Source organism: Pan paniscus, chromosome 1 (genome assembly GCF_029289425.2).
Source record: "Pan paniscus chromosome 1, NHGRI_mPanPan1-v2.0_pri, whole genome shotgun sequence".
In the NCBI taxonomy this organism is placed as follows: Eukaryota; Metazoa; Chordata; class Mammalia; order Primates; family Hominidae; genus Pan; species Pan paniscus.
In genome coordinates, this window is record NC_073249.2 from 207,089,492 (window position 1) to 207,150,439 (window position 60,948).

At 42.1% G+C, this 60,948-nt stretch overlaps 1 protein-coding gene across 3 annotated transcripts; it reads left to right on the forward strand.

Annotated features, from left to right (window-relative positions):
- The first annotated feature begins 19,838 nt into the window (after window positions 1-19,838).
- Window positions 19,839-54,246, forward strand: PLA2G2A (phospholipase A2 group IIA). Of its 3 annotated transcripts, none has more exons than XM_008967079.4 (8): window positions 19,839-20,581; window positions 27,398-27,440; window positions 49,220-49,300; window positions 49,739-50,082; window positions 50,789-50,934; window positions 51,144-51,288; window positions 51,547-51,653; window positions 53,834-54,246. In XM_008967079.4, exons 5-8 carry the CDS (start codon window positions 50,895-50,897, stop codon window positions 53,974-53,976), a joined length of 435 nt encoding a protein of 144 aa, XP_008965327.1. In that variant the 5' UTR covers window positions 19,839-20,581; window positions 27,398-27,440; window positions 49,220-49,300; window positions 49,739-50,082; window positions 50,789-50,894; the 3' UTR covers window positions 53,977-54,246. The 3 variants fall into 3 exon arrangements, with proteins under 3 accessions (XP_008965327.1, XP_063452194.1, XP_024781899.1); XM_063596124.1 differs by having other exon boundaries at window positions 49,739-49,855; XM_024926131.5 differs by lacking the exon at window positions 49,739-50,082.
- The last annotated feature ends 6,702 nt before the right edge of the window (window positions 54,247-60,948 follow it).

The window sequence follows — 60,948 nt, forward strand, 5'->3', positions numbered from 1 at the left end:
CTGCCCAAATGTTGCATTTCCCAAGACCACCCTCGCTTGCCATGCCCCCATCTTGTGCCTATAAAAACCCGGGACGCTAGCAGGCAGACACACAGCGGCTGCACGTCAAGAGGAGCAGATCAGCGGAAGAACACACAGGCAGCTGGACCTTGAGAGGAGCATATCAGCGGAGGAACATATCCACGGAGGAACACGTCAGCGGAGGAACATGTCGGGGAGGAACGTATCAGCGGAGGAACGTATCAGCGGAGGAACGTATCAGCGGAGGAATGTATCAGCGGAGGAACACACGGGTGGCTGGACGTTGAGAGGAATGCACCAACAGGCAATAGCATGCTGGCAGGCCACCGAAACAGCAGAACTACATGGAGTTTGGTGGGGGCAGTCAGAGGAGAGCCCGGGGTGCCAAGCGGCCTGAACCAGGGGAAAACCATCTCCCTTCTGGTTTCCACATCTGCTGAGAGCTACTTCCACTCAGTAAAACCTTGCATTCATTTTCCAAGCCCATGTGTGATCCAAGGATCACAGGATACAGAAAGCCCTCTGTCCTTGCAACAAGGTAAAGAGTCTAATTGAGCTGGTTAACACAAGTCGCCTATAAATGGCTAAACTAAAAGAGCACACTAACACACGCCCACTGGGGCCTCAGCTGTAAACACTCATCCCTAGACACTGTCGTGGGGTCAGAGCCCCACAGCCTGCCCATCTGTATGCTCCCCTAGAGGTTTGAGCAGCAGGGCACTGAAGAAGCAGCCGCAACCCCATGGCACACCCTGCAAGGGGTATGAGGGAACCTTTCTTGTTTCAGACTAAACATCCCTGCTGCACTCAGAACCGTGATAGCAGGTTACCCCTTTCTCAGGGCCCTTAATCTTCCTCCTCTTAGCTAACAATTGGCCCATATATACTCACCTTCATAGCCCAGTCAATCTCCCAAAAGCTGAACTCCCTTGTCCAGGCAGTCATCCAGAAACACATTGATACCATCGTTCTCCTCCACTAAGTCCAGTATCAGCGCTTCCAGGAAAACAACTCTAAAGTCGAACACCCACTACTTCAAAATCCAAACCCTGGTTACAGTCCCCTAATTCGACAGGAAACAGCCAGATAATCAACAACGCCCCTCTTTCTTTTATATTAAAGTAGAAGGCAAGAAAGTCCAATCTGCACCATTTTGTAAGTCCCCCGCCATTTCACAGACCTTGCTTAAAGTGAAATATTCCACAGGGATTCAGGCCATGAGAAATAGCCTGCCTCTTATCATATTCTGCTGGGAGAAAGTACAAGGAACACCACGTTCCACCACAACAAGGGTCAGAAATGCCTCATCCTGCGAACATGTTATCAATATTTTCCCAGACAGCAGGCCATGTCTCCCCAAACCCCTCCTGCCCAGGCCTACAGATGGCCCCAGCCTGTAAGCAGGGGCGGGCACTGACATTAAGCTGGTCTCCTGCCTCTATAGGTCTTATGCTGGACATAAAGCCTGCACTTAAAACCTAACACAGACAAAACAGGCTTTAAAGCAACAATAGTTTAAAGGAAAAAGAGGGACATTATATAATGATAAAAGGACTAATCCAACAGGAAAATATCACAGTCCTAAATATATATCCATCTGACACTGGAGCTCACAAATTTATGAAACAATTACTACTAGACCTAAGAAATGAGATAGACAGCAACACAATAATAGTGGGGGACTTCAGTATTCCATTGAAAGCACTAGACAGGTCATCAAGACAGAAAGTCAACAAAGTAACAATGGACTTAAACTATACCCTAGAACAAATGGACCAACAGATATTTACAGAACATTCTACCCAACAGCTGAGGAATATACATTATATTCATCAGCATATGGAACATTCTTCAAGATAGACCATATGATAGGCCACAAAACAAGTCTCAACAAATTTAAGAAAATCAAAATTATATCAAGTACTCTCAGACCACAGTGGAATAAAATTGGAAATCAATTCCAAAAGAAACCCTCAAAACCATGCAAATATATGAAAATTAAATAATCTGCTCGTGAATGATCAGTGGGTCAACAATGAAATCAAGATGAAAATTTAAAAATTCCTTGAACTGAATGATAGTAACACAATCTATCAAAAACTCTGGGATACAGCAAAAGCAGTGTTAAGAGGAAAGTTCATAGCATTATATGCCTACATCAAAAAGTCTAAAGGGGCACAAATAGACCTAAGGTCACATCTCAAGGAAATAGAGAAACAAGAACAAACCAACCCAAACCCAGTGGAAGAAAAGAAATAACAAAGAACAGAGCAGAATTAAATAAAATTGAAACAAAAAATACAAAAGATAAATAAAACAAAAGCTTGTTCTTTGAAAAGATGAACAATATTGATAGACCATTAGCAAGATTCACCAAGAAGAGAGAAGATCCAAGTAAGCTCGATTAGAAACAAAATGGGAGATATTATAACCAATACCACAGACATACAAAAGATCATTCAAGGCTACTATGAATGCCTTTATGTGCACGAACTAGAAAACTGAGAGGAGACTGAAAAATTTCTGGACATATACAACCTCCTAGATTAAACCAGGAAGAAATAGAAACTCTGAACAAACCAATAACAAGCAGCGAGATAAAAATTGGTAATTTTTTCAAAACACAGAAATAAACCCAAATACCTACAGTCAACTGATCTTTGATAAAGCAAACAAAAACATAAAATGGGGAAAGGACACCCTATTCAACAAATGGTGCTGGGATAATTGGCAGGCCACATGTAGGAGAATAAATCTGGATCTTCATCAGTCACCTTATACAAAAATCAACTCAAGATGGATCAAGGACTTACATCTAAGACCTGAAACTATAAAAATTCTAGAAGATAACATTGGAAGAACTCTTCTAGACATTAGCTTAAGCAAGGATTTCATGACCAAGTACCCAAAAGCAAATTCAATAAAAACAAAGATAAATAGATGGGACTTCATTAAACTAAAGAGCTTTTGCACAGCAAAAGGAGCAGTCAGCAGAGTAAACAGGTAACCCACCAAGTGGGAGAAAATCTTCACAATCTATACATCTGACAAAGGACTAATATCCAGAATCTACAATGAACTCAAACAAATTAGCAAGAAAAAAACAACCCCATCAAAAAGTGGGCTAAGGACATGAATAGACAATTCTCAAAAGAAGATATACAAATGGTCAACAAACATATGAAAAAATGCTCAGCATCACCAATGATCAGAGAAATGCCAATCAAAACCAGAGTGTGATACCACCTTACTCCTGAAAGAATGGCCATAATCCAAAAATCAAAAAATAATAGATGGTGGCATGCATATGGTGAACAGGGAACACTTCTACACTGCTGGTGGGAATGTAAACTAGTACAACCACTATGGAAAACAATGTAAAGATTCTTTAAAGAACTAAAAGTAGAACTACCATTTGATCCAGCAATCCCACTACTGGATATCTACCCAGAGGAAAAGAAGTCATTATACAAAAAACATACTTGCACACTCATGTTTATAACAGCACAATTCCCAGTTGCAAAAATGTGGAACCAACCCAAATGCCCATCAAACAATGAGTGTATAAAAAAAACTGGTATGTATATATATGATGGAATACTACTCAACTATAAAAAGGAATGAGTTATTAGCATTCACAGCAACCTGGATGAGATTGGAGACTATTATTCTAAGTGAAGTAACTCAGGAATGGAAAACCAAATATTTTATGTCCTTACTCATAAGTGGGAGCTAAGCTATAAGGATGCAAAGGCGTAAGAATGACACAGTGGACTTTGGGGACTCAGGGCAAAGGAGTGAGAAGGGGTGGGGAATAAAAGACTACAAACTGGGTATAGTATATACTACTCAGGTGATGGATGCACCAAAATCTCACAAATCACCACTAAAGAACTTACTCATGGCCGGGTGTGATGACTCACGCCTGTAATCCCAGCACTTTGAGAGGCTGAGGTGGGCAGATCACAAGGTCAGGGAATCAAGACCATCCTGGCTAACACGGTGAAACCCTGTCTGTACTAAAAATACAAAAAATTAGCTGGGCATGGTGGTGGGCGCCTGTAGTCCCAGCTAATCAGGAGGCTGAGGCAGGAGAATGGCATGAACACAGGAGGTGGAGCTTGCAGTGAGCCGAGATCAAGCCACTGCACTCCAGCCTGGGCGACAGAGTGAGGCTCTGTCTCAAAAAAAAAAAAAAAAAAAGGGAACTTACTCATGTAACCAAACACTACCTGTTACCCAATAACCTGTGGAAATAAAAAATTTTTTAAATAAAATAAAATGCCAACAAAAAAAGGTCCAGGACCAGATAGAGTCACAGCTGAATTCTATCAGACATTGAAATAAGAATTGGTATTTCTCTATCTTTTGGAATTGAAACTATTCCAAATAATGGAGAAAGAGGGAATCCTCCATAAATCATTCTATGCAGCCAGTATCACCCTAATAACAAAACCAGGAGAGGACATAAAAACAACAATAATAAAAACTACAACCAATATCCCTGATGAACATATTTGCAAAAATCCTCAACAAAATACTAGCTAACTGAATCCAACAGCACATCAAAAAGATAATCCACCATGACCAAGTGGATTTCATACCAGTGATGCAGGGATGGTTTAATACACACAAGTCAATAGATGTGACACACCACATAAACAGAATCAAAACCAAAAATCACATGATCATCTCAACATATGCAGAAAACTCGTTTGACAAAATCAAGAATCATAAAGATTAAAACCTTCAGAAAAATCAGCATAGAAGGGACATACCTCAAGATAATAAAAGCCATCTATGACAAGCCCACAGTCAACATTATACTGAACAAGGAAAAGTTGAAAGCATTTCCCCTGAGAACTGGAACAAGATAAGGATGCCCACTTTCACCACTTCTAGTCAACATAGTTCTGGAAGTACTAGCCAGAGCAATCAGACAAAAGAAAAAATAAAGGGCATCCAAATTGGTAAAAAGGAAGTCAAACTGTCACTGTTCACTGATGATATGATTGAACATCTAGAAAATCCTAAAGATCCATCCAAAAAGCTCCTAGATTTGATAAATGAATTCAGTAAAGTTTCAGGATACAAAATCAATGTACACATATCAGAAGCACTGTTAGACACCAATAGTGACTAAGCTGAGAATCAAGTCAAGAACTCAATCCCTTTTACAATAGCTGTGCACACACACACACACACACACACACACACACACAAAATACTTAAGAATATATCTAACCAAGGAGGTGAAAGACTTCTACAAGCAAAACTACAAAACACTGCTGAAAGTATCATAGATGACACAAACAAATGGAAACACATCCCATGCTCATGGATGGGTAGAATCAATATTGTGAAAAGGACCACACAGCCAAAAGCAATCTACAAATTCAATGCAATTCCCTTCAAAATACCATCATCATTTTTCACAGAACTAGAAAAAACAATCCTCAAATTCATATGGAACCAAAAAAAAAAAAAAAAAAGCCCACACAGCCAAAGTAAGACTAAGCAAAAAGAACAAATCTGGAGGCATCACATTACCCAGCTTCAAACTATACTATAAGACTATACTCACCAAAACAGCATGGTACTGGTATAGAAATAAGTACACAGACCGATGGAACAGAATAGACAACACAGAAATAAAGCCAACTTACAGCCAACTGATCCTAGATAAAGCAAACAAAAACGTAAAGTAAGGAAGGGACACCCTGTCCAACAAATTGTTCTGGGATTACTGGCAAGCCACAAGTAGAAGAATGAAACTGGATCTTCATTTCTCACTTTATACAAAAGTGAACTCAAGGTGGATCAAAAGGCCAGGCATGGTCACTCATGCCTGTAATCCCAGCACTTTGGAAGACCAAGGTGGGCAGATCACTTGAGGTCAAGAGTTCAAGACCAACCAACATGGCAAAACCCCATCTGTACCAAAAAATACAAAAATTACCCAGGCATGGTGGTGCACTCCTGTGGTCCCAGCTACTCAGGAGACTGAGGTGGGAGAATTGCTTGAACGCAGAGGCAGAGGTTGCAGTGAGCCAAGATCACGCCACTTCACACCAGTCTGGGTGACAGAGACCCTGTCTCAAAAAAAAAAAAAAAAAAAAAAAGGATCAAAGACTTAAATCTAAGACATGAAACCATTAAAATTCTAGAAGATAACATCAGAAATCCCCTTCTAGACATTGGCTTAGGCAAATAATTCATGACCAAGAACCCAAAAGATAATACAACAAAAACAAATATAAATAGATGGGATTTCATTAAACTAAGAAGCTTCTGCACAGCAAAAGAAATAATCAACAGAGTAAACAGACAAGCTACAAAGTGGGAGAAAATCTTCACAAGCTATGCATCTGACAAAGGACTAATATCCAGAATCTACAAGGAACTCAAACAAATCAGCAAGAAAAAAAAATAATCCCATCAAAAAATGAGTTAAGGACATGAATATACAATTCTCAAAAAAGATATGCAAATGGTCAACAAACATATGAAAAAATGCTCAACATCACTATTATCAGGGAAATGCAAATCAAAACCACAGTGCAATACCACCTTACTCCTACAAGAATGGCTGTAATTTAAAATATATATATATATGTTGACATAGATGTCATGAAAAGGGAACAATTTTACACTGCTGGTGGGAATGTAAACTAGTCCAACCATTATGAAAAACAGTATGAATATTCCTTAAAGAACTAAAAGTAGGTCTATTATTTGATCCAGCAATGCCATTACTGGGTATCCACCCAGAGGAAAAGAAGTCTTAATATGAAAAAGACACTTGCACATGTATGTATATAACAGCACAATTCACAATTGTAAAAGTATGGGACCAACCCAAATGCCAATCAATGAGTAGATAAAGAAAATGTGGTAAATATACATATGTAATATAAAAATATTAAATATAAATATATTATATTTTAATATTATAAATATAAATATATATAAATAAATATATATATACACACACACCATGGAACACTACTCATCTGTAAAAAAGAATGAAATAATGGCATTTGCACAACCTAGATGGTGTTGGAGATCATTATTCTAAGTGAAGTAACTCAGGAATGGAAAACCAAACATCATATGTTCTCATTTATAAGTGAGAGCTAAGCTGTGAGGACACAAAGGCATAAGAATGATATAATGGACTTTGAGGACTCGGGGTGAAGAGTAGCAGGGGGCTTAGGAATAAAAGACTGCTTATTGAGTATAGTGCACACTGCTCGGGTGATGGATACACCAAAATCTCAGAATTCACCACTGAAGAATTTGTCCATGTAACCAAACACCACCTGTTCCCCAAAAACCTATTGAAATAAAACAATAAATAAAATAAAATGCTATATGCAATGTAGGTGGCAACTTTTTTTTTTTTTTTTTTTTTTTTTTTTGAGATGGAGTCTCGCTCTTTCGCCCAGGCTGGAGTGCAGTGGCACTATCTCGGCTCACTGCAAGCTCCACCTCCCGGGTTCACGCCATTCTCCTGCCTCAGCCTCCCGAGTAGCTGGGACTACAGACGCCCGCCACTGCACCCGGCTAATTTTTTGTATTTTTAGTAGAGACGGGGTTTCACTGTGTTAGCCAGGATGGTCTCGATCTCCTGACCTCGTGATCCGCCCGCCTTGGCCTCCCAAAGTGCTGGGATTAAAGGCATGAGCCACCGTGCCCGGCAGGTGACAACATTTTTGATACACCATCACTAGCAAATAAATTACCATTCAACTTTTATTTTATTAATACGTACGATATGTACCCTAGTGTTTGTTTAATTTGCATTATTTTTATAATTGACAAAGTGTTATTTTATGTTGGTAAATTTTATTTTCTTATTATCTTCTGGTTTATTTACTCAGGTCTTAGCATTTATTGCAAATTGCATTAACCTTCTTCCCCTCCCCCCAAGAATTCTGAAGACATTCAAAGCAATAACTTTTATGTGCCAAAAATATCAATCTCTTCTCTATCATATTTGCTTTATTTTTTTCTTTTGTTGATAACGTTTCTTGTGGTGTAGGTATTTAAAATTTTTTCTATCACATCTGTTTATTGTTCTAATTGTTAAAAATCACATATATACTACTTAGGAAGTCTTTCTCCTTCAAACTTTCCAGATGTACTAAACTATCAATTACTTGAGTGTCTATAATTATATTTTCATGGTTGGAGCTTTACATTTAGCTTCTTTATTCTTGTAAAGGTATTTTACACGAATAAAGAAAGTTATTCTTTCCCTAATGTTGATAGCAAAACCAACATTATTAAATATTTCTTCTACCTTCAAAAAAATACTAGCAAACTTAATTCAGCAGCACATTACAAAGATCTTTCACTGTTGTCAAGTGACATTTATTCCAGGAATGCAATAATGGTTCAACATATACAAATCAATAAATGTACAACATATCAACAGAACAAAGGACAAAAACCATATGACCATTTCAATAGAAGCAGAAAAACCATTTGATAAAATTCAACATCTCTTCATGATTAAAAAAAAAAAACTCCCAACTAGTTAGGTATATAAAAGGAATGTATATCAGCACAATAAAATACATATATTGCAAACCCACAGCATACTGAACAGTGAAAAGTTGCCACTTATTGCATTAAGGTGTGGAAGAAGACAAGAATGCCCATTTTTACCACTTTTATTCAACATAGTACTGGAAGTCCTAGCCAGAGAAACTATGTAAAAAATGAAATAAAAGAATTGGAAAGGAGGAAGTCAAATTTTCCCTGTTTGCAAATGACATAATCTTTTTTTTTTTTTTTTTTTTTTTTTGAGATGGAGTCTTGCTGTGTCACCCAGGCTGGAGTGCATTGGTGCTATCTAGGCTCACTGCAACCTCTGCTGCCCAGGTTCAAGCGATTCTCCTGCCTCAGCCTCCTGAGTAGATGGGACTACAGGCACATGCCACCACGCCTGGCTAATTTTTTTTTTATTTTTAGTAGAGATGGGGTTTCACCACGTTAGCCAGAATGGTCTCAATCTCCTGACCTCGTGATCCACCTGCCTTGGCCTCCAACAGTGCTGGGATTACAGGGACATAATCTTATATATAGAAAAACCTAAAAGCCTCACAGAAAAGAGCCTTAGACCTGACAAACAAGTCAGTAAAGTCACAGGTTACAAAATCATATGCAAAAATTAGTATTTTTTTCTATATACTAACAACTAACTAGTGGGAAAACATCAAGAAAGCAATTCCATTTATAATGGTTTTAAAAAAAAAAACCAGGAGTAAATTTAAACAAGGGGTGAAAGATGTCTCCAAGGAAAACTGTAAGACATTGATTAAATAAATTGAAGAGGACACACAAACACACAAAAAAAGACATCCCATGTTCATGGATTGGAAGAATTGATACTGTGAAAATGACCACACTACCAAAAATTATCTACAGATTCAATAAAATGCCTATCAAAATACCAACTGCATTCTTCACAGAAATAGAAAAAAAATACTAAAGATTTTATGGAACCACAAATGACCCTGAATAGTCAAATCAATCCTCAGCTAAAAGAACAAGGCTAGAGGCATCACACCACCAAATGTCAAAATATACTACAAACCTATATTAACCAAAGCAGTGTGGTGGCTAGGTACAGTAGTTCATGCCTGTAATTTCAGCACTTTGAAAGGCTGAGATAGGAGGATTTCTTATGGCCAGGAGTTCAAGATCAGCCTGGGCAACAAAGAGAGATGCCATCTCTGCCAAAAATAAAAATAAATTTAAAAATAAAACAGGACAGTACTGGCATGAAATCAGACATATAAAGCATTGAAACAGAATAGATAACACAGAAATAAATCCATGTATTTACAGCCTATTCATTTTCAACATAGCCACGAAGACCATTCATGGAGGAAGTGACAGTCTCTCCAATAAAGGGTGCTGGGAAAACTGAATATCCATATGCAGGCAAAAAAAAAAAAAAAAAAAAAAAAAAAAACTAGACCACTATCTCTCACTGTATAAAAAAATCAACTCTAGACTGAGCGTGGTGGCTCACACCTATAATCCTAGCACTTTGGGAGGCCGAGACAGAAATATCTCTTGAGTCCAGGAGCTTGAGACAAGCCATGGACAACATGGCAAAACTCCACCTTTACAAAAAATACAAAAATTAGCTGGGCATGGTGGTGCATGTCTGTAGTCCCAGCTACTTGGGGGGCTGAGGTGGGAGGATCACTTGAGTCTGGGAGGTCAAGGCTGCAGTGAGCTGAGCTCATGCCACTGTACTACAGCCTGGGCAACAGAGTGAGACTTAGCCAAATAAATAAATAAAGGAATAAATAAACAAACTCTAAATGGATTAAAGAGTTAAACATAAGACTCCAAACTATGGAAGTACAAGAAAAAAAACATAATAGGAGGAACAGTTTAGGACACTGATCTGGACAAAGGTATTATGGAGAACACTTCAAAGCACAAGCACAAAAACAAAAATAGACAAATGGTATTACATTAAACTAAAAGCCTTCTGTATAGCAAAGGAAACAAACAGAATGAAGAGACAACCTGAAGAATGGGAGAAAATATTTGCAAACTATTCATCTGACAAGGGATTAATACTAGAATATACAAGGAACTAAAACAACTCAAATAATCCAATTTTAAAATGGGCAAATGACTGAATAGACATCTCTCAAAAGAAGACATGCAGATGCCCAAGTCTGTGAAAAAATGCTCAATATCACTAATCATCAGGGAAATGCAAATCAAAACCACAATGAGATATTATCTCACCCCAGTTAAGTGACTATTACCAAAAAGACAATAATATAACAAATGCTGGTAAGGAAGTAGAGAAAGGGAAACTTATACATTGTTGGTAGGAATGTAAATTAGTACAGCCATTGTGGAAAATAATATGGAAGTTTTTCAAAACACTAAAACTACCAATGGTCTAGCAATCCCACTACTGAGTATACACATCCAAAGGAAAGGAAATCAGTGTAACAAAGAGCTATCTGTGCTCCCATGTTTATTGCAGTACTATTCACAATAGCTAAGATATGAAATCAACCTAAGTGTCTATAAACACATGAATGAAGAAAATGTGGTACATATACATAATGGAATGCTGTTTATCCATTAAAAGAATGAAATTCTATAATTCACAACAATATGGATGAGCTTGGAGGACATTATGTTAAATGAAAAATTCAGGCACAGAAAGGGAAATACTCTATGTTTTCACTAACATATGGAAACTTAAAAAGTTGATCTCACCGACATGGAGAGTAGAATGGTGGTACTAGAGGCAGAGAAGGGAAGGGAAGAGAGGACACTCTCAAGGGTTGGCTAATGGATACAAAAGTACAGCCATGTAGGAAGAATAGGTCCCAGTGTTCTATAGCACTATATTGTGACTATAAATAACAATAAATTATTGTATATTTTCAAATAGCTAGAAGAATGGATTTTAAATGTTCTCAATACAAATAAATGATAAATGTTTGAGGTGATGGATATGCTCATTACCCTGGTTTGATCATTACACATATTATATACCTATATCAAAATATCACACTGAGCCCCACAAATAAATACAATTATTATATGTCAATTTAAAAAGTCATAATGAAAGCAAAAAAGCAAACAGAAATTCTGGAACTAAAAAACACAATGAATGAAATGGAAAATGTAATACACAGTATCAACAGTAGACACAAGCAGAAAAAAAATCTGTAAACTTGAAGTCAGATTATTTGGAAATGCACCGTTAGAAGAGAAAAAGGAATAAAAAGAAATGAATAAAGTTTATAGGACTTATGGGCAGTATCAAAAAAGCAAATGTTTCAGTTAGAGAAGAGAAACACAAAGAGATACAATGTGTATATCAACAAATAATAGCAGAAAACTTTCCAAATTTTTAAAAAGATATAAATATCCAGGTATAGAAAGGTCAAAAGTCTCCAATCAGATTCAATCCAAACATAACTACATCAAGACATAAATCAAACTGTCAAAAATCAAGGACAAAGAAAAGATCCTGAAAACAGCAAGAGGAAAGAAGCAAATAATATATAACAGAGTTCTAATAAGGCTAGCAGCAAACTTCTCAGCAGAAACCTTACAGGCCAAAAGAGAGTGGGATGATATATTCAAAGTTGCTAAAGGAAAAAAAAATCTGTCAATCAAAAATATAATATCCAGGCTGGGCGTGGTGGTTTACGCCAGTAATTCCAGCACTTTGGGAGACCAAGGCGAGTGGATCACTTGAAGTCAGGAGTTCAAGACCAGCCTGGCAAACATGATGAAACCCCATCTCTACTAAAAATACAAAATTTAGCTGTGTGTGGTGGCTCACGCCTGTAATCCCAGCTACTCAGGAGGCTGAGGTGCGAGAATCACTTGAACCCAGGAGGCAGAGGTTGCAGTGAGCCGAGTTCACACCACTGCACTCCATCCTTGGTGAGAATGAGACTCCATTAAAAAAATCATACCTGGCAAAGCTATTCTTCATAAATGAAAAACAGAAAGGCTTTCCAGATAAATGAAAGCTGAGGGAGTTCATCACCACCTGATTTGTTTTACAGGAAATGCTAAAAGAAGCTCTTTAAGCTGAAAGAAAAGGATGCTAATCAATAACAAGAAAACACATAAGACTCACTGGTAAAGTAAGTACACAGTAAAATTCAAAATACTCTAATACTATACTGGTGGTGTATAAATCATTTATGTCTTTAGTATAAAGGTTAAAAGATAAAACTATTAAAAATAATAATGGCTACAATAATTTCTAAGGGACACACAATATAAAAATTTTTTTAAATTTGTGACACCAAAAATTTTAAATGGTAGAAAGGGCGAATAAAAGTGCAGACCTTATTTTAATGTAGTCAAAGTTAAGTTATCAACTTAAAACGTGTTATAACCATAAAATGTTTTTTGTAAACCTCATGGTAACTACAAAGCAAAAACCTATATGTTTGACTCATGAACTACACAGGGGTTAGGGGGACAAACACTCCCACCTCCCCTTGCAGTTGAAAATCCACATATAATTTTGACTCCCCCAAAACTTAACTACTAATAGCCTATTATTGACTGGAAGCCTTACTGATAACATAAACAGTTGATTCACACATATTTTGCATGTTATAAGTATTATGTACCTTATTCTTACAATGAAGGAGTAAGACTTCCAGTCAATAATAGGCTATTAGTAGTTAAGTTTAGGGGGAGTCAAATAATCAAGAGGATATGATTATAAGTATATATGCACTTAACATCAGAACACTGGAATACATAAAGAAAATATTAATAGATCTGAAGGGAGAAATTTAAAAAGATTTAAATCATATCTGGTATCTTCCAACCACAATGGTATGAAAGGAAATCAATAACAATAAATTTTGGAAAATTCACAAATACATGGAAATTAAACAATATTCTCCTGAACAATCAGTGGGTCAATAAATTAAAAGCGAAACATAAAAATAACTTCAGGCAAACAACAATGGAAACACAACACACCAAAACTTACAATATACAGCAAACGCAGTTCTAAGAAGGAAGTTTATAACAATAAATACCTACATAGAAAAATGAAGATCTTAACCTAATATTATAATTCAAGGAACTAGAAAACAAAACAAACTAATCTCAAAGTTAAGAAGAGAAAGAAAATAATAAAGACCAGAGCAGAAATAAGTAAAATAGAAACCAGAAAAACAATAGAAAAGATCAACAAAACTAAGTTGGTGTTTTGAAGAGATACATAAAATAAACAAACCTTTATCTAGACTAAGAAAAAGAGAAAACTCAAATAAATAAAATCAAATATGAAAAAGGAGACATTACAATTGATAACACAGAAATACAAAAGATCATAAGATACTACTATGAATAATTAGATGTCCACAAATTGGATCATCTAGAAGTGGATAAGTCCTAGACACATACAAACTACCAAGACTGAATCACAAATAAATAGAAAATCTGTACAGACCAATAATGAATAAGGAGATTGAATCAGTAATGAAAAAACATCCAAACAAAGAAAAGTCCTGGACATGATGGCTTTACTGTTGAATTTCATCAAACACTTAAAAACCTGAAGAAGGGGAAACACTTCCAAATTCATTTTATGAGGCCGTCATTACCATAGTAGCAAAGCCAGACAAAGACACTAAAAGCAAAGGAAATTATATACCAGTACCCCTGATGAGCATAGAAGAAAAATCCTCGAAAAATACTACTAAACCAAATTCAGTAGCACATTAAAGAGATTGTTTACCATGATCAAGTGGGATTTACACCAGGGATACAATGATACTTTAACATACACAAATCTATAAATTTGATACACCACATAAACAAAATGAAGGAGAAACCCAATATGATCATCACAGGAAATACAGAAAGAGCATTTGACAAAATTTAACACCCTTTCATGAAAATACTCTCCACAAATTCGCTATACAGGGAATGTACTTCAGCACAATAAAGGTCATATATCACAAACCCACAGCTAGCATCATACTCAACAGTGAAAAGTTGCAAACTTTCCCCCTAAGATCAGGAACAAGACAAGGTGCTCACTCTTGCCACTGGAAGTTCTAGCCAGAACAATTAGGCAAGAGAAGAAAATAAAAGGTGACCAAATTGGAAAAGAAGTTAAATTGTCTCTGTTTGTAGATAACATAATCTTATATATATAAAACACTCTAAAGACTCCACTAAAAAACCTGTTATAACTAATAAAGGAATTCAGTAAAATTGCAGGATGTAAAATCAACATAAATGTTCTGTGCTTCCAGAGGTTGAAGAATAAATAAATAAATTCAACATACAAAAAGTACCATTTCCATACATTAATAATAAACTACCCTAAATATGAAAATCCAGAAACTAATCCCCTTTTCAAATAGCTATTGCAAAATAAAATACTTGGGAATACATTTAATGAAAGAAGTGAAAGTCCAGTGCACTAAAAACTATAAAACATTGATGAAAGAAATTGGAGAAGACACAAGTAAATGAAAAAATATCCTATGTTCAAGGACTGAAAGAATTAATATTGTTAAAATGTTCATACTATCCTAAGTGATCTACAGATTCAATGCAATCCCTATGAAAACTCCAGTGGCATTTTTCACAGAAATAAAACAAAAGAGACCCTTGGAATCACAAGAGACCCCAAATACCCAAGTACTCTTGAGCAAAAAGAACAAAACTGGAGTCATCATACCACCAGACTTTAAAATATACTACAAACAGCATGGCATTGGCATAAAAACAGACACATACATCAACGGAACAGAATGGAGAGCCCAGAAATAAGTCCATGCATTTATGATCAATTGATTTGTGACAAAAGTGCCAAGAACACTGCTGTGGTTTAAATATTTGTGTCCTCTTCAACATTCATGTTGCAACTTAATCCCCAATGCCATAGTATTAAGAGGTGGGACCTTTAGGGGTTGATTAGGTCATGAGTGTTTCTCCCTCATGAATGGGATTAAGATCCTTATATAAGAGGTTTCAGCATTTAGCCCTTTTTGCCTTTCTGTCCCTTCTGCCATGTGAGGACACAGCATCTGTCCCTTCGAGGACACATCAAAAAGGTGCCATCTTAGAAGCAAAGACCAGGCTTTCACCAAACACTGAACCTGCCAGAGCCTTAATCTTGAACTTCTCAGCCTCTGGAACTCTGCGAAATAAGTTTTTGTTGTTTATAAGTTACCCAGTTTGTGGCATTTTTTTTATAGCAACACAAATGGACTAAGACAGAAATTAGAACTGAGAAGTGACATGTTGCTCTAACAAATACCTGAAAATGTAGAGGTGGCTTTGAAATGGGGTACTGGGTAGAGGCTGGGATAGTTTTTAAGTGTATGCTACAAAAAGCCTGGATTGCTTTAAAGAGAACATTAATAACAATTCTGCTGAAGGCTCCAAAGAAGAGAGCTGTAGAGACAGCCTCAGTCTTCTTAGAGATTAGATGGTCATAATCAAAATGCTGGTAGAAATATGAATAGTAAAGAACATTCTGATAAAGTCTTAGATGAAAATCAGGAATGTCTTATTGGAAACTGGAAGAAAAACCATCCTTGTAAGGTGGCAAGGAACTTGGTGGCCTTGTGTCAATGTCTTCATGTTTTGTGGAGGGCAGAATTTGCAAGCAATGAAGGAGGATTTTGGTGGAAGAAATATCTACATGAAGTATTGAAGGAGCAGCATGACTTCTTTTGATTGTTTATAGCAAAATGTGAGAAGAGAGAAACAAATTAAAGACAGAATTTATAATCAAAGGGGAAGCATAACTTAAAGATGTGGAAAATTCTCAGCCTTCCTGTAAAAAATAAAAAGTCGTGTTTGGGAGAAAATATCGAAAGTGTGGCCAAGTGAACATTTGAAAGAGATTAGTATGGATAGAAGAAAGTTAGATGCTACTTATCAAGACAATGAAAAAATGACCCTGAAGACATTTTGCCGATCTTCAGGGCTGCCACTCAAGGCCTGAGTGTCAGGGCTTTGGAGGCAGAATGGTTTCAAGGGATGGGCCCAGGGTGCCCATAGGACCGTGGAGCTCACTTCCCTGTGGCATCTCATGTCTCCGCTCCCTGCAGATTGGCTTAGATTTCTCAGCCACCCCACCTTTGGCTCAAATGGGCCAAACTGTGGCTCAGGCCACCCCTCTGGATGCCATGAGGGTAACCCTTGGCAGCCTGCACATGGTGATAATTCTGACAGTGTGCACAGTGCAAGAGGTGTAGAAGCATGGAAGGATACCTCTATCTAGAATTCAAAGTATGTCCCAGAGAGCCTTAGGGCCCAGGAAGAGAACTGCCACAGGGGTGGGGCCGCTGCAGACAGCCTCCACTAAGGCAATGCCCAGTGGGGCCATGGCATCAAGACTGCCACAGAGAGACTCCATAAGGATGTCTGGTGGAACCATGACAGTGGGGTCACCCCAAAGACCACAAAACTATAGAGCCACCAACGTGCAACTGCAGTCAAGGAGAGTCTCAGGCACTAGACTCCAACCCACGAAAGCTGTAATGTAGGCTGCACTGGGCAAAGTCATGGGGCTCAGTCCCCCAGAGCCTTGGGGACACAACCCCTGCCCCAGTGTGTCTTGGAGGCAGGACATGGTGTCAAAGATTATTCTCAAGCCTCAAGCTTTAATTTTTTTTATCTTGTTGGGGTTGGGACTTACCTGGGATCAGTTACCTTTTTCATCTTTCCTATTTCTTCTTTTCAAAATGAGAATTCCTGTGCCACCACTGTATTTTGGAAGCACATAACTTGTTAGATTTCACATCTAAAGAGGTTCACATCTAGATATTATCTAAATCAAGGAGGAGAATTTGCAATTATCCTCCTTGGTTTAGATGATATTTAGATGAGATTTCTGACTAGTCTCTAAAGTTGATGCCAGAATGAGTTAGGATTTTTTGGTTTACTAGGGTGGAATAAATGTATTTTGTATTTAAGAAAGCTATGAACTGTTGGCAGGCAGAGGCAGAGCGATATAGTTTGAGTGTTTGTGTCCCCTTGAAAATTCATGTTGAAATGTAATCCCCAATGCAAAAGTATTAAGAGGTGGGGACTTTAGGCAGTGATTAGGTCATGATGGCTCCTCCTTCATGAATGGGATTAAAGCCCTTATAAAAGAGACTTCACATAGCATTTAGCTCTTTTTGCCCTTCTGACCCTCACCATGTGAAGACACAGCACCCATTCCCCACCACCCCCTAGAGGACAGAGCAATGAGGCACCATCTTGGTAGCAGAGACCAGGCTCTCAGCAGACACTGAACCTGTAGGCACCTTGATCTTGAACTTGGCATTCGTAAGTGAGAAATAAATTTCTGTTGTTTATAAATTACCTGGTTGCTGGTATTTTATTGTAGCAGCACAAATGGACTAAGACAAATGCACAATGGGGAAAAAACAATGTCTTCATAAATGATGTTGGGACTAGATATCCACATGCAGAAGAATCAAATTAGACCCTTATCTCACACCACATATGAAAATCAACTCAAAATGGATTGAAGTCTTAAATGTAAGACCTGAAAAATTTAAAACTACTAGAAGAAAACATAGTGGGAAAGCTCCATGACATAGGTGGCCAACTGCAACTTTTGGGGAACTCCCAATCCAATGGGAGGCATCTGCTGCTCAGAAGGAGCTCTTGATCTGATAGAGGACACGCTCCACACCCTAAGGGAACACAGCCGCTGAACTAGCAGCTGGGACTGCAGGCGTGCACCACCACGCCCAGCTAATTTTTGTGTTTTTAGTAGAGACAGGGTTTCACTATGTTGGCCCGGATGGTCTCAATCTCTTCACCTCGTGGTCCCCCCACGTCGGCCTCCCAAAGTCCTAGTATTACAGACATGAGCCATCGTGCCTGGCCCACAGTGAAAAAACTTCTGTTAAGACCCCCAGTCTGTGGTACTTTTTTGTTTTGTTTCTTTTGTTGTTGTTTTTGTTTTTGTTTTGTTTTGTTTTGTTTTGTTTTTGAGATGGAGTCTCACTCTGTCACCCAGGCTGGAGTACAGTGGCTCGGTCTCGGCTCACTGCAACCTGTGCCTCCTGGGTTCAAGCGATTCTCCTGCCTTAGCCTCCTGAGTAGCTGAGATTACCGGCATGTGCCACCATGCCTGTCTAATTTTTGTATTTTTAGTAGAGACCACGTTGGTCAGGCTGGTCTTGAACTCCTGACCTCGTGATCCACCTGCCTTGGCCTCCCAAAGTTCTGGGATTACATGCATGAGCCACCACACCCGGCTTTTGTGGTACTTGTCTATGGCAGCCTGTAGTAAATTCTCATAATTTTATATTTCCTTGGCATCCATTTTAATATAAGCTGAACTTTCTCATACCAGAAGCAGGATGCAGTCACTGTTGACAGTTTCTGGTTCTATATTTCATCCCAGTTCCTCAATGGTCAGTCCAGACATCTGCCTTAAACCTCTGCCTCTGGTGACCACCTCTCCAACCTCCTTATGGGACAGCTAGGTACAACATACTTGGCTCACTCCTCTTGTTCCCTACACCCTTCGAGCACTGCTCAGATATGCCACAAGGACCACCTCTCAGCCACAGCATGACCCCATGGAACTTGGCCTACTTGCTCTAAACCCACCAGAGAGAACTCCCCACAGGAACGTGCTTGGGTAATGCGTTGGACCCCAGTAAAGGCTTTGACCTACAGGTCCCTCTCTCTCTCTCTCTCTCTCTCTCTCTTGCTTTCTACACACTGGCTGAGAAAAGCATGCATGTTCTGCATCCCCCTTCCTGTTGGCCCTATGAGGCATGCTGTCCTCTTCTCTCTGGGACATGTAAGTAATAAAACTGCTTCTGTTATTCCATGTGCTTTGTTGTGCTGCCTCCTTTGTGTCTCACCTGACCGACACACCTGAACCTAACTGCTTTCCTGGTCAGGCTATATTTATAGCCACCGTAAAGAGAGGTGGCTCAACAGGCTCACATCTGAATATCATCATCTAAATGTCATCAAAATCAAGGAGGAGAATTTGCAATTATCATCCTTGGTTTAGATGATAGTTAGATGAGATTTCAACTTAGACTCTAAAGTTGATGCTGGAATGACTTAAGACTTTTGGGGTTACTAGGGTGGAATAAATGTATTTTGTATGTGAGAAAGATATAAACTGTTGGCAAGCAGAGGCAGAGTGCTATAGTTTGAATATTTGTGTCTCCTTGAAAATTCATGTTGAAACTTAATCCCCAATGCAAAGGTATTAAGAGGTGGGGCTCTCAAGACCAAATTATGAAGAATTGGTATTTACAAAACACAGCCCAAGCAAGCTAATATATCCAGAGAAAGGAATTGACTGGGAAGGGACACAAAGAAACTTTGTCTAATGTTCTACATTGTGATCAGATGAGGATTACCTGGGTGTATCCCTTTGGCAAACTTGCTATATATCAGTAATTTGTTCTTCTTTATTGCTGAGTAGGTTTCTATAGCATGCACATGCTACAATTTGTTTATGCATTCTCCTGATATGGACATTTTTGCCATTTCCAGTACTGGGGTACTTTGAATAAAATTGTGATGAGTATTCTTTTATAAGTATCCGTGTGAAAATTAAGTTTTTATTTCTCTTAAATAAATACCTAGGACTGGAAATGTTTGCTCAACAGATAAGCTTATGTTTAATGTTACAAAGCAGGTCAAATTTCTTTCCAAAGTGCTTGTCCCATTTTACATTCCCACCAGCAAGGTGTGAGAGTTCTGGTTGCTCTACCTTCTATCCTTAAGCTTTTAATGCTCAACGACCCATCCAACAGAAAAAAAAAAAAAAAAAAAAAAAAAGGCTCAGTGTCCTTAAGTCCAACCAATCCAGAGTAACCCTTCCTGTGACAACCTTGGACAGCACCAATCAGCTCTCCCCTCAAATTAGAACCTGTTCAAGGAGTGTGCTTAGTGGACAGCCCCAAGCCCATGTTCCTTTGGGATCTGCCGCAGTATTCATGAAAAAGCCATGTTCTCCAGTGCTCTTCCCATGATGGTGATGACAGGGGACTAGAGCCAGGTAATTGTTTCCCAGTGCAGGACTCCTCTAATGGGCATAGTTCACCTGAGAACTCCTCATCAGATTGCTGAGACATTCTCAGAGCTGTGCCACAGTTTGAGCTTCTTCCTACCCAATGTTCCTTCCTTTTCTCTCTTCTTTTGAGGTAGGAGGTGGGACTTGACTCCAGAGATGGGGCTTGGACATCAGACCAAACTGAGAACTAAAACAGTATCAGGGTAGAAGTGATACAGAACTGCTGAGCTCCCAGCTAAACCCCACCCTCAAGCTTGGAACCTTGGCCCTAAGTGAAAACAGCTGACCCTTCAGGCTGGGCTGTGTCCACTATTTTCACTTAGGGCCAAGGTTCCAAGCTTGAGGGTGGGGTTTAGCTGGGAACCCAGCCATTCTTTATCAGAAACAGCTTCCCATAAGACACATCCACCAGTGTGCTGTGTCAGTTTACCATTGCCATGGCAACACCTGGAAGTTACCGCTCCTTTCCATGGCAACCTGATGACCCAGAAGTTATCAACATTTTCCCAGAAATTGCTGCATAATCCATCCCTTAATTTACATGTGGTTAAAAGTGGGTGTAACTATGACTACAGAACTGCCTCTGAGCTGCTACTCTGGGCACACTGCCTATGGAGTAGCCCTGATCCTCAAGAAGCAGTACCTCTGCTGCTGCTGCATACTGTTGTTTGAATAAAAGTTGCTAACACCACCACCTCAGCCTTGAATTCCTTCCTGGGTGAAGCCAAGAACCTTCCCAGGCTAAGCCCCAATTTTGGGGTTCACCTGCCCTGCTTCAACGTACTCTCTTTCCCTACTCCTTTCTCAATTGCCCCCATTAGCTTTCATGGCTATTTTGCCCCATATATGTCTCACATTTCCAACTACATCTTGGCATCTGCTTCCAGAGGATCAGAACTCACACATCATCTCTCAGGGGGAAAACAAGTAGAGGAGTGGAGAAAACAAGGAAAGTCTTAAGTCTCCCCTACCTAAGAAGCCTACAGATCTCCACTTCTCATCCTTCTTTTAGTTAACCCAAAAAATAAAACACCTAAATAAATAGGTACTCAAGATTGAGATAACTGCCAAGAAGGAAATAAATAGGATTATGTGGAAAAGAGTAAAGAGATGAGGGAGGAAGCTACTTGTTGTAAAAGACATATATGATAAAGAACTATTCTCCAAAATACACAAAGAATTCTTAAAACTCAATAATGAAAAAAAGAACAGGAGATCTGGCAAGATGGCCAAATAGGAATAGCTCTGGTCTGCAGCTCCCAGTGAGACCAACACAGAAGATGGGTGATTTCTGCTTTTCGTTTTTTTTTTTTTTTTTAGTTATATTTTAAGTTCTAGGGTACATGTGCCCATCCCGCAGGTTTGTTACATAGGTATACATGTGCCATGTTGGTTTGCTGCACCCATTAACTCATCATTTACATTAGGTATTTCTCCAATGCTATCCCTCCCCCTGCCCCCCAACCCATGACAGGCCCCCATGTGTGATGTTCCCCACCCTGTGTCCAAGTGTTCTCATTGTTCAATTCCCACCTATGAGTGAGAACATGCGGTGTTTGTTTTTCTGTCCTTGTGATAGTTTGCTCAGAATGATGGTTTCCAGCTTCATCCATGTCCCCGCAAAGGACATGAATTCATCCTTTTTTATGGCTTCATAGTATTCCATGGTGTATATGTGCCACATTTTCTTAATCCAGTCTATCATTGATGGATATTTGGGTTGGTTCCAAGTTTTTGCTATTGTGAATAGTGCTGCAATAAACATACATGTGCATGTGTCTTTATAATAGCATGATTTATAATCCTTTGGGTATATACCCAGTAATAGGATCACTGGGTCAAATGGTATTTCTAGTTCTAAATCCTTGAGGAATCACCATACTGTCTTCCATAATGGTTGAACTAGTTTACACTGCCACCAACAGTGTAAAATATTCCTATTTCTCCACATCCTCTCCAGCACCTGTTGTTTCCTGACTTTTTTTTTTTTTTTTTTTTAGATGTGTGGTGTTATTTCTGAGGCCTCTGTTCTGTTCCATTGGTCTATCTCTCAGTTTTGGTACCAGTACCATGCTGTTTTTGTTACTGTAGCCTGTAGTATAGTTTGAAGTCAGGTAGCCTGATGCCTCCAGCTTTGTTCTTTTTGCTTAGGATTGTCTTGGCAATGCAGGCTCTTTTTTGATTCCATATAAACTTTAAAGTATTTTTTTCCAGTTCTGTGAAGAAAGTCATTGATAGCTTGATGGGGATGGCATTGAATCTATAAATTACCTTGGGCATTATGGCCATTTTCATGATATTCATTATTCCTATCCATGAGCATGGAATGTTCTTCCATTTATTTGTGTCCTCTTTTATTTCATTGAGCAGTGGTTTGTAGTTCTCCTTGAAGAGGTCCTTCACATCCCTTGTAAGTTGGATTCCTGGGTATTTTATTCTCTTTGTAGCAATTGTGAATAGGAGTTCACTCATGATTTGGCTCTCTATTTGTCTATTATTTGTATATAGGAATGCTTGTGATTTTTGCACATTGATTTTGTATCCTGAGACTTTGCTGAAGTTGTTTATCAGCTTAAGGAGATTTGGGGCTGAGACGATGTGGTTTTCCAAATATACAATCATGTCATCTGCAAACAGGGACAATTTGACTTCCTATTTTCCTAACTGAATACCCTTTATTTCTTTCTCTTGCCTGATTGCCCTGGCCAGAACATCCAACACTATGTTGAATAGGAGTGGTGAGAGAGGGCATCCCTATCTCATGCCAGTTTTCAAAGTGAATGCTTCCAGTTTTTGCCCATTCAGTATGATATTGAGTGTGAGTTTGTCATAAATAGCTCTTATTATTTTGAGATACACCACATCAATACCTAGTTTATTGAGAGCTTTTAGCATGAAGCGCTGTTGAATTTTGTCAAAGGCCTTTTCTGCATCTATTGATATAATCATGTGGTTTCTGTCATTGGTTCTGTTTATGTGATGGATTATGTTTATTGATTTGTGTATGTTGAACCAGCCTTGTATCCCAGGCATGAAGCCAACTTGATCATGGTGGATAAGCTTTTAGATGTGCTGCTGGATTTGTTTGCCAGTATTTTATTAAGGATTTTTGCATCAATGTTCATCAGGGACATTGGTCTAAAATTCTCTTTTTTTGTTGTGTCTCTGCCAGGCTTTGGTATCAGGATGACGCTGGCCTCATAAAATGCATTAGGGAGGATTGCCTCTTTTTCTATTGACTGGAATTGCTTCAGAAGGAATGGTACCAGCTCCTCTTCATACCTCTGGTAGAATTTGGCTGTGAATCCGTCTGGTCCTGGACTTTTTTTGGTTGGTAGGCTATTAATTATTGCCTCAATTTCAGAGCCTGTTATTGGTCTATTCAGAGATTCAACTTCCTCCTGGATTAGTCTTCGGAGTGTGTATGTGTCCAGGAATTTATTCATTTCTTCTAGATTTTCTAGTTTATTTGCATAGAGGTGCTTATAGTATTTTCTGGTGGTAGTTTGTATTTCTGTGGGATCAGTGGTGATATCCCTTTATCATTTCTTATTGCGTCGATTTGATTCTTCTCTCTTTTCTTCTTTTTTATTCTTGCTAGGGGGCTATCAATTTTGTTGATCTTTTCAAAAAACCAGTTCCTGGATTCATTGGTTTTTTAAAGGGATTTTGTATCTCTATCTCTTTCAGTTCTGCTCTGATCTTAGTTATTTCTTGCCTTCTGCTAGCTTTTGAATTTGCTTGCTATTTCTTCTGTAGTTCTTTTAATTGTGATGTTAGGGTGTCAATTTTAGATCTTTACTGCTTTCTCTCGTGGGCATTTAGTGCTTAAATTTCCCTCTATACACTGCTTTAAATGTGTCGCAGAGATTCTGGTAAGTTGTGTCTTTGTTCTCATTGGTTTCAAAGAACATCTTTATTTCTGCGTTCATTTCGTTATTTATCCAGTAGTCATTAGGAGCAGGTTGTTCAGTTTCCATGTAGTTGTGCAGTTTTTAGTGAATTTCTTAATCCTGAGTTCTAATTTGATTGCACTGTGGTCTGAGAGACAGTTGGTTGTGACTTCTGTTCTTTTACATTTGCTAAGGAGTGCTTTACTTCCAACTATGTGGTCAATTTTGGGATAAGTGCAATGTGATGCTGAGAAGAATGTATATTCTGTTGATTTGGGATGGAGAGCTCTGTGGATGTCTATTAGGTCTGCTTGGTGCAGAGCTGAGTTCAAGTCCTGGATATTCTTGTTAACCCTGTCTTGTTGATCTATCTTATATTGACTGTGGGGTGTTAAAGTCTCCCATTATTATTGTGTAGGAGTCTAAGTCTCTTTGTACGTGTCTAAGAACTTGCTCTATGAATCTGGGTGCTCCTGTATTGGGTGCATATATATTTAGCATAGTTGGCTCTTCTTGTTGAATTGATCCATTGACCATTATGTAATGGCCTTCTTTGTCTCTTTTGATTTTTGTTGGTTTAAAGTCTGTTTTATCAGAGACTAGGATTGCAATCCCTTCTTTTTTTGCTTTCCATTTGCTTGGTAGATCTTCCTCCTTCCCTTTATTTTGCACCTATGTGTGTCTCTGCACGTGAATTGGGTCTTCTGAATACAGCACACTGATGGGTCTTCACTGTTTATCCAATTTGCCAGTATGTGTCTTTTAATTGGGGCATTTAGCCCATTTATATTTAAGGTTAATATTGTTATGTGTGAATTTGATCCTGTCATCATGACGTTAGCTGGTTATTTTGCCCATTAGTTGATGCAGTTTCTTCCTAGCATTGATGGTCTTTACAATTTGGTATCTTTTTGCAGTGGCTGGTACCGGTTGTTCCTTTCCATGTTTAGTGCTTCCTTCAGGAGCTCTTGTAAGGCAGGCCTGGTGGTGACAAAATCTCTCAGCATTTGCTTGTCTGTAAAGGATTTTATTTCTCCTTCACTTACAAAACTTAGTTTGGCTGGATATCAAATCTGGGTTGAAAATTCTTTTCTTTAAGAATGTTGAATATTAGCCCCCACTCTCTCCTGGCTTGTAGAGTTTCTGCTGAGAGATCTGCTGTTAGTCTGATGGGCTTCCCTTTGTGGGTAACCTGACCTTTCTCTCTGGCTACTCTTAACAATTTTTCCTTCATTTCAACCTTGGTGAATCTGACAATTATATGTCTTGGGGTTGTTCTTCTCGAGGAGTATCTTAGTGATGTTCTCTGTATTTCCTGAATTTGAATGTTGGCCTGCCTTGCTAGGTTGGAGAAGTTCTCCTGTATAATATCCTGAAGAGTGTTTTCCAACTTGGTTCCATTCTCCCCGTCACTTTCAGGTACACCAATCAAATGTAGAGCTGGTCTTTTCACATAGTGCTGAGACCAGCTCGGTCAGAGAGACATTAACCCAGCGGCACTAGAGGAATTAAAGACACACACATAGAAATATAGAGATGTGAAGTGGGAAATCAGGGGTCTCACAGCCTTCAGAGCTGAGAGCCTTGAACGAGATTTATCAACCTATTTATTAACAGCAAGCCAGTTATTAGCATTGTTTCTGTAGATATTAAACTAACTAAAAGTATCCCTTATGGGAAACGAAGGGATGGGCCGAATTAAAGGAATAGGTTGGGCTAGTTAACTGCAGCAGGAGCATGTCCTTAAGGCACAGATTGCTCATGCTATTGTTTGTGGCTTAAGAATGCCTTTAAGCAGTTTTCCACCCTGGGTAGGCCAGGTGCTCCTTGCCCTCATTCTGGTAAACCCACAACCTTCCAGTGTGGGCATTATGGCCATGATGAACATGTCACAGTGCTGCAGAGATTTTGTTTATGGCCAGTTTTGGAGCCAGTATATGGCCAGATTTTTGGGGGTTTGTTCCCATGATGTCCCCCTTCTTTGATTTGCAAATCAGTAAAAGCAAAGGCAGCTTTGTCACCATGAGCTACTTCTCACAGGAGTCAGGATCGACATCTGCAGACTATACAAAAGCACAGTCATCATTGAAATTACAGAGCTTCCAAGTGTTTTTATCCATTTTAATGGGTTACTAGCTGCTAATTTGTCTTCAGCTCCTTTAGGCACTCCAGTTCCTGGCATTAAGGTCAGGTGTTGCTGGGATGCTTTAAATATTTGTTCTTTTAATTTTGCAGTATCCAAAGACAAATTTGTAGAGTGTCTTTCTATATGCTTTTTTTTCTTTCCCAAATTTTGATCTTATTAGGAACTATTAATAATTTCCACAAATCCTTGTGTTTAGCTCCTACAGTGGGCCATATCATTTGTGGTAGAGGTGCCACTATACTACCATGGCTCCAAGTAATAGGAACTCTTGCCATACTTCCTATCATTTCTACCATCTGACCGTTTTGTTCAGATCAGCTGAACATAGTGTGGCCATGGCATGCGGACTTGGAGGTGCAATTCCAGCTAAACATCCCCTTAGGGGACCAATTAATAATGATTCCATAGGAATCTTTGCGCAGCACCTCTGCCTGTTCTGCAATGCAATATTCCTAAACAAATACCTTCATTATTTCTGGCCAGGTTCAATTTTGTTTACAAATAGGTTTTTGAGGGTGGTATGCCTCAATTATAGGAGCAGATTTATTATGTTAAATACTGAGACCAGAAAGCATGTGTAACTGTGTCATAGAGTGATTATATCCAGGCATTATTACCAGCCAGGATTGATAAATATGCCCAATAAGTATAATGGTTCTCTGTGTCAGCCCTTGTTGAAGTAATACTCATGGCAGTGGTGACAACTGCTATCATAGCTACCATTAAATTACTCGTTGTGACTGGTTGTCCTGCTTTCCTCAGGTTTTCTTCCACCATCTGTGACAGCTTCTTGATCTGTCCCCAGGTAAGTGGCTGTGTTCAACAGGTGTTGCTCATGACAGTTGGGGTCCTCCTCAGCATCGGTCTCAACATGGCTGCAACCAGAGGGTCCTCAGGATCCTCCTGGAATCTGGCTTATGATAAGGTTTCAGGTGTCTTGATGGTATCCAAATTGGCTGTTGATTTTGGCCTGGAGAAACACAAGCATAACCTCTCCCCCAAGTTATTCTTTTACCTATTTCCCAACTTTTTATTATTGGATCTCTCCACCAAATCAGTTGTTCTGCTTCCATCTTTGCAGCTGGTTTCTGTAGATGCTGTTCAGCTGCTGATAACATCTGGCCTTTGGGCAGGCTCAAAAAAATTAAAGTTAATAATGCTAGATTCACTTGCATCTGTGGGGTTCCATGCTCCCTGTTTCCCACTTTCTGCTTTTGCAACTGCTGTTTTAGGGAAAGATTCATTCTTTCCACTATGGCTTGTCCTTGAGAATTGTATGGGATACCAGTAATGTGTTTAATATTCCACATAGATAAAAATGTAGCTAGAGCTTGGCTAGTATAGCCTGGGGCATTATCTGTTTTAATAGAGCCTGGAATGCCCATCACCGCAAAACACTGCAAAAGGTGACGTTTAACACAGGCAGAAGACTCTCCTGATTGGCATGTAGCCCAGACAAAATGAGAAAAGGTGACCACACATACATGTACATAAGCTAGTCTCCCAAACGAGGGAATGTGTGACATCCACTTGCCAAAGGGAGTTAGGTTCCAATCCTCAAGGATTAACTCTTCCTGTAAAAGATGAGGAATGTACCATTTGGCAAGTTGGGCATCGCTGGATAATAGCTTTAGCTTCTTTCCAGGTAATGCCGTATCTGCGTTTGAGACCAGAGGCATTAACATGGGTTAAATTGTGAAAATGTCTAGCATTAGATATTGCATTAGCGACTAGGCAATCAGCCATTTAACTTCCTTCAGTCAAAGGTCCTGGAAGAGGTGTATGAGCCCTAATGTGAGTGATGTAAAAAGGATGCATTCTACTTCTAACTGCTGTTTGCAATTGGGTAAAAAAAGTCATCAGTTGTTCATCTGTATGAATCGTAACTGAGCATTTTCAATTAACTGTGTGGAATGAACCACATATGAAGAATCAGAAATCACATTAATAAGCATATCAGAAGAAGTCAATACTTCAGTTACAGCTACGAGCTCTGCTTTTTGAGCTGAAGTATAAGGCGTCTGGAAAACTTTGCTTTTTTGAGCCAAAATAAGAAGCTTTACCATTACTAGACCCATCTGTAAAAATATTCTTGGCACCTTCCATTGGTTTAAATTTAGTTATTTTAGGGAGAATCCAATTAGTTAATTTCAAAAACTGAAACAGTTTCATTTTAGGAAAATGATTATCAAGAATAATCAGCTAAATGGGTTTGCCAAGTAAGACTATTTATAAAAGCTTGCTGTATTTGTGCCTTCTTGAGAGGGACAATAATTTTTCCAGGATCATCTCCATGTAATTTAACAATCTGAGTTCTCCCAATCCCTATCATATTAGTGATTTGATCTAAATAAGGAGTTAGAGTCCGTGAATTAGCATGTGGAAGAAAAAGCCACTCCGTATACTAAGTCCTGTTCTTGTACAATAACACCAGTAGGTGAATGCTGAGTTGAAAAAATTAGCAAATCTAGAGTCTTCTCTGGATCTATTCTATTTATTTGAGCTTTATGGACTTGCTTCTCAATTAGTTGTAACTCTGCCTCAGCCTCCTTTGTTAATTGCCGAGGGCTAGTGAGACTGGGATTTCCTCTAAGGATAGAAAACAGATTACTCAGCGCATAGGTAGGAATGCCTGGAGCAGGTCATATCCAATTAATGTCCCCTAGTAATTTTTGAAAAGTCATTTAATGTTTTTAATTGATCCCTATGTATGGTTGCTTTCTGTGGCACAGTGGTAGTGTCATTTACTAAGGTCCCCAAGTAGGAGTAAGGAGGAGTAGTATGAATTTTGTCAGGAAGTATAACTAAGCCAGCACAAGAAATCGAATTTTGCAAGTGATCTAACATTGGAGTAATATTTCTCGAGTGGGGGCAGCACAAAGTATATCATCCATATAATGAATAATGTAACACTGTGAAAATTTTTTACTAGTAGGTTCAATGGCTTGCCCTACATAGGTCTGGCAAATAGTTGGACTGTTTAACATGCTCTGTGGAAACACATTCCAATGATAATGCTTAGCAGGCTGCAGGTTGTTTACTGCAGGAATTGTAAATGCAAACCGTTCATAGTCTTGCTCAGCTAAAGGGATAGTAAAGAAACAGTCTTTTAAATCTATGACTATTAAAGTCAATTTTTTGGAATTATAGCAGGAGAAGGCAATCCTGGCTGAAATGCTCCCATAGGTTGTATAACTGAGTTGATAACTCTTAAGTCAGTTAACATTCTCCATTTACGTGATTTTTTCTTAATTAGGAAAACTGGAGAATTCCAAGGCGAAAATGTTGGAGCTATGTGCCCATTTTCTAATTGTTCAGTAACTAATTTCTCTAAAGCCTCCAGTTTCTCTTTACTTAGCAGCCATTGTTCTACCCAAATTGGCTTATCTGTTAACCATTTTAAAGGTATAGGTTCTGGAGGCTTAACAATGGCCACCATCAAAAATGATATCCTAATCTTTGGCAAGAACTTTGTCTTTCTGTTTGAAGTGGTTCTTTCAAATCTTGCAAATTTTTTTCTAGTCCCATACCAGGGACATACCACATTTCATGCATTATATGTTGACTTTGAGGGCTATATAATTGTTCTGAAATTAGAACTTTTGCTCCCCATTGCTGTAATAAATCTCTTCCCCATAAATTTATAGGTACAGAAGTTATAATTGGTTGAATAGTCCCATGTTGTCCATCAGACCCTTCACAATGCAAAATATAACTACTTTGATATACTTCAGGGACTTTACCAACTCCAACTATATTAAATTGAGTGGGTTGAATTGGCCATGCAGATGGCCAGTGCTGTAGAGAAATGATTGAAATGTCCACTCCTGTATCTACCAAACCTTTAAATTTCTTTCTCTGAATAGTTATTTCACAAGTAGGGTGTTTATCAGTAATTTGATTCACCCAGTAAGCTACTTTGCCTTGTTTATCTGTGCTTCCAAATCCTCCTGTTCATTTAATTTCACTTTTCCCCATTTCCACATACGGCACAATCAGGAGATGTGCTACGCCCTCTCCTGGCTCTGCTTTCCAGGGAACAGAAGTAGATATAACAATTTGAATTTCCCCATTGTAATCTGAATCAATGACTCCTGTATGTATTTGTACCCCTCTTAAATTTAAACTAGAACTTCCTAGAAGTGATCATATCATACCCTCTGCAAGGGTCCACAGACTCCTGTTGGGACCTTTTGTGGGGGTTCCCCAGGCAGAAGGCTCACAGATTTTGTGCAGCATAAATCTACTGTGGCACTACTGGCTGTGGTGGGGGACAGACATTGTATGGGGGTGAGAGAATGGCCTGCACTGGAAATGCCCCAGTTTAGAATGGGGCCCGGGATGGGCCCCTCATGGTTTTTTCCGAAATCAGGTTCCCTTCTTTATCAAACTTAGAGTGACACTGATTAGCCCAATGTTTTCCTTTTTTATATTTTGGACATATTTCAGACTCAGCAGTTTTCTTTTTTCCCCTATCTGGCAGCCTGTCTCGCTGATTATTTCTACATTCTTTTTTAGTATGAATAGCTTGTTTAAATTCTTTGAGTAATTTAAAAGGAAAAGGCTCAAATGTAGCTATAATATTTCCTTGTTGATCTGGGGGGTATATTCTAACAGGGAACTGCCAAGCCTCTAAATCACCCTCTCATCTAGCTTGCTGAATTCCTGCCTGAATAGAACTAAGAGCGATCGCTCAAGGCACTGCTCAAACAGTCACTGGGGCAACTACTTTTCGCCCAGTGTTCTCCGGAAAAGAAAGATCTGGAGGGTCATTTTCTTCAAAATAATGAGGGGGAGCACAAGGGTAGGGATGAACCTCTCCCTCCTTTGCCGCTTTAGCTGTAGCTGGCAAATAAACCTGGTCTGTAACCTCTTCTGTTACTTCATTATACTCTCCTTCCTCCACATCATCAGTGTGAAAAAGTTCCAAGGTGGAATGAATCACAGCCCACACTTGTCCCATTGTTACCCTGATGCTTCCAAGCTCCCCTTCTTACTCACCACGGGGATTGCTTTAAGAGTACTCGGGTGTCCTCCAGCTAGTTCCACATTCTCCAACCATTGCTCTGGTGACCCTTCCACCTGGATTTGAGCCCCCATGGTGGACGCCACTTGCCAAGACCAGCTCAGTCGGGGAGACCCTAACCCAGCGGCGCTAGAGGAATTAAAGACACACACACAGAAATATAGAGGTGTGAAGTGGGAAATCAGGGGTCTCGCAGCCTTCAGAGCTGAGAGTCTTGAACAGAGATTTACCCATGTATTTATTAACAGCAAGCCAGTCATTAGCATTTTTTCTATAGATATTAAATTAACTGAAAGTATCCCTTATGGGAAACAAAGGGATGGGCCAAATTAAAGGAATAGATTGGGCTAGTTAACTGCAGCAGGAGCATGTCCTTAAGGCACAGATCACTCATGCTATTGTTTGTGGCTTAAGAATGCCTTTAAGCAGTTTTCCACCCTGGGCGGGCCAGGTATTCCTTGCCCTCATTCCGGTAAACCCACAACTTTCCAGTGTGGGCATTATGGCCATCATGAACATGTCACAGTGCTGCAGAGGTTTTGTTTATGGCCAGTTTTGGAGCCAGTATATGGCCAGATTTTGGGGGGTTTGTTCCCAACACATAGTCCCATATTTCTTAGAGGCTTTGTTCATTTCTTTTTACTCTTTTTTCTTTAAATTTCTCTTCTCACTTTATTTCATTAATTTGATCTTCAATCACTGATACCCTTTCTTCCACTTGATCAAATCATGTATTGAAGCTTGTGCATGTGTCACCAAGTTCTTGTGCCATGGTTTTCAGCTCCATCAGGTCATTTCAGGTCTTCTCTACACTGTTTATTCTAGTTAGCCATTTGTCTAATCTTTTTTCAAGGTTTTTAGCTTCCTTGCAATGGGTTTGGACATCCTCCTTTAACTCGGAGAAGTTTGTTATTACAGACCTTCTGAAGCCTACTTCTGTCAGCTTATCAAAGTCATACTCCATCCAGCTTTGTTCCATTCCTGGCAAGGAGCTGTGATCCTTTGGAGGAGAAGAGGCACTCTGGTTTTTAGAATTTTCAGCTTGTCTGCTCTGGTTTCTCCCATCTTTGTGGTTTTATCTACCTTTGGTCTTTGATGCTGGTGACCTACCAATGGGGTTTTGGTGTGGATGTCCTTTTTGTTGATGTTGATGCTATTCCTTTCTGTTTGTTAGTTTTCCTTCTTAGAGACAGGTCTCTCAGCTGCAGGTCTGTTGGAGTTTGCTAGAGGTCCACTCCAGACCCTGTTTGCCTGGGTATCACCAGCAGAGGCTGCAGAACAGCAAATATTGCTGCCTGATCCTTCCTCTAGAAGCTTCATCCCAGAGGGGCACCTGCCTGTATGAGGTGTCAGTCAGCCCCTACTGGGAGGTGTCTCCCAGTTAGGCTACACAGGGGTCAGGGACCCACTTGAGGAGGCAGTCTGTCTGTTCTCAGGGCTTGAACACTGGACCGGGAGAACCACTGCTCTCTTAAGAGCTGTCGACAGGGACGTTTAAGTCTGCAGAAGTTTCTGCTGCCTTTTGTTCAGCTATGCCCTGCCCCCAGAGGTGGGGTCTACAGAGGCAGCAGACCTTGCAGAGCTGCAGTGAGCTCTGCCCAGTTTGAGCTTCCCCAGCCACTTTGTTTACCTAGTCAAGCCTCAGCAATGGTGGACACCCCTTGCCCTGCCAGGCTGCTGCCTTGCAGGTCTATCTCAGACTGCTGTTCTAGCAGTCAGCAAGGCTCCATGAGCATGGGACCCACCGATCCAGATACAGGATATAATCTCCTGGTGTGCCGTTTGCTAAGATCATTGAAAAATTGCAGTATTAGGGTGGGGGTGTCCCAATTTTCCAGGTACAGTCTGTCATGGCTTCCCTTGGCTAGGAAAGGGAAATCCCCTCACCCCTTGTGCTTCCTGGGTGAGGTGATGCCCCACCCTGCTTTGGCTCACCCTCCATGGGCTGCACCCACTGTCCAACAAGTCCCAAAGAGATGAAACTGATACCCCAGTTGGAAATGCAGAAATCACCATCTTCTGCATTGAGCACGCTAGGAGCTGCAGACTGGAGCTATTCCTATTCGGCCATCTTGGAATGGACTGATTTCTGCATTTCCAACTGGGGTACCCTGTTCATCTCATTGGGTCCAGCCCACAGAGGGTGAGCAAAAGCAGGGTGGGGAGTTGCCTCACCCAGGAAGTGCAAGGAGCCAGGGGCCTCCTTTTCCCAGCCAAGGGAAGCTGTGAGGAATTGTGATACCCGGCCCAGATACTATGCTTTTCCCATGGCTTTTGCAATCCACAGGCCAGGAGATTCCCTCGTATGCATATACTACCAGGGCCCTGGGTTTCAAGCACAAAACTGGGCAGCTGTTCAGGCAGACACCGAGCTAGCTGTAGGAGTTTTTTTGTTTGTTTGCTTTTTTGGTACCCTAGTGGTGCCTGGAACCCCAGTGAGACAGAACCATTCACCGCCCTGGAAAGGGATCTGAAACCAGGGAGCCAAGTGGTCTCACTGAGTGGGTCCCACTCCCACAGAGCACAGCAAGCTAAGAGCCACTGGCTTGAAATTCTCGCTGCCAGCACAGCTGTTTGAAGTCAACCTGGAATGATCCAGCTTGGTGCAGGGAGAGGCGTCTGCCATTATTGAGGCGTGAGTAGGCAGTTTTCCCCAGACAGTGTTAAGGAGGCCTGGAAGTTTGGACTGGGTGGAACTCAACACAGCGCAGCAAAGTGGCTGTGGCCAGACTGCCTCTCTAGATTCCTCTTCACTGGGCAGGGCATCTCTGAAAGAAAGACAACAACCCCAGTCAAGGGCTTATGGATAAAACTCCCATCTCCCTGGAACAGAGCACCTAGGGGAAGGGGCAGCTGTGGGCACAGCTTCAGTGGACTTAAACATTCCTGCTTGCCAGCTCTGAAGAGAGCAGTGGACCCTTATAAGGAGGGTTCTCCCAGCACAGCACTCAAGCTCTGCTAAGGGACAGACTGTCTTCTCAAGTGGGTCCCTGACCCTCCTGCCCCCTGACTAGGAGAAACCTCCCTACAGGGGTTGAAAGATACTTCATACACTAGAGCTCTGCCTGGCATCAGGCCAGTCCCTCTCTGGGACAAAGCTTCCAGAGGAAGGAGCATGCAGCAATCTTCGCTCTTCTGCAGCCTCTGCTGGTGATACCCAGGCAAATAGGGTCTAGAGTGGACCTCCAGCAAACTGCAGCAGACCTGCAGAAGAGGGGTCTGACTGTTAGAAATAAAACTAACAAAAGAAAACAATAACATCAACATCAACATCAACAAAAAGGACCCCCACACAGAAACCCCATCCAGAAGTCATCAGCCTCCAAGATCAAAGGTAGACAAATCCACAAAGATGAGGAAAAACCAGCGTAAAAAATGCTGAAAATTCCAGAAACCAGAATGCCTCTTCTCCTTCAAATGATTGCAACTCCTTTCCAGCTAAGGCACACAACTGGACAGAGGATGAGTTTGATGAATTGACACAAGTCAGCTTCAGAAGGTGGGTAATAACAAACTCTTCTGAGCTAAAGCAGCATGTTCTAACCCAATGTAAGGAAGCTAAAAACCTTGACAGAATGTTATAGAAACTGCTAACTAGAATAACCAGTTTAGAGAAGAACATAAATCACCTGATGGAACTGGAAAACACAGCACGAGAACTTCGTGAAGCATACACAAGTATCAATAGCTGAATCGATCAAGCAGAAGAAAGGATATCAGAGATTGAAGATCAACTTACTAAAATAAGGTGTGAAGACAAGATTAGAGGAAAAAAAATGAAAAAAGCCTTCAAGAAATATGGGACTATGTGAAAAGACCAAACCTACGATTGATTGGGGTCCCTAAAGTGACGGGGAGAATAAAACCAAGCTAGAAAACACACTTCAGGATATTATCCAGGAGAACTTCCCCAACCTAGCAAGGCAGGCCAACATTCAAATTCAGGAAATACAAAGAACATCACTAAGATACTCCTCAAGAAGAGCAACCCCAAGACACATAATTGTCAGATTCTCCAAGGTTGAAACACAAGAAAATATATTAAGGGCAGCCAGAGAGAAAGGTCAGGTAACCTACAAAGGGAAGCCCATCAGACTAACAGGGGATCTTTCTGCAGAAACCCTACAAGCCAGAAAAGAGTGGAGGCCAATATTCAACATTCTGAAAGAAAAGAATTTTCAATCCAGAATTTCATATCCAGCCAAACTAATTTTCATAAGTAAAGGAGAAATAAAATCCTCTACAGACAAGCAAATGCTGAGAGATTTTGTCACCACCAGGCCTGCCTTACAAGAGTTCCTTAAGGAAGCACTAAACATGGAAAGGAACAACCAGTACCAGCCACTGCAAAAACACACTAAAATATAAAGACCAATGACACTATGAAGAAACTGCATCAATTAATGTGCAAAATTACCAGCTGGCATCATGATGACAGGATCAAATTCACACATAACAATATTAACCTTAAATGTAAGTGGGCTAAATGTCCCAATTAAAAGACACAGAGTGGCAAATTGGATAAAGAGTCAAGATCCATCAGTGCACTGTATTCAGGAGACCCATCTCAGGTGCAAAGACACACATAGGTTCAAAATAAAGGGAAGGAGGAATATTTACCAAGCAAATGGAAAGCAAGAAAAAAAAAACAGCAGGGATTGCAATCCTAGTCTCTGATAAAACAGACTTTAAACCAACAAAGATCAAAGAAGAAAAAGAAAGGCATTACATAATGGTAAAGGGATCAACTCAATAAGAAGAGCTAACTATCCTAAATATATATGCACCCAATACAGGAGCACCCAGATTCATAAAGCAAGTTCTTAGACACCTACAAAGAGACTTAGACTCCCAAACAATAATTGTGGAAGACTTTAATACCTCACTCTCAATATTAGACAGGTCAATGAGACAGAAAATTAAAAAGGACATTCAGGACTTGAACGCAGCTCTGGACCAAGAGGACCTAATAGATATCTACAGAACCCTCCACCACAAATCAAGAGACTATACATTCTTCTCAGTACCACATAGCACTTATTCTAAAATCGACCACATAATTGGAAATAAAACACTCCTCAGCAGATGCAAAAGAATAGAAATCATAACAGTCAGCCTCTCAGACCATAGTGCAATGAAATTAGAACTAAGGATTAAGAAACTCAGTCAAAACTGCACAACTACATGGAAACTGAACAACCTTCTCCTGAATGACTACTGGGTAACCAACAAAATTAAAGCAGAAATAACGAAGTTCTTTGAAACCAGTGAGAAAAAAGAGACAACATACCAGAATCTCTGGGACACAATTAAAGCAGTGTGTAGAGGCAAATTTGTAACACTAAATGCTCACATCAGAAAGCAGGAAAGATCTAAAATTGGCACCCTTATATTACAATTAAAAGAACTAGAGAAGCAATAGCAAACAAATTCAAAAGCTAGCAGAAGGCAAGAAATAACTAAGATCAGAGCAGAACTCAAGGAGATAGAGACACAAAAAACCCTTCAACAAATCAATGAATCCAGGAGCTGGTTTTTTGAAAAGATTAACAAAATAGACCACTAGCCCAACTAATAAAGAGGAAAAGAGAGAAGAATCAAATAGATACAGTAAAAAAATGATAAAGGGGATATCACCACTGATCCCACACAAATACAAACTACCACCAGAGAATGCTATAAACACCTCTATGCAAATAAACTAGAAAATCTAGAAGAAATGGATAAATTCCTGGACATGTACTCCCTCCCAAGACTAAACCAGGAAGAAGTCAAATCCCAGAATAGACCAATAACAAGTTCTGAAATTGAGGCAGTGATTAATAGCCTACCAACCAAATAAAAGCCCAGGACCAAATGGATTCATAGCCAAATTCTACCAGAGGTACAAAGAGGAGCTGGTGCCATTCCTTCTGAAACTATTCCAAACAATAGAAAAACTCCTGATTCCAAAACCTGGCAGAGACAACAAAAAAAGAAAATTTCAGGCCAATATCCCTGATGAAAATCAATGCAAAAATCCTCAATAAAATATTGGCAAACCGAATCCAGCAGCATATCAAAAAGCTTATCCACCACAATCAAGTCAGCTTCACCTCTGAGATGCAAGGCTGGTTCAACATACACAAATTAGTAAACGTAATCCATCACATAAACAGAACCAATGACAAAAACTACATGAGTTCAATAGGTGCAGAAAAGGCCTTCGATAAAATTCAACACTCCTTCATGCTAAAAACTCTCAATAAACTAGGAGTTGATGGAACATACCTCAAAATAATCAGAGCTTTTTAGGACAAACCCACAACCACACACCAGGGCCTTTTGGGGGTTGGGGGGAAAGGGGAGGGAGAGCATTAGGACAAATACCTAATGTATGTGAGTCTTAAAACCTAGATGACAAGTTGATAGGTGCAGCAAACCACCATGACACATGTATACTTATCAATAAACCTGCATGTTCAGCACATGTATCCCAGAACTTAAACTAAATTTTTAAAAAAGAATAATCCAATTAAAAAACTGGCAAGAGACATGACCAGATATCTCACAAAAGGTATACAGATGGCAAATAAGCACATGAAAAGATGCTGAACATGATACGTCATTAGAATTACAAATTAAGGCTGGGCACAGGGGCTCGCCCCTGTAATCCCAGCCCTTTGGGATGCTGAGGCAGGCAGATCACTTGAGGTCAGGAGTACAAGAACAGCCTGGCCAATATGGTGAAACCCCATCTCTACTAAAAATACAAAAATTGGCTGGGCATGGTGGTGCACTTCTGTAACCCCAGCTACTCATGAGGCTGAGGCAGGAAAATCACTTGAACCCAGGAGGCAGAAGTTGCAGTGAACTGAGATTGTGCCAAAGCACTCCAGCCTGGGTGACAGAGCTAGACTCCATCTCAAAAAAAAAAAAAAAAAAAAAATTACAAATGAAAACCATGAGATACCATTACATGCATATTAGAATGGCTAATGTCCAAAATACTGACAATATAAAATTGTTACTGAAGTGTCAGGAGTTTGGTCTAGGTCTTGTTGCTTACGGCACAGAAAGTCAATCACCAAGACAGTGAGTACGGCCAGGGAAGAAGGCTTTGATGAGATGCTGCAGCTGAGACAGTGGGAGATCAGTCTCAAATCCACCTGCCCAATCAATTAAAACTGGGAAGTTATATAGCAGGGAAGAAATGTATCCATGTGTAGGAAAACAACAATTAGGAAGGGATAAGGAAGAGGAGTTGGTCAATAGGAAGCAGGTAGTCAGTTAGGCCTATTGGGGGAAATTCAGTCAGATATCGGGCAAAATTCACCCCCGATATTTCATGTAGTTTCTTTTCTATTTTCCCTAAGTGTCAGCTGGTCTGAGAAATAAAGGGACAGACTACAAAAGAGAGAAATTTTAAAGCTGGGTGTCCAGGGGAGACATCACATGTTGGCAGGTTCTGTGATGCCCCACAAGCTGCAAAACCAGCAAGTTTTTATTAGTGATTTTCAAAAGGGGAGGGAGTGGGTCACGGAGATCACATGCTTCACAAGGTAATAGAATATCACAAGGCAAGTGGAGGCAGGACGAGATCACAGGACCACAGGACGGGTCGAAATTAAAATTGCTAATGAAGTTTTGGGCACGCATTGTCATTGATAACATCGGGAGACAGGGTTTGAGAGCAGACAACCGGTCTGACCAAAACTTACTAGGCGGGAATTTCCTCGTCCTAATAAGCCTGGGAGTGCTACAGGAGACCGAGGCTTATTTCATCCCTACAGCTACAACCATAAAAGACAGCCGCCCCTGAAAGCGGCCATTTCAGAGGCCTACCCTCAGGGATGCATTCTCTTTCTCAGGGATGTTCCTTGCTGAGAAAAAGAATTCAGCAATATTTCTCCCATTTGCATTTGAAAGAAGAGAAATATGGCTCTGTTCTGCCCGGCTCACTGGCAGTCAGAGTTTAAGGTTATCTCTCTTTTTCCCTGAACATTGCTGTTAACCTGTTCTTTTTCCAAGGTGCCCAGATTTCATATTGTTCAAACACACATGCTCTACAAACATTTTGTTCAGTTAACGCAATCATCACAGGGTCCCAAGGCAACATACATCCTCCTCAATTTAAGAAGATGAAGGAATTAAGAGATTAAAGACAGGCATAGGAAATCACAAGGGTATTGATTGGGGAAGTGATAAGTGTCCATGAAATCTTCACAACTTATGTTCAGAGATTGCAGTAAAGACACGCGTAAGAAATTACAAAAGTATTAATTTGGGGAACTAATAAATGTCCATCAAATCTTCACAATTTATGTTCTTCTGCCATGGCTTCAGTTGGTCCCTATGTTCGGGTTCCCTGACTTCCTGCAACATAGTCCATTATGACAGGCAAGGGATCTGGTGTCTTATTGTCCAGATGCAGTTATCTGGTAAGTTTCAATTCCTTGATACTATCTCAGAGGCTTGCTGGTTGGTTTCCTGAGAAAGGAAGTCAGATAAGACAAATGTAACTTTCTCAAGTTTTAAGACTGGGAGAGTCAATTTCCATGTTTATTCAAAGAAACCATAAACATCAGTTCTACAGGACAATTGGGCTGGTTTCAAAATGGCTGGTGAAGATGTGGAGTAATAGAAACTCTCATTCATTGTTGGAGGGAATGCAAAATGGTACAGCCGTTTGGAAGACAGTTTGGTATTTTCTTACGAAAATACACATTAAACTCTTGTTGTATGATCCAGCAATTGTGCTCCTTGATATTTACCCTAATAAGATGAAAACTGATTTCCACACAAAGACCTGCACATGAAATGTTTCAAATCTTTATAGCAGCTTTATTCATAATTGCTAAAACTTGGAAGCAACCAAGTTGTCCTTCAGTAGGTAAATGGATTAACTGTGGTACACACGACAATGTAATATTACTCAATAATAAAAATAAATGAGCTATCAAGTCATCAAAAGACATAGAGGAAACTTGAATGTATATTGCTAAGTGAAAGAAGTCAATTTGGAAGGCTACATACTGTATGATTCAACTACATGACATTCGAAAAAGGTTAAACTATGGAGACAGTAAAAAGATCTTGGTTGTCAGGATGATGTTTGGGGGAAGGAGGAATAAATAGGCAGAGCATAGAGAATTTTTAAGGTAGTGAAACTACTCTGTCTCATACTGTAAGAGTGGATACATGTCACATTACATTTGCTAAAACCCATAGAGTGTATAATACCAAGAATGAGCCCTAATATAAACTATGGACTTCCTTTGATGTGTCAACATCAGCTCATTGATTCTAACGAGGTACCACAATGGTGGGGGATGTTGATGGTGAAGGAGGATGTGTGTTCGGGGAAGAGGGAAAATGTGGGGACTCTCTGTACTCTCAGATCAAGTTTATTTTGAATGTCACTGCTCTTTCAAAAAGCCTTTTAAAATAAGGAGAGGGAGAGAGAAGGAAATGCAGCGTTTAGCCTTCTAGCCTCTGCAATACTGAGAGACACGCCAGAAGGCTGGAATAAATGTTGAGTGAGCTAAGCCACAGAAACCGCTTACCCAGATAACTCCTAAACTCCCTCCAGACCTCTGGTAAAGTGCCATCTCCTTAGAAAACCTTCTCTGATCCCCAGACTAGTTGAGGGCTCTCTGCCGCATGCTGTCCCAATGGATCATAGCACATGACATTCTATAATTGTGCGTGTGTGTGTGTACATGTGTATGTGTGTGTGTGTGATCATCTGACTGATGTCTGTCTCTGTTGCCAGATTAAAAAATGCTCTCAGGGAAGAAATTGTTTCTGTTTTGCCCACCATGGTATTACCACATAGTGCCTGGATTATTGAGTAGGTCCTCAATAAATATTTATTGAAGGAACAGTGATATTTTTAAAACTGTAAGAAGAATGAACGCAAAATGAAAAGTCTAACAGAGCGTTCTGTTGCTGAGGCCATGGAGGAAAAGACAGTCTCAAACATTAGTAGTGAGAATGTGAGCTAGTTCAACCATTCTGTAGGAGAATTTGACATTACCTAACAAAATTACACATGCACTTACCTTTTGACCCAGTAATCCTACTTCTAGGAATCTGTCCAGAAGATACATCTCCAATGTTATGAAAATACACATGAACAGGTTGCTGCCTGAATCAATATTTGTAATTGTGAAACACTAGAAAAAACCTAAATGCCTATTCTCGGAGAATGGTTGGAAAAATTACAGTACATTCCCACAATGGAGGACTATAGAAATGCAAGAGGGGCTTTGACCCTGTCAGGGAAGCCACCAGGAAAGACTTCCCTGAGTTAGGAGGAAAAAAATTAAACATTTTTTTTTTAAAGAAAGAAGATCTCTATCTGCTTATATGAAGTGATTTCCTAGATATACTGTTGGGTAAAAATAGCAAAGTACAAAATGAGCTACGATATGCTACCCTTTGTGTAAGAAAGCAGAGGCTAAAAGAAAATAAACATATACCTACACATTTATGCAAAAGATTCAGGAAGAATCAACCAAAAACGAATGAGATTGGCTACTATGATAAACATACCCTAGAATGACCTCCAGTGAGTTTACCTTTGTATAATCCTTTCCCCAAGAACCTGTGAATTGCTTCTAACTAACAGAATACAGCAAAGGATGTGGGGTAGTCAGACCCCTGATGAGGCTACATTATGGAAGATTTCAGTCTTAGCAGATTGGAGTGAGTGATTCTCCTGGTGGCCTTGAAGAAGGGAGCTGCCATGTTGTAACTGCCTATGGAGAGGAAGTCCAGGAGCTGAGGCCATGGAGGAGCATGGGGGCGGACCAAGCAGAGGGGTATGATCTTTACATAGGAACACAAGCCAAACAACTTGTTTGCCGTCTTGTGAGATAAGAAACCTGTGTTTTTTGTTTGTTAGTTTTTCGAGACGGAGTTTCACTCTTGTTGCCCAGGCTAGAGTGCAATGGCGCGATCTCGGCTCACGGCAACCTCCGCCTCCTGGGTGCAAGCGATTCTCCTGCCTCAGCCTCCCGAGTAGCTGGGATTACAGGTATGTGCCACCACACCCGGCTAATTTTGTATTTTTAGTAGAGACAGGGTTTCTCCATGTTGGTCAGGCTGGTCTCGAACTCCTGACCTCAGGTGATCCACCCGCCTCAGCTTGCCAAAGTGCTGAGATTACAGGCATGAGCCACTGCACCCAGCCAGAAACCTATGTTGTTTTAAGCTGCTAAGTTTGTGATAACTTATTATGCAGCAATAGATAACTAACACAGTTACCTACGGGCCATGGGGAGAGAATGAGGTGGGAAAAAGAGGAAAATGAGAAGACAGTAGGCATGAGTGAGAAGCAACACCTCTGAGTATACTTTTTAGTATGGCTTTCACCTTGTTTCACATGGGAAGGCTTCACATACCCTCAAAAGCAATAAATAATTAAAATCAACGAGGAAAAAGGTAGAACCCAAAATGGAATACAAATGATGACAAATAAATTTATAACTATATGACAAATCAATATAATAACCACACTTAAGGTAGGCTGCAAGAAAAGAGATAACCTATGTAACTTCAGAAAACAGCATTTTTTTGGTATACCAAAAAGCTGAAGAGACAAGTAACTATACACAAATACAGTACTGTAGTTAGTAAATTTATTTCTCACACAGTTATGGATTAATAATTCTGAAGCTACTTCAATTGTACTATAATTGAACAAATAAGTAAATATATTGTGAAAAATAAACTTGTCAGAGAAAGGAGTTATAAATAAGGAAGGGGGAGGCTGGGCGTGGTGGCTCATGCCTGTAATCCTAGCACTTTTGGAGGCTGAGGTGGGCAGATCATGAGGTCAGGAGATTGGCTAACATGGTGAAACTCTGCCTCTACTAAAAATACAAAACATTAGCCAGGCATGGTGGCAGGCGCCTGTAGTCCCAGCTACTCTGGAGGCTGAGGCAGGAGAATGGCGTGAACCCGGGAGACGGAGCTTGCAGTGAGCTGAGATGGCGCCACTGCACTCCAGCCTGGGCAACAGAACGAGACGCCATCTCAAAAAATAAAAAATAAAATAATAAATAGGGAAGGGGGAAGGTTATAATTACCTATATGGTTTTGAACTTTTTTCCAAAAAAATAATTGGAGGTATCGGGGCCAGGCACAGTGGCTCACGCCTGTAATCCCAGCTCTTTGGGAAGCCGAGGTGGGCGGATCACGAGGTCAGGAGATCGAGATCATCCTGGCTAACATGGTGAAACCCCGTCTCTACTAAAAATACAAAAAATTAGCCGAGTGTGGTGGCGGGCACCTGTAGTCCCAGCTACTCAGGAGGCTGAGGCAGGAGAATGGTGTGAACCCAGGAGGCGGAGCTTGCAGTGAGCCCAGATGGCACCACTGCACTCCGGCCTGGGTGAAAGAGTGATACTCTGTCTCAAAAAATAATAATAATAATAATAATAATAAGTTTGAAGATCTTGTGGTGCAAGAAAGGAAGTGTTTTTGCCTGAGCTCAGGAGATCGAGACCAGCCTGGGCAATATGGCAAAACCTCTTCTCTAATAAAAATACAAAAAATCAGCCGAGCATGGTGACACATGCCTGTAGTCCCAGCTATTCCGGAGGCTGAGGCACGAGCATGGCTTGAACCCAGGAGGTGGAGGTTGCAGTGAGCTGAGATCATGCCACTGCACTCCAGCTGCCTGGGCAACAGAGCAAGACTCTATCTCATAAAAAAAAAAAAAAAAAAAAAAAAATGAGAACATGTTAAGACAACATAGGTGTAAACTTAAAGGAACTCTTCATGGCCAAGATGGAACAATTTGAGTTAGAAAATAAATAGCATAGAAAATAAGCCCCTACTAATATAAATGGTTGAATACACAACTAGAAGGAAAAGTTTTGCCCACAGTAGAATTCAAATTCTTCATATAAAAAGAATGAGGAAACCAGGAAAACACCAGTAATAATTGCTGTAGCCAAGAACCTTCGATTGATGCTGAAATGGCTGCAATTAGTGAATGGAAGGAGGTATTGAGAGGTGACAGCCTGCTGGCAGCCCTTGCAGCTGTTGCTTGCTCTCGGCACCTCCTCTGCCTGGGCTCCCACTTTGGCGGCACTTGAGGAGCCCTTCAGCCCACCACTGCACTGTGGGAGCCTCTTCCTGGGCTGGCAGAGGCTGGATCCGGCTCCCTCAGCTTGCGGTGAGGTGTGGAGGGAGGGGCGCGGGCGGGAACCAGGGCTGCGCGCAGCGCTTGCAGGCCAGCGCAAGTTCCGGGTGGGCGTGGGCTCAGCGGGCCCTGCACTCGGAGAAGCCAGCCGGCCCTGCCGGCCCCAGGCAGTGAGGGGCTTAGCACCTGGGCCAGCAGCTGCTGTACTCGACTTCTTGCCGGGCCTTAGCTGCCTCCCCGAGGGGCAGGGCTGGGGACCTACAGCCAGCCATGCCTGAGCTTCCCCGCTCTGCCGTGGGCTCCTGCGCGGCCCGCACCTCCCCCACGAGCGCCATCCCCTGCTCCATGGCACCCAGTCCCATTGACCACCCAAGGGCTGAGGAGTGCGGCACACAGCACAGCACTTGCAGGCAGCTCCACCTGCAGCAGGTGCGGGATCCACTGGGTGAAGCTGGCTGGGCTCCTGAGTCTGGTGGGGACTTGGAGAACCTTTATGTCTAGCTAAGGGATTGTAAATACACCAATCCGCACTCCGTATCTAGCTCAAGGTTTGTAAACACACCAGTCAGCACCCTGTGTCTAGCTCAGGGTTTGTGAATGCACCAATCGACACTCTGTATCTAGCTACTCTGGTGGGAACTTGGAGAACCTTTGTGTCCACTGTATCTAGCTAATCTAGTGGGGAAGTGGAGAACTTTTGTGTCTAGCTCAGAGATTGTAAACGCACCAATCAGCACCCTGTCAAAACGGACCAATCAGCTCTCTGTAAAACAGACCAATCAGCTCTCTGTAAAACGGACCAATCAGCAGGATGTGGGTGGGGCCAGATAAGGGAATAAAAGGAGGCTGCGGAGCCAGCAGTGGCAACCTGCTCCGGTCCCCTTCCAGAGTGTGGAAGCTTTGTTCTTTTGCTCTTTGCAATAAATTTTGGTGCTGCTCGCTCTTTGGGTCTACACTGCTTTTATGAGCTGTAAAACTCACCGCAAAGGTCGGCAGCTTCACTCCTGAGCCAGTGAGACCACAAACCCACCAGAAAGAAGAAACTCCAAACACATCTGAACATCAGAAGGAACAAACTCCAGACACGCCGCCTTTAAGAACTGTAACTGTCACTGTGAGGGACGGCGGCATCATTCTTGAAGTCAGTGAGACCAAGAACCCACCAATTCCGGTCACAGTATGGTGAGAAAAGGGACATTTGAACCATCTCAAAGTATCTCCCCACAACATATTTATTAATTACAAAAGGAAAAATAGTAATTTTACAGTGGAGAAACCCGTCAGACACCATCTTAACCAGTGATCAAAATTAACATGAGTAGTAGTGAGATATACCAATATCATTGAGAAGGACACCATATCACTTTGTAACATTCTTGCTAAAAATACATAACCTCAATCTGATCATGAGAGTGTATCAGACAAACCCAAAATGGTTGACATTCTACAAAAGCTTGACCAGTACTATCTAACAGTATCACAGTCATAAAAGGCCAAGAAAAGTATGGAGATGTCACAGATTAGCAAAAACTAAGGAGACATGAAAACTACATGCAATGTGAGAGCCTGGAAGAAAAAAGACATGAGTAGGAAAACTGGTGAAATTAAAATAATGCCTGTAGATTAGTTAATAACATTAATTTCCTGGTTTCCATGATTGTACAATGGCTATGGAAGATGTTAACATTAGGGAACCTGGGTGAAGGGCATTTTTTCTGTAAGTAAAAATTCCACTTTTGCAATTTTTTTCTGTAAGTAAAAATTTATGTCAAAAAATTTTTTAAAGTAATGTATGTTCACAAAGGAACATTAGGAAACAGTAGCAGAAAAATTTCAACTGTAATCCTGCTATTAAAAACAACTGCTGGCCAGGCTTGGTGGCTCACGCCTGTAATCCCAGCACTTTGGGAGTCCGAGGTGGGCAGATCACGAGGTCAAGAGATCGAAACCATCCTGGCCAACATGGTGAGACCCCGCCTCTACTAAAAATTCAAAAATGAGCTGGGCGTGGTGGCACATGCCTGTAGTCCCAGCTACTCCGGAGGCTGAGGCAGGAGAATCTCTTGAACCTGGGAGGCGGAGGTTGCAGTGAGCCGAGATCTCACAACTGCACTCCAGCCTGGTGACAAAGCGAGACTCCGTCTCAAAAAAAAACGAAAAACAACAACAGCAAAAAAAACCCTGCTTATGCAGATATTGATTTGGCAAAAGAAAAAAACTTGTCAATATGCTGATTCTTTTAGTTATTCATAATGCAAGGAAAGTGTTCTGAGCACTGACTAAGCTCAAAGCACCTCTCTTTGAGCACTCCAATCTTGTGTAAAATTGCCACCCTCCTACTCCAGATACCCCTCCTCCATCCCTACTGTAAGAATTAAGGAAAGAGGAAAGAAACATGAAAGCTGGCTTGGCAGTCAAGGACAGGTTTATTTTAGAGAGGGGCAGCTGTCTGAGTTAGGTCAGAGGCACACTCTTACAGACTAAGAGTTTTTAAGGATTCAGGGTGGGAGAGTTTAACAGAGGCTTGGACTGCTTCTGTGTCTTTTTGTTGTGCCTATCTGGAAGGGAGAGTTTCTGTGTCTGTTCCCATACATCTTTCTGCAGCCTCAGGCATACTCCCCAAGTCTGCTTTTAGCTTTCCTATCTTAGTGCACCTGAAGGGAAAAGAATGTGCTTATTAAGGCTCACTGTTTTACTGGGGCCCATTTTATGAGGGTGAAGTTTGGCAGTTGCCAGAGAAACTTTCCGCACACCTCCCTCTCTGCCCGAGCTGTCTTATCTGTGTTTTATCTGTGTTTTACTGTCTACTCTTTCTGGCTGTTTGTAGTGAGAGGAGAAATGATTTCCTTGAAATGCATGAGGCTAGAAAGGGAGCTGGAACTTAAAGTGGTGGTGTTTGTCCGAGATGACGGTGCTCCTGCCCTGTCACCTACTGCCTCTCTCCCCATTGCAGTGTCACCACCTATCACATGATGTCATTTACTAGTATGTCTTTTGCTGATTGTCTGTCTCTTTCTGCTTAAGCGGAAGGCCCATGAAAGTAGAGGTTTCTGTTTGGCTTACTGAGTCCAAGGGCTTGGATTAGGTCTGGGATGGAAGATGAACAAGAGGCCATTTCATGGACTTTGAATTCCTGTAAAACAGCCTGAAATGATGGGAAAAGGAGAGGCTCTCTCCGACGTCACCAGAGTCCTTGAGCGTTGGAGTATTTCTTTCAACTGAAGCCTGGATCAGGGCTATCCAGATATACAGAGAGGGAGGCAGTTCTGCCTATTGGAGGAAGTACTGTTTCCAAAAGTGCAATGTTTAACAAAGGCAGTGGTCTACCCCTGGGGCATGAGACCTCTGAACTCTGACATGGCCATAAAGCCAACTGCTATAGGAGTGGCAACCCAGAGTAAGAAGAGTGAAGGAAGCCAACAGAGATCCCTGGAGGTTGTGTTAGTTTGCTTCGGGTTTGTATTAGATACTTTGTGGCTTACACAACAGACATTTTATTGTCTAACAGTTCCAGTGGCAGAAATCAAAGGGCCCAACGGGGTTGATTCCTTCTGAGGGCTGTGAGGGAGAATCTGCTTCATCCCTCTCTCCTAGCATCCAGTGTTTTCTGGTAATCTTTGCCATTCCTTGGCTTATAGAAGCTTCACCCTGATCTCTGCCTTCATCTTTGTATGGCCTTCTCCCAGTGTGCCTGCCTGTCTCCAAATTTCCCATTTTTGTAATGACATCTGTCATCTTGGATTAGGGCCCATCCTAGCTGCCCTAGTGACCTCCTCTTAACTAATTATATCTGCAATGACCCTATTTCTAAATAAGATCACATTCTAAGGTACCGGGACTCCAACACAGGAATTGAGAGCAGGAAGGAGGACCACAGTCCAACTCCTTACACAGTCGAGCACTGGAAGTAAATGGTATTCTCGAGAGGAAAGCTGTCTGATGGCTCTTGGGATAGACTAGATTATGCTGCAGCAACTGCCCATCTCAATTATCATCAGCTTAATACAACAAAAGTCTATTTCTCACTCACACTAAGACCCCTGTGAGCTGCAGGACTTTCTAGGACAACTGTCTTCCGTGCTATGATTCTCCACCCCAGATTGTTTTCATCTTCTGGTTCTACCAGTGGGGCAGGGAAGGGCTGGGGAGTTGCATCTCATAGTCCCCTTGCTGGAGAAACCTGGAAGTGACCCTTCATACCAATGCTCATGTTTTACCAGCCAGCAGCAGGGCCCTAGGTCTCTATCCCTGCAAGGGGCTCTAGAGTGTAGGGAACAGATGGAATGTTCACAAGCACCACAGCCCCTGCCACAGTGACTTTTTTAGGACTGGTATCACAGAGTGTTTACTTAAGGCGGTGGAAGCTAAATTCTTAGCATGTGCTGGAGAGCAATGAAAAAGATATTTACTCTATGAATTAAAGCTGGAGTCAGTGTAAGCCTGAAGGCTGAAGGAAAAAGAGCAGCAGATCCAGGGAGCATTCACCTGCCCTGTCTCCAAACAGGTGAGGATGGGGAATAAAGTGAAGGCAGTGCTTTGGTGGGAACTTCAAGGATAGCCTCTGGCTTTTTCCAGGTTTAGAAGCTCATGTGGGACAGGGGTGGAGGAAAAGAAGAAAGAGGAATAAGAAGAGAAAGTTGAGGCCCTGGCCCAAGTTAGTGGGAAGGGAAATCCACCCCCATTAAACCCTCTCCCTGGTGGACTGTGGGGTGCACACGTGAGGCGTGCACAGGTGCTGGAACATGGTAGAGGCCCAGGACATACTTCCTGTGAATGAATGATTGAGCGGCTGAATGAATGAGTACCACTAAAAGCCCTCTTTTCTATTCCCAAATGCCACATTGAGCAGAAGGGAGCAATCCTTGCTCAGCAGTTGGTAGTCCCTTCGGGTGTGCAAATGAGTCCACAGCCTGCAACAGCAGACAGTCTCTGCCCCCCTTAGAGGCGATTGCAGGGAGGTGGCTGACCGTTGATCACACCCAGAGCTGGTTATGGGAATTTACTCCATGGAAAGACTGCAAAACTGCCTGAAATGTGTTTTGGCATCAGCTACTGACACGTAAGGTTTCCCAATCCTCAACTCTGTCCTGCCAGCTGATGAGGGGAAGGAAAGGGATTACCTAGGGGTATGGGCGACCAATCCTGAGTCCACCAACTGACCACGCCCATCCCCAGCCTTGTGCCTCACCTACCCCCAACCTCCCAGAGGGAGCGGCTATTTAAGGGGAGCAGGAGTGCAGAACAAACAAGACGGCCTGGGGATACAACTCTGGAGTCCTCTGAGAGGTAAAGAGCCAGCGAAGCTGATGTCCTGTCAAGAGCAGAATTCCTGCTCATTCGCTGCCTTTGAGAGTGGCTGTGTTGTGCATGCATGTGCATGATTTGATATGTACGAGAGGGTGTGTGTGCATGAGTGTGTGGAGTGAGTATGTGAGTGTAGTGTAAGAGAGGATGTTCGCACTATCAGGTAAGTACGAGAGTGTGTGTATGTGGGCATAGGTGTGTTAACATGTATGTGTTTGGGAACTTGTGTATGTGGAAGGGGTTAGAAGGCCTAGAAGAGAGAGGTTGATGCTTTCATTCTGGAGGAAAATACTGAGGCCGAGCCTCCATGGGTGCCTTGGAGACTCCAAGCCTTGAATCCAGTGTGGGGATATGCAAGCTATGTCTAGCGAGGGACACATCCTCTGACCTCAGGAACCTCCCAGGTAGTTGGGAGGAACCTGGTTCCAACCTCCCAAGAACTCTCAGTCTGATGAGGTACAGGGGAGGTCTCATTAGTGTATCATGGGGTTCTCCACAGGTCTGAGGGCCTGATGTGTGTGAAACCATTCTGCAGAGCTGGGAACGGGTCAGGAGGTGGTTGTGTGTGTGTGTGTGTGTGTGTGCGCGTGTGTGCATTGCTGGAGGGTACTCCTTGTGTGCTCTGAGTGTGACAGAGGAAGTCACCCTGGACTTAGGTTGGATGGGAGAGCATGTCTGTGTGTCTCAGAGCCACCAAGGAGGAGCAGGGGAGCGACGGCCGGGGCAGAAGTTGAGACCACCCAGCAGAGGAGCTAGGCCAGTCCATCTGCATTTGTCACCCAAGAACTCTTACCATGAAGACCCTCCTACTGTTGGCAGTGATCATGATCTTTGGTAAGAGCTGACCCTGACCTCTGAGCATGGGGGGACAGCCCCAGAAGGGAAGCACTCTTGTCCCTTAGTTTTCTCTCCCATTGCAGTGATCCTCTCTCAGGGGGGAAAAAGAAGCCATTTGGGAGGAAGGAGAGTAGCAGAGAGGGGCAGAGAGGGAGGGCACAGAACCCCATGCCCCATCACCGGACAACTCCCAAATTTCCTTCCAGGCCTGCTGCAGGCCCATGGGGATTTGGTGAATTTCCACAGAATGATCAAGTTGACGACAGGAAAGGAAGCCGCACTCAGTTATGGCTTCTACGGCTGCCACTGTGGCGTGGGTGGCAAAGGATCCCCCAAGGATGCAACGGATCGGTGAGGCCACCTATCCCTCCCTACCCTCCTAGACTCTGGCCCAGGCAGGGCTGGGAGCTGCAAAGACAGTGCCGGTTCCTGATGGGCACAGAGGTGTCAGGATGGCCTGGCAGGAAAAGCAGCCGGCATGTTGGAACTTCTGCTCTAGACTGTTGCAAAGTCACTGGGTCTCTGCCCAGGGTCCAAGGGGGTGAGACCACAGGCACCAGGCCTCCTGGAGCTGTGGGACAAGAGCCCCAACAGGGTGTCTCCTCACAGCTGCTGTGTCACTCATGACTGTTGCTACAAACGTCTGGAGAAACGTGGATGTGGCACCAAATTTCTGAGCTACAAGTTTAGCAACGCGGGGAGCAGAATCACCTGTGGTAAGAGTCCTACCTCACCATCGAGTGGCCCTCATTTGTTTAGACAGTGCTGGGGACTGTGCTGGGCACCAAAGATAGACACAGAGGGACACAGTTCCTGCTTCAGGAAGCTCACGGTTGAGTGGGAAGCCAGGAAAGTGAAAATCCAATGTAGTAAAGACTCCAGTGGGAAGTAAACAAACAGATAAGGCGTTAACACAGTCTGAGGCTTGAGGAAGGCTCCTGGAAGGGGTGACCCCTAAGCTGAGTCTGAAAGGCTGTGCAGAGAGTCAGGGAAGAGGAGGGAGCATTCCCAGAAGAGGACACAGCATGGTCAAAGGCACTAAAGGGCACTGTAAGCCATTCTGTACTGCCCAGCAGAAACATGAGGAAGAGAAGCAGTGCTGAGCCATGATGCTGGAGACATAGGAAGGAGCTAGGTCAATCCGGCCCTCCAGGCCAGGCTGTATTTAGGTTTTGCCCTAAAGCAATAGGACGCTATTAAGCAAAGGAGCTACAGGGTCAGATTTGCATTTTAGATGACTCAATGTGGGGACAGGGTCGATGGAGACAAGTGGAAAGGGGGCAGAGAAAGCTATTAAAGCTATTGCCATCATGCAGGCAAGAGGGAGTAACATTTTGACATAAAACAATGGAGGTCAGGATGGGAAAGATGGAGAAAAAATCAAGATGCATTTGAGATGGAATCAGCTGAACTGATGACTGAGTTGGGAGGGATGGGGAGAGGGAGTTGTTGGGTGGATATGTGGCTGCATGGATGGCACAACTGTGATAAAGACCATGGGAGCAGGTCATGGTGGAGGGTGGGGAGGAGCAGTTCTATTTCCAGCATGTTGAGTTTAGGGGCCTCCAGCACCCAGGGAGGGGTCCAGCAGCTAGCTGTCTATACAAATGCAGCTCAGGGGAGAAGTCAGGACTGGGACACAGATTCAGAAGCCAGCAGCAGAGACCTGAGAGGTGGGTGTGATCACTCATTTGCTGTTTAAAGGCCCAGAAAGGAGACAGGGAAGGGATGGACAGAGAGGGAGAAGGGGAACTGAGCGAGAAGGTCAAGGAGTCAGTAAGGAAATGGTTAGCAAGGGCCAAGTGAACAGAGGAGTCCTCCATGAAAAGGGCCAACAAGGCTCCCCTGGATGTTGAGGCAGAAACGCATGAGGGACTCAGGGGAAGCTGTTTCCATGGAGTGGGGAGGGCAAAGCCAGATTAGAGCAGGTGGGGGCTGATGGGAAGGCAAGTAAAGACAGGAGGCAAAGACAACATTCTGGAGAAAGTTTGGCCTGAAGGGGAGGAGAGGTGGGTGGCACTGGAAGGCTTTGCTTGGTGACCCCAGACAGCTGACTCATGAGTGGGATTTGGAAAAAGCGTGGACTCCTGCCCGTGGCCTGAGTCCTTTAAGATCAGAAATTATGTCTCCCATCATGGCCTCTCCATAGAGGCATGTATCTTCAGCAGGCATTAGGTCACAAGCCACATGATGCCAAGCTGACAGTGGCTTGCATAATGGGGATATGTGACTGTCACATAACTAGAATTCTGGAAGAGTGCAGTGCCAGGCTTGGGGCAGCTTTCCAGCCATGTCATTAAGAATCCAGCCTTCTCCTGGCCTTCAGCTATGCCACGTGGCCAGTGTCTACACCTGGGATGTCAAGAGACAGGCTGCAGGTCCACCCTCCTGGCCTCATACTATGGAAGAGGCTTTCCTTTTGGGCATCTCTCTTTTTGGAGGGAGGAAATAGATCGTTCCCAGAAGCCGCCAGCAGACTTCCCCTTGTTGCTCATTGGTTGGAACAAGGTTACATGATACACAAAGACCAATCACTGCAAAGGAAAAAGGGATGACCCTGCCTGGCTTACACCAATCACAATCTATTCCCAGACCCCCGAGGCTAGGGCTTTGCCTCCTGGACACATCTGTTAGCAAGAGGAAGAGATTATGGCTGTTAGGAAGGCCTTTGAGAAAGTATCCCAGTGCCTGGCTGTGTCTCCACCAGGCTGGAGGCCAGCATCCCAAGGGCAAGAATTCTGTCTCCCCATTGGTCAGAAATATCTGGAGCGCAGGTGTTTGTCTCCAACTAGGAACTTCTGGAGGACAGGGCTGTGTCTTCTACCCCAGGGTTCCCACAAGAAGCCACTGAATATTAACAAACTCCCATCTTGTGTTTATTTTCTTATGATTTCAGCAAAACAGGACTCCTGCAGAAGTCAACTGTGTGAGTGTGATAAGGCTGCTGCCAACTGTTTTGCTAGAAACAAGACGACCTACAATAAAAAGTACCAGTACTATTCCAATAAACACTGCAGAGGGAGCACCCCTCGTTGCTGAGTCCCCTCTTCCCTGGAAACCTTCCACCCAATGCTGAATTTCCCTCTCTCATACCCTCCCTCCCTACCCTAACCAAGTTCCTTGGCCATGCAGAAAGCATCCCTCACCCATCCTAGAGGCCAGGCAGGAGCCCTTCTATACCCACACAGAATGAGACACCCAGCAGATTTCCAGCCTTCCACTCCTCTCCTCCACCTCAACTCCGTGCTTAACCAAAGAAGCTGTACTCCGAGGGGTCTCTTCTGAATAAAGCAATTAGCAAATCATGTATATGTGTGTGTGTATGCATTGCCCTATGCACTGTTAGCATGAGAACAAACAGGGGTAGGGGTTAAAAATACAGGCTCTGAGTCTGGTGTAGTGCTGTGTGCCTGTTGTCCCAGCTGCTCGGGAGGCTGAGGCTGAAGTGCAAGGATTGCTTGAGCTCACAGAAGTTCAAGGCCAGCGTGGGCAACACAGGGAGACCTTATCTTTATAAAAACAAAACAAAACAAACGAAAAAAATAGGTTCCGGAGTCAGACTGGCTGTGTCAAATCCCCACTCCCCCATCTCCCTAAGCCTTAGTTCTTTCATCTAGATGGAGATAACACTGGTGCCTCCTGCATGGGCATGTTTGAGAATTAGAATGATGACAAATGAAAAGCTTTGGGTCTGATATGTCTGATAGCTGCCATGACTACTACAAGCGAAACCCAGACATCTCCCTCCCCTTCCCTAGGCAATAGCAGCTCCTACTGGCCTGCTGGGAGAAAGCAGGAAGGCTGGTCTTAATCTGGGAAGCCGTAGTCCAAGTCTTCCGCATGGAATGCTCTTCTCCTGTGTTGCCAGTCTAGTAAGGAGGAAATGTGGGGTGATATAATGCTGGCCACCAGCTGGACCCTGGGGGTGTTATCCCATCACCAGGGTTGGTTTCCCAGGTGTGCAACCCCTGCAGTCCCACAGCATCCTGTGTTTGGAAGGGTGCCACGCCTGGTTTAATGCTGCGCTGTGGCTATCTGAAAAGTCTTACTAATCTTTAATCATGAGTTCCTTCCCACACTTCATTTTGCACTGGGCTGCCCAAATTTATTTATTTTTATTATTTTTTAATAGAGATGGGGTCTCGCTATGTTGGCCAGGCAGATCTCAAACTCCTGGCCTCATGCAATGCTCCTGCCTTGGCCTCCCAAAGTGTTAAGATTACAGGCATGAGCCACTGCACCCAACCCAGTCACACACATAGTGTAGCGGGTCCTACCTTTACTGGGATGCTACTTCCCCTCCTGCTGTTCAGGGTTCCGCTGGGAAATTCCCACCTGGACCAGCTACAGCCCCACCTGTTTCTCTAATAACACCCATCTGGGCTGCTGGGTGTGGATCCCTTCACAAAGGCACCCTGCACAGGGGACACAGGTGGGAGCTGAGTTTCCCACAGGGGAAAGCCCCTGCACAGCCCAGCAAGTTCTGCATTCCCCCAGAGGAGATGCCTTCCCATAATCTGTCTTCCCAGAAGAAGCACCTTTTCTAATTCTGCACCAAATGTTTCATTTGCTGGAGGCGGCCCTGGTCATGTTCACTTTCACACATAGCGAGAGAAATGCACATTAAAATTCCACTGAGATGCCATTTTTATCTATTACAATGAAAAAAATCCAGAAGTGTGACAACTTGATCTACTAGCGAGGCTGCATGGGGAAACAGGCACTTTCATAGGTAGCTGGTGGGAGGGCAAAATGCCCACAGAGGGCAAATTGGCAATATCTATCAAAATTACAAATGTATTTATCCTTTCACTCAGTGACCCCATTTGGAAATTTACCCTATGGATGCAGGCACACACCACACACCCGCACACACACGTGTGCACACACAGAGTGATGTATGAGCAAATTTGTTCACTGCAGCATTGTTCTGAATTGAGCTGGAAATAATCCAAGAGTATGTGTCACGAGAACTAGTTAAATAAATGATGATACCAACTCAAAAAGGGACCCAATGCATTTATATCATGAGGGAAGCTCTCTCTGCTCCAATGGACGAAGGTCTTCAGGATATGGTGGTAACAGAAAAGAGCAAAGAGGAGAATAGTATAAACAGTGTGCCACAATTATGTAGCAAAATACATCTGTTAATATATTTGTGTTAATATTTCCAGTAACACTCAAAGATCATGCAAGAAATTCATCAAAATGGCTATCTTTAGGGGACAAGGCTGGCAAGAAATGAGTCTGGCACAGATGGGGTGACAGAAAGATTTTTTGATACATAACTTTTTATATTGTTTTGATTTTTAACCCTATGAATATATTTCCTATTCAAAATAAAATTAGCATCATCAAACACACACAAACATTCCTGCTTCTAAGACAGATAACTAACTCTCAGAGACAATATGGTCTAACTCATGGGTTGGCACACTATGGCCTGTGGACCAAATCTATGCACTGCCTGTTTTTGTCCAGCAGGCAAGATAAGAATGGTTTTTATGTTTTTTTAATGCTAGAAAAAAAATCAGAAGAATCTCTCATACAAAAATGATATGTTAAAATCATATTTTAATGGCAATAAAGTTTTCTCGAAATACAATCATGCTCTTTGGGTTGTAAATTCTCATGCTGGCTTTCACGTGACAACAGTGGAACCGAATCATTGCCACAGAGAACGTATGGTCTTTTGCGAAAGAATTTGCCAATATCCAGTATAATCCAGTGCTTCTTAAACCATTCGTGGTAATGGACCAATTTATTCTTTATTTTTTCCAACTCTGTCTCAAATCAATACTTTTGTTAAATTAAAAATGTACAAAATACAATCCCAGATGTTTTATTATTGGATGCAATAATAAAATTACTCTGTCAAATTGTTTGAAATTTCCCAACATTCTCAATCTCTGTACGTAACTCCCCACGAAGGGGAAGCAGTTCACACACCAGCATCACCCCATGAACCCCAATTGGGAAATACTGGTCGAATTTGAATTGAGGAAAGACAAATGACCTTAATCATTTTTTTTTTTTTTTTGAGACAGGGTCTCACACTGTCATCCAGGCTGGAGCACAGTGGCGCAATCACTCACTACAGCCTCCATCTCCTGGGCTCAAGTGATCTTCCCGCCTCAGCCTCCCGAGTAGCTGGGACTACAGGTGTGTGCCACCACACCCAGCTAAATTTTTTATGTTTTTTTTTTTTTAATATTTTGTAGAGTTGCGGTCTCACCATGTTGTCTAAGTTGGTCTTGAACCCCTAGGCTCAAACGACCCTCCTGCCTCAGCCTCCCAAAGTGCTGGGATTATAGGCATAAGCCACCATGTCTGGACCTTAATGACTTTAGAATTAGCAGTTTGTTTTCATCCTTTGACTTAGAATAAGTACCATTTATTACAACATAAACAGAGTCATTTTCTTTCCAGCTACCCTCATAGACTGCCAGGGTGAGGTTGGGACCATATTACTCCTCAGTGATTCCTCTTTAGCTTCTAAACAGAGGCGGTGAAAAGCTGCTTGAAATAAAGCCTTAGTCAAATGCTTGCCAGGGGCTTTACCTCTATCTTGATCTATGGAAAAGAAAGATCTAGGAAAAGAGTATACATCTCTCCCTCCAGTAAAGACTTTGCATTTCTGGGTATTTATCTAAGAATATTTTCAACATGAGTCTTTGTGTGCAAAATTTTGAAGGCCTTTTATTCCTGAAAGCATTTTTTACAACCTCACATTGAATAACAATTTCGAAAGATATAATATCCTTGGTTTATTTTTTTTCCATTCTTCCTTATTACCTTAGGAGCATTCCTCCATTTCTTCCAATCCCATTCCAATATTGCTAATAAGAAGTCTGATATTAACCTGACTCATCATCTTTGATTGGATATTTGCTCTTTCCCTCTGGAAGCCTGTAGAATTTCTCTTTGTCTTTGATGTTCTTAATTTTCACTGCAGTGTGTCTAGTTGACAGTTTTTCTTTATCTGGCCTTTTTGTACTCTGAAGTCCTTTTACCTGTCTTTAATGATAGGAATTTTATATTCATTATTTCTTTGAACATTTCCTTCCTTCTCTTTTTCCTGTCTCTTTCTGGTACTTTTACTATCTGGAAGTTAGTACATCTGTACTCCATATCTCTTTGGATTTTTTTAAGAGATAGAGTCTCCCACCCAGTGCGGTGGCTCATGCCTGTAATCCCAGCACTTTGGGAGGCTGAGGGGGGTGGATCACCTGAGATGGGGAGTTCAAGACCAGCCTAACCAACATGGCGAAACCCCGTCTCCACTAAAAATACAAAATTAGCTGGATGTGGTGGCCTATGCCTGTAATCCCAGCTACTCAGGAGACTGAGGCAGGAGAATCGCTTGAACCCGTGAGGCGGAGGTTGCAGCGAGCCAAGATCGTGCCATTGCACTCCAGCCTGGGCAACAAGAGCAAAACTCCGTCTCAAAAAAAACACAAAAAACAAAAAAAACAACAAAAAAGAGATAGAGTCTCCCTATGTTGCCCAGGCTGGAGTGCCGCAGCTATTCACAGGTGTGATCCCACTACTGATTAGCACAGGGAGTTTCGACCTGCTCCATTTCCAACCTTGGCCAGTTCACCCCTCTTTATGCCACTTGGTGGTCTCCCACTCCCGGGAAGTCATCATACTGATGCCCAACTTCGTGCGGAACACCCGATCTGCACAGCGCATTACAGCCCAAAACTCCTGGGCTCAAGCAATGCTCCTGCATCAGCCTCCCAAGTGGCTGGGACTACAGGCACACACCACTGCATCTGGTTTGAGTTTTCCTTGCTATTTTCTCTATTTTCTTTTTATTCTTTTTCCCTAAGAAGACATCTCAATCTAAGCTTCTAACTCTATCTGTGACATTCTTCAGCTAGCTATTCCATTTCAATGATTATACTCTTCCTAAGTAACTTTTATACTTGGGATTTTTTAAAATAATGACTTGTTCTTGCCTGATATTGCTAACATCTTCCCTTATCTACATAAGTATGTTTAACACGCATATTTTAGTTTCTTGCTCATCCACTCTGGCAATTCTGTTTTAGATGGTATGTGTTGACAAGTACATTTCATCTTTCTAGTGGGTGTAGTCTGGGTGTCTCAAGATAAACTTGGGGAAGGGGAAGGGGATGAGTCCAAGATTTGATGATTCTCATTTGCTGCCACCCCAGGCAGGTGCTCCTGCTGACAGGGTTTCATCATTGAACATCTGGGAAGTAGCAGCCCTGGCAGGAAGCAGCACCCCAAAGCTGTTACCGGCCCTCCCTGAGATGGGGCAGGGCGGAAGGGGGAACAGTGCTGGATGAGATGAGGGAATGAATGGCTGAGGGCACTTGAGAAGCCTGCATCCATCTGGGTCAATTGCTTACCCAAGCAGGGCTTTGGGACAGCCCTAACATCATCTCTAGGACTTGGGCATTTCAGCTGTTGCTCTAAGATGAAGACGCAAAAGGAGAAAAAGAACAAAACTTAAATAGCTTCCTCCCAACCTACTGGCTGCTTGCCAAAGCCCACCAATCCGCTGCTCCAGGGCACAGCCAACCCCTCTCCCCGAGAACCACACCCAGCAGCCAAGATCAGATTCTAACTTCCTGCAAGACTCTGCAGAGGTTCTTCTGCTATTTCATCATCCAAGATTCTCTCTCAGGCATGTATCTGTTAGGTTGGTTTTGGCACGGGGAGCCGGAGCCTATGCTAATTTGCAAACTTGGCAGAAAAAAGGGAAATGTATAGCAGAATATCTGTGTACCAGTTTAAAAGCCTCCACAGAGAGTCAAACAAACACTAAACATTTTTCAAGAAACCATATATCTAAATAAACATAGGAAGAATAAATTGGTAGTGGAGATGGAAGATCAAGGACTGAAGTGAATAAAATAAAATTGGTACCTTGCAGAAACCAACAATAACAGAGCGTGATGAAGTGAAGCTGTGGTGCACACAGATTAAGGCTTGGTCAGTTATAAAAGCACTTATCCTTTCACTCAGCAAACCACCTCTGGAAATGTACCCTATCAATGCATGATACATGAGCAGTATGTAAGAGACAGCGTGAGAGTGTATCATGTCTCATGTGTGTAAGAGAGAGAGTGAAGACTCAAACCCACAGCTGTCTCCACCTAAGGTCTGGTCTTTCCACCTTGACAGTCAGCTGACAGGCCAGCCAGTTGCACCTCTGGGTCCTAGTTTATACCATTGGACCAGAATGAAATACCCATTTCTCAATTATTGCCTTAGCTTGGCTGGATGAATGATGATCACCGATAATCCAAAAATCACTTATATTTCACTTTTGTCCTCAGTTTTAAGATGGAGATAACTAGCACATCCTGCCTAGTTACTAGGGAAATCAAGCCAGGTCCATACCAGGTGGCAGAGAGATGGTTCTTTGAGAGCAAATGTCTTCTGTAGATGATGGAATAGGAGACAAACCAAGTCAATGAATGAGTGAATGGTAGACTAGAAACCAAGCCTGTTCACTTTTAGCCCCAGGACTGGCCTAGGGCACAGCAGGATGCTGAGATTGTGAGGTTAAAAGAATCTGGTCTGGGCACAGTGGCTCACACCTGTAATCCCAGCACTTTGGGAGCCCAAGGCAGATGGATCACGAGGTCAGGAGTTTGAGACCAGCCTGGCCAATATGGTGAAACCCCATCTCTTACTAAAAATACAAAAATTAGCCAGGCGTGGTGGTGTGCCCCTGTAATCCCAGCTGCTTGGGAGGCCGAGGCAGGAGAATCTCTTGAACCCAGGAGGTGGCGGTTGCAGTGAGCCAAGATCGTGCCACTGCCCTCCAGCCTGGGTGACAGAATGAGACTCAGTCTCCAAAAAAAAAAAAAAAATCTAATAGGCACATCCTACACCCCACAAAGACTACCCCATGAGCCTGTCAGATCCTCCCATGCCCTTCCACTGTGCCTGGTTCCCACACCACTACCTGGGCCCTCTACCATCCTGTGATAGCGCGTGCCCTCACTTCACCCTAGAGTGCAAGGCTGA

Bases quoted from the DNA above. Each gene is read 5' to 3' on its own strand.
- PLA2G2A (XM_008967079.4), top strand. From the start codon at position 50,895: ATGAAGACCCTCCTACTGTTGGCAGTGATCATGATCTTTG. The intron at 50,935-51,143 runs GTAAGAGCTGAC...ATTTCCTTCCAG, and splicing joins GGCAGTGATCATGATCTTTG to GCCTGCTGCAGGCCCATGGG. The intron at 51,289-51,546 runs GTGAGGCCACCT...GTCTCCTCACAG, and splicing joins CCCAAGGATGCAACGGATCG to CTGCTGTGTCACTCATGACT.